Source organism: Benincasa hispida, chromosome 12 (genome assembly GCF_027475165.1).
Source record: "Benincasa hispida cultivar pf3 chromosome 12, pf3_genome.v1.1, whole genome shotgun sequence".
In the NCBI taxonomy this organism is placed as follows: domain Eukaryota; kingdom Viridiplantae; phylum Streptophyta; class Magnoliopsida; order Cucurbitales; family Cucurbitaceae; genus Benincasa; species Benincasa hispida.
The window spans coordinates 594,559-655,506 of record NC_143489.1 but is presented as its reverse complement, the minus strand read 5'-3'; the positions used below and the strand labels follow the sequence as shown (position 1 = coordinate 655,506).

Below are 60,948 nucleotides of genomic sequence, written 5' to 3'. Positions count from 1 at the left end.
TCTTAATTATTTTTTTTTTAATTTGTCCCTAAAATCTACAATCAAAGGGAAGCAAAATTCAATATTTTCAAGATAATTAGTTCGAATATCTAATAATTAAATTCAATTTAACCAATAAAAGTTTTTCAATTATTTCAATTTAATCTCAATTTTCTAAAGGAAAGGAAAATTTAAACTAAAAAATTTTAGATAATTAATTTAAATTTTCCTGAAATTCGGATGTTACACCCACCATGATTTGAATTTGGCATTGGTTTTTTTTTCCTCCTATTATAATTTGGACTTATTTTCTAAAAGGTGTAATATGGACTTAATAGTTTTGTTTGTTTATTTATTGATTTAGAGCTCAACAACAAGGGGGAGATATAAGTTAAAATTAATTTAAGTAATTAATTTACCCTTGTCAACTTAAATGATACGTAAATTAGTTACTTAATTTTTTTTTTAGATCAGTATCAACAGACATTTATGTAAATTAAATAATTTATAAAAATTACTTAAATTAATAAATTAAGATCTTTTTCACTTTCTAAATGATCATGTTATTGATTTAGTAACTAATTGATAAGTTACTTTAAATCTTATGGCTATTCCAAGATATTGAAGATATCCGTTAAATCCAAATATCGCTGTCGAACCATCTAATTTACGAATATTATGTATTGACATATATTTTAATCATTGGAGTGGACTAACAATGATAATGACTAAGATAGTACAACATTTTATGTCAGCCGTACAATTTTGAAATGCATGGAAAATTGAAAGATTTTAGATATTTGATCTTTTTTTAGTAACAAAGAAATTTGAAAAGAAAAATACATGAGTGTATCTCAAACTACACTCAATATCATCTAAGTACACAAGCAATGACAAAATATATATATATATATATATTAATTTTCTTTTTCTATTAAAGGGAATGCATAGAGATGGGTTTAGCTTAAACATTGCTCTAATCCCTATATTTTTTCAATCACACAATTCCTCTAAACCATCAAATATTATTATCTCCCCATTTGAGTTGATCTTCTTGATTTTCTAGTTCCTTATTTACTTTTTCCCTTGTTATCAGTATTATGACAACGAGACTACTTTACTTTGGTTTCACCCAAAGCCGACATATCGATGAAAATAATTGTCCTCACTTATATTTCGTGGATCTCCTCCTTTCTTAACCAACGTGGACTTTATTTTCACTCCTCAGTCCTCACCATCAACATATTAGTGGCATACTATGTTTTATCCTGGTAGATAAGTTGGTTCTCTCAAAACACATCATCTTAGTCATCCAAATGTTAAAGAAAACGTGCACATTACACACAGGTTATAATATGAAAATCTTAATAGTAGGAGAAGATTGATTTATAACTTGATTCAAATTCACATATGAATGAGGAGTAAATTATTTAAGCTTTTAAGGAATTTGATATCATCAACTTTTGGGTGAAGTCCCACAGTTTCTTTGCCAATTCACTATCATGGGCTTGTGAGCTTGCTTTGGCTATGTTACTGTCAGCAAAATAATGGCCACTAATCCCTTTGATTTGTGGATGCAATGCAACATAACATGTCGTTGCTGCTCCCTGAAAACAGGACGATAATCACAACTGCTTCTTCACAATAAAATGTACCGATCGAGTTTTCTACTCTTTAAATTTGAATGATAGAATATCCATTACTTTCTAATTGTCTAATTGGAAAGTTCAAATGGATAACATGACTATTTTCATACCAAATGAAGGTGCAACAAGTAGGGAGGATATCAAAAAAGTTTAAAAAAAAATGAATTTGATAATATATCGGTTCAAATTCTATTTTGGTTACTAAACTCCCAAAAATCCTAGTCTTGTTCCTGAATTTTTCATTAAAAAACTATTTTTAATTTTTTAATAAACTATTTAACGAAAAAAGTTAACACAAACATCTTTTTTTTCCATTTATTTATTAATGAAGATGCTTATAAATAGATAACTAATTTAAGTTATAGGTGAAAGGTAAGTTAAGTATTGGGTTTAACTTAAATTTTATGTCAAGTAATTATAAAAAGTTAAGGTTAAACTATCACTTTAGCCTATATACTTCAAGACTTGTTCCATTTTTTATTCTAGTCCATGTACTTTTAAAGTCCAAATTTAGTCCTTATATCATCCATACCGTTTTTATGATCAAATTTTGCAAAAACAATTTGATCTTTATAAATTTTGAAAACATATTAACATTGTGTTTTTCCTTGAATGAGAATTATTATTATTATTATATAAAATTAATTTAAGACAATTTTGAGGTTTGTTAAAAGTACAGGAACTAGATTTACTAAAATTAATTATAAAGACTGAAATATTTTTTATGCACTGTTTAACCAAAATAAACACAGCCTTCAAAAGTGAAGAAACTAAGACGAAATAGTTACAAAAAATTGTAGAATAGAAAGAGATTGAAATCACCAAAACGAATATGGTTTAGTTAGTGATAGTTGACAAGTACATTTTTAAGGTGGGTGACTCAAATCTCCATATTCTATTTCTTATTGAAAGAAAAAAAATGAAACCTAATATAACTACTTAAAAACTTATTAGAAAGGAGGTTAATTTTATAAACCCAAAAATCTTTGCAAAAATAACAAAACCACTGACGGAAACTTAAATTTTGGAATCAAGTTGATTAACATGCAGAAGGAAGAAAGAACAATCAAAAAGGGAAAGGCCTATAAATTTGTGTATATGGCTTCTCTGAACTAGACATTACCTGTTGTACATTCTTCATCACATGTTTACCCAGTACGCCAAGAAAACCTGCACGAAATTCAGAACAAAAACAAAAGAAAGGTATTGTTATTAAGACATGTAATGAAGCGCAACACAACGCTGAAACAGTCGGCAAAAAAGGTAATACTGCAACAAACCACATTGAGAAACAGGCAAAAAGACCTTGGAGATGTGAAAATCATGTTATTAGCACCGATGAGCACATTATTGAAATGCATTAAGACAAGAAAAACAAGCTGAAATGCAGAGCTTTATGAAAACCAGTAGATGACGATACTAAAAAGGGTAAGATAGAAGATTGAATACGGTTAATGAGGCTGTGATAACGAAATAGGTTTGTTGGAATGGCTCCAGGATGTAGTGAATTTGCAGTTATCTTCACCCCTTCTTCCTGTTTTAAAAGGTAAATGATTGCTTAGTAATAGTGTCTGTTTACCCTCTGGAGACAAAAGAAGCAAAAAAATGGTAGAAACAACACCAACGTCTGGTGTCAATGAAAAGTGTTAAACTACTCAATATAAAACCTTAACAATGCTCAACACTTCCATTATCTGTAGACTTGAAATTAAAACAAACCCAACAAGTGGATTATCAATAATAATTCAAGGGCAACAATGTGCAACGAGAATTTCAACCTAAGACATCCAGATCTAATATTATGTTAAACTACTGCTCAACCCAAAATTTTAAACGTTTTGCTACATTCTTTTTCTAGCCGGAAACAAATAATGAAATCTCTAAATGATAATAATGCAATGTTACATTCCAATTGCACCATTTTTTGGTGCCTAAATTTATATAAATCATAATTAAAGAGAGAATTCAACCAACATGTCACGAACCTTCAGCTGTCTTGCAAGTTCGGAAGCATGCAAAATATTAGCAAGCTTTGATTGACCATATGCAGAAAGGCCATTATACCTGTATAGAATGAATCAGTAGAGAATATATGGTTCAAATTCGTTATGGTATTCACCACAATCATAGCATAGCAATGATATTATGCAGGAATTTAATTTTAAATTTCTTCAGTTTGAGGTTGTAAGCCAAGAAATAACAAGGAAATAATCTTCATATTTAATGTTGCGGGCGTCCCTCTGACTCCTCACAAACCTCTAATGAGAACAGATATGTTCTGAAGGACCCGTGCATTAGCTTATGTTGGGAATAAGAATTATATCAATGGGTGATAGAAAGAAGACCTTGATTGATCATTGATTTTTTCAAATTGGATGCCTTCACGATACGAAAATTGGTGCCGTCGTGACGAGACATTGACAATCCTTCCTTCTTTGTCACTTTCTTTTGCTGTCTTTTTCAATGTCTCTAACAATAGATTTGTCAAAAGAAAATGTCCTGCAGAGAGAACTATCAAGTATCAGAGCACCATAGGACAAGAATGACTAGACAGACGATTTCCTATCATACACTACAAAAGAGAGCAACAATCAGTCCTTCTCTATTGATGATGTACTTGCCCACATGGTTTGTTGCAAACTGCAATTCTATCTTGTCCTTCGAGAGCAAGAAGGGGGAAGCCATGACTCCTGCATTATTACTGAAGGAAGAAAAGATAACTACTAAATAGTGTAAGTGTTCCATTTTCTCCTCTTTTTGCTAATAGCTTATACATATGTGCACATATAGCACTTAGGACAACTTGAATTAGAGACCACAGATACAGAAATGGTGGGTTCTTGGTTACTTCTTGAATAGTGAGGCAATCTATACAATGGAGTTCCCTCTTTCATTTTATCAATGTTAGGTCGTACTCATACAAACTATCCTAGCTTATTGTATCTTTTGTTCCATTGCTTCTAGAACAATCACAAACACCTTTTTGGATTATGGATATACTAGAAATGAGAAAATTAGAGATGCCGTCTACATCATGTGTAATATTTGGAAAATAAAGAGATTTCTTGCATCACTAATATTATTAATGTAGTTTCATAGTGTCGTTTAATCTGAGTGCTACATGAAGACCATTAGCTAGATGAAGGAATGAGAAGATCCATATATTCAGATCGCAGATGTAACACATAAAGTCATACAGTTTGCCAACTTACACGAGAATGCTCAGTGGAAGACCTGAGGACTTGAAATTTGATGCAAAATTCTGAACAGATGCCATTGAACTCAGATCCAACTCCATGGTATCAACTTTGGCAGATGGGTTTTCCTTGACAATGGCTTCTTGGACCTCCCTACCAGTTGCTAGATTCCTAACCGCCATTACTACATGTACTCCACGCAACGCAAGAACACGAGCAGTTTCAGTGCCAATGCCACTTGATGCACCTGTGTTAATGCAAAAGACATTATCAAGAGAAAATTCAAGCTCCTTAAAAGGTGAAACTTAATTTTCATCAAACACGAAAGGCAACTCCAAAAGAGGAAATTAATCAAAACCCTCAGCATTATGCTCATTGTCTACCCATTAATTTACTTCTTGATGATGAGTGTGTAATTTGGCCAATCAACAAAGCAAAACATTGTACAATACGAGCATGTTTTTCTTTTTTCAATCAATTATACATTCAAACAGAGTCAGCCATTGAAAGCAACGAAACCCATTAACCCGTAAACAAGCTCTAAGCTAAACGATGGCCTTAATATCTGAAAGCTGCAGGAAAAATCATCAGAGGAAGACAAAATAGAGGGCAACAGCCATGTATTATCTCCATATTTCTTATTAAGCAACTGGAATAAGTAAAGAAACAAAATTCCCAAGGAATGGGCGATTTGTTCACTCAATTCGACAATAGAGAAATAAAGCACTGATTAAACCGAATCCATGTTAATGTGGAGATTGGAAAAAGACCTGTAACAATGGCTGTTAGACCCGTCCCATCGATTCCTTCTGTAACTTCTTCAGCTGTGGAAGAAGCTGAGAACCCAGATGGTCCTTTCTTGCTAAGAAACCACATTCCTCTCTCTCTCCGTATCCAAATCAAAGTGCCATGATCTTATTAGTAGATATATATTAGGGACTAAAATGTGTGTATTAAACTTTAATAATGAGAAGAGTAATTCATGTAACTCCATTAATAACATAACTTTTATTATATTTGTCAGTCGAGCATAACTCAATTAACATATGAACTAATACATAATTTGTGGTTCAAAATCCTCTATCCCAATTATTCTAAAAAATATATTTTTTTTCTATATATTAGAGAGCCAAGCCATAAATAATGTGTCAAAATTCAAGTAATTCTTTTACGGGACTTTGAAGAATCTAGTACATACTTGAATTTGATTGGTAAAATGAGGACAAATTAATTTTAGTTTAGCATCTTTTTTTGCTTGAATGTGTCACATTGTGAGTAACGTATCAAAATTTTAATGACGGGACTCAAATTCTCAAATTGGATACTTTGATATAATATTAGGTCAACTACAAGTTGCCTGCAAAAGATCTAAGTTTTATTTTAAACTTTCAAAATTATTTTTAATAGTCCTGAATTTTTTTTAAGAAATCAATAAATCCCGAAAATCTAAATTTTAAATCTTTATGTACAATAAATTTGTCATATAGAGTGAAGAAAAAGACGCATGAAAAAAAACTTTAAGAGTAATTCTCGACTAGCTACAATTTTATAAGCTACAATCAATAATATGTCAAAACTCTCTTACCCAAGTATAATAACCAATTCAATGTCTCAAACGGCCTCTTAATTTCTATGTCTATTTATAAAAACTTGTGAATTAAAACTTCCACATGCCACGGAATAAAACCTCAAGTAATCAACTCAGGATACACGACCAAGGAAATTCCAACCTTAACAAATACACTCACTTTTAAGAATGTTTTAATAAAGCCTGAACTTTCAGTTTTGCAATCAATAAGTGTTTTAATTTTAAAACGATATAGGATAATCAAACACTACAAAAGAAACTCGTATTCCTAATTAGCAAAATACTTTCAAGAACACAAGAAAAAGCTTTATAGCAACTTCATGCAATACATGAATACATATACAAACACCAATCTGGAAATTGGAAATAACTTGAATTAACAGCTTAAGTTCTGAGGATAGTAGCTCTAAATCCCCTTTCCTTATTTGTAATGCGGTACTCTAAAGACACAAACAATACAACTTTACACAACCTAACTAGATAGAAATACCACAGCACTAATTTACGGAGAAAAGCAGAAAAAAAAAAAGTCAGCCAAAATGAGCCTCAACAATAATAGGCATATACAAATCTCCATGATAAATTAGAATAGGGAATTGGATTATTTTAGTAGATTAGTGGTAAAATCCCAAAGTTTCTTAGCCAAGTCAACATCCTGGCCATGTTGGCTTGCCTTGTGTAGGTTACTATTCAGAAAATATTCACCACTCACTCCCTTTACTTGTGGATGCAATGCCACATAGCAGGTCGTTGCTGCACCCTGCAAATTCAGACTTGTTGAATAGACAAGAAACCCCAAAACGTATCACTTCAATATTGATAAAGCTATGCCAGATAATATCGTCGTGGTTAAATTTTCATTTAATAACAATTTTGCTTTTAGTTTCCATCTAGTCAGGAGTGGGTTGAATGTAATATTGAATATAAGTACATTCGGTCTAAAGTCCTCATTAATGATGATGACATCTCAGTTTTTGTAAACCTCTGTAAAGTAGACGCGACGGAATGAAGCTCACCTGTTGAACGTTTTTAAACATGAGTTTGCCAACAGTGTTTACTATACCTGCAAGAAAAACAAGACGCTGTTCGATTAGAAGCTATTTCCTGACGTAGAAGATAATTATTATACAAGAACAAAGATGTTGGATTAGTAAAATTCTAGGAAGATCATTTCAAGAGTGATATCTACACCAATTCTCAGGCTTAGTCGGAGAATCGGCTGCCAAACTGATTCAACTACTGCATTTGAAAGTCATGTAGAAAGAAATTGTCAAACAAAATCCACGAAAAAGATGGTAAAAAGAAGCAAGAAAATCACAAGAACGCAACAAAAGAATCCATATGAGTTAGAAAAAAACTGAAAAGTTCAGCAGATTTTCATCTATAAAGTAGTAAGAACATCAGCTTCCATCAATCCAATTAAGACCGATAATGATTCTGTCTTTTATTTCTGGTTTTGAAATATTTTACTTGCTTTTTTCCCAATTTCTTTACTATGATATTAAAAAAAAAAAATTAAAAACAACCGTACATTTGATAACAATTTGGTTTTCAGTTTTTAAAAATTAAGCTTAAAAACACTACTATCACCAATTGATTTTTTTCCTTCGTTATCTACTTTTAGAAATAGTTTCAAAATTCAAGCCAAATTTTGAAAACTATGTATATATTCAATTTGGCTACGAACTCTAATATTTTCTTAGAAAAGATGAAAATTGTGGTAAAGAAATGGTGAGAAACAAATATGATTTTTAAAAACCAAATAGTTATCCAACAAAACTATATTTTTTAGTTTCCAAAACCTAACTTGAATTTTGTAGACAATTTTCAAGATTTTCAAGATGTGGATAACAAAACAACGAAACATCATATGGTTAATTTCTAAAAACAAAAATCCAAATTCAAATTGTTATCAAACGAAACCTAAGGCATTACCATTGCCATAATTCAAGTGGCGGAAAAGATTTGTGGCGATTATCCCTGGGTGGAGTGAGTTTGCAGTTATGTTTAAACCTTCTTCCTGTACAAGAAGAAACCATCAATTTTAAATGGTTTGCCACAACCATCCTTTGTAAACAAAAGGAGAAAAATGAATGAAATTTTAAATCGGGAAAAAAATGAACATCTCTATCACACACGCTAGTAAGTACTGGTCCAATTTCATCAGATGTCCTCAAAGCTCGAAGGGACGGCAAGAAGTAATGATAGAATTGACTGAGTTTTGGACAGTGAAGAAAAATTTTAAATTCGGAAGGTACTGATTGAACTCAAATTTATCATCTTGTGTCATTCAAGATTTGTTGTTTCTTGTCTCTCATTTTGGTTTGTTTATTTTCATCAACTAGAGAAGTACTCGTACCTTGAAACGTCTTGTAAGTTCATTGGCATGCAGAACATTAGATAACTTCGACTGGCCATAAGCCTGCATTTTATTATACCTACAATGATAGAATTTGAACAACCGTCAACTTTAACATGAACAAATATAAACATGGGTGCATAAAAACAGTTAAGGGACAAACTAAAGGGGAACACTGTCCTTGTAAGCTCAATGGTCAATTGCTTGGACAATTTATCAGGTAATAGAATATTATTAATTTATCTATATTTTTGTCATTTTCATGTACTTTGCCGAGTAAGAAAAACTGAGTGATATTTATCAAATTACAACTAAATACAAAAGCTTAGAGCTTAAATTGATAGCTAAACATTTGATCTTTTATCAAAATTCTTAATAGACTCTATGTAGGTTTAAATATTAATTTATTAACAAAACCCAACAGATGAAATATTAGTTAAAGGGATAGGGAAGTCCAGACGTCCTCCACTAATACTATGCTAACCTATTAGCTACTACTCAATCTTTAAGCATTGTATATATATATATATACATATCATTCTCAACAATATTTATAGAGGGTAGATTGAATGTGTCAAAATGAGTATAAAGTAACAAACAATGCTTAATACCGAGCAAACAGAAAGAGGGCAGCAATAACCACACTTGTAAGTTTCTAGTCTTCAGGCACGACAATGCAAGGAGTTGAAAGTCAGCTTCCTTTAGGTTAGGAGGTAAACAAAGCACCACCAAGCACTTAGTTCCCAATTCTCAAACAATGCTTCCCAAACCACAAAAGCCATTCCATTATTATTTCTGTATGCTTAAAAAGTTTACCTTGATTCATCGTTAATTCCATCAAATCGGATGCCTTCAGGATATGTGTAACGATGAGCTTCTGAGGAGACATTTACAATTCTTCCTTCTTTCTTACTTTCAGCAGCAGTTTTCTTCATATTTTCCAAAAGTAGATTTGTCAAAAGGAAATGGCCTGCATGGACTCAAAGTATCAAATCAGATCAGAATTAATGATCGGCTGAAACAAAATAAGTTAGGTTCCATATAGTTAGAGTACACCAAGGAACTATCCATCAATTCTATTTTCAGAAAAAAAAAAATGATTTTGTTTGAATGGGGACCTAAGTTGTCATGAACATGAGAGATAAATACGGAGGAAGACAGTAACGAGTCACATTTTACATGAAAACTCACAAAAGAAGAGCTATGGGCAGAGAAGAAGAAACAAATCCACTATAATGAAAGTTGGTATAAAAGTCTCTCCGGGTGGCTGTTAATATGTCAATGCAATAAACAGAAGTGCCTAAAGCAAAGCAAGGCCTACTGCCTAATCTCCCCATGGCCACAACCTCAATTTCTCAGCCTCATGCCAGCTCATAACAAGTTCAGCTCGCCCATATTTAACAGAAGTGAAATCATGTATCATCATGTTGCAAGTAGTTTGTTTTCCATATCCATAAACGAAACTCTTGATGTGTCAATGGTTTCAAGTGTATCCTATACATCTTCTTGCAAGTTCACATAGATAACAATTTTTCGTAATGCAAGAAATGATCTATCATATCATATAAACATACCTACGTGGTTTGTCGCAAACTGCAGCTCTATGTTATCTTTTGAAAGTCCGAAAGGGGTAGCCATTATTCCTGCATTGTTACTTCCACCAAAGAAAGAAAAGAGATGAAAAAAAAAACAATAACTTGTACTACATCTTCAATTAGATAGCTACATATCATGGCAAGTAAATCCACTACTAGCAGGAGAGATAAATAAGTGAATCAATACATATACAAACTAGCGAACATGTTACTGTAATGCTTGTCAATTCTTACATGAGGATGTTCAGTGGAAACCCGGACGACTGGTAATCTGAGGCAAATTTTCTTACAGACGCCGTGGAGCTAAGATCCAACTCCATGGCATCAATTTTTGCAGAGGGGTTCTCCTTGACAATGGTTTCTGTGACATTTCTACCAGCTTCTAAATTCCTAACGCCCATAATGACATGGACTCCACGTAGTGCAAGAACACGTGCTGTTTCAGAGCCAATACCGTTCGATGCTCCTGTAACATCAGCAAGAGTAAAAGGCTAGTAAGTGCAACTAGAAAAGTTTGGTTCCAAAGCAAAAAAAGAATAAAATTCAGGAAACTCCAGCAATGTGGTTTCAGCATTAATCTTGTGCTTAGTAATGAAGACGAAGCTAAGAGATGCTTAATTAAATGGTAAAACTAATCACCAATCATGCTTAGATAAGTCTTCAACCTTTCATTTGCAAACAACTATGCTCACAAGTCATACCACTTAACAACCTTTCAGTTGGAATTTCTTTCCTCAGCCTCTTTCTTACACCGATAGAAATCTGAAGACAAAAGCCATACCGATATTTTCTTTTGTTAAAGCATATTCTTTAAGTCTCCTTAGTTTATCTATCATAATGTTTTGTCTTCAGATTTTTATTTGATTTAGTTTCGTTTTAAAAGGTGTAGTGACTGCCTTTACTATTAAAATTCTCGTCCAGAAACTTAGAGTAAAACAAGCAGAACTACTACCGTCCAAACTCAAAATTCAAACGCGTTCAAAATAAATTATTATAAAAATATATAAAAGTACCAAAACGTTGCTAAGAGGGGAAGCAATTGGAGTAAAAATAAAGGCTAGATTACAAACATAGCTCTCAACTTTGTCCTTTACTTAACAAATACCTCTATTATTTCCTAAGTTGCAATATTATTCTTTAACAATTCATAAAAATTTCAAAACTATCCTCAAGAAATCCATTTTGACTTAGAACAGCGTGGCTGTGGCGGTGATCTAAAACGAAAAGTGAGACTTAAACACTGTCGCACCATTTCAAGGACATCACAGACACATCTGTTCAATTTCCACCAAAAATTCTAATGTTCAAATTCAAATTCAGAGGAACAATAAGATCCCATCTCTCAGTAACAGCGAGTCGAATCACACATCAGATTTTGTCCTAGAAACACTCGAAGAAGAATAATATCTTATGTTACAAGCAGCGAAAGCGCAAACCCCGCAAGTTTTGACACAAAAACATGAGCACAAATTTTTTAAACAAGAATTCCAGACACTCGAATGCATAATTGAAAGATGTACACGAGTAAAGGAAAATTAGGATGAGACCCAGTTCAAAATCCAGATAAAAACACAAAAATGAGAGTGCTTTAAGTAAATTATGACCTGTAACAATGGCGGTAAGACCAGTGCCATCGATTCCGTCTGTAACTTCCTCAGCAGTGGAAGAAGACGAAAACCCAGAGGGTCCTTTTCTTCTAAAAAACCACATTGCTTCGATTACAGAGAGATGAAATTTCAAGACGCAATCGGGAGTTATCCGAATCTGCAAATCCGCCTGAAACTTTAAGCTTCTAATGACCAACCACCGGCGGGCAAATCATTGCGTTGATAAGAACCATGCATTCTGCCACCTCTTACCACACTCGACACCTGTGCCCAAATTCACGTTGAATTGTAACGAACTAGCAAGAAATATCAATTTGAGGCTCCTTTAACAAGCAATAATTTCCCAATTTAACGTTAGAATTACCAACAAAAACACCATTATTATGGAAATTAAAGAAACCAATACTTGACTAGTTTCATTTACGTGTGAGGGTTTTAAGTTTTTCTTTTTTTTAAATTATAAAAACTACCATAACAATTACAATTATACCCTTAAACTTTTAATTTTGAAAATTGATCCTTTAAACTTATATATGTATTAAAAGTAGACACTCACGATTTAAACCCTGTTGACATTTTTCTATACTTGAATATAGGTTTAAATTCTATTTTGGTACTTCTACTTTTGGCTTTTGTTTATTTTTGTCTCTGTACTTTTAAAATATTTATTCTGGTTTCTATACTTTCAACTTTGGTTCATTTTGATTCTTAAACTTTCAAAATATTCATTTTCATCCTTGAACTTTCGGGAAGTGACTATTTTAACTTCTTAAAAATGAAGTAAAAATGAAAATGATGAGACCAAAATGATCTGTCTAAGGACGAAAAATAAATACTTTAAAAGTACTGAGACTAAAATAAACCAAAAATAAAAATATAAGGATCAAAATGAATATTTTAAAAATATAGAGATCAAACTGTAATAATATTTAAAATTTTAAAAATGTTTTCAATAATTTTATTATTTAAAATAACTACTCATCTCAATCTTAAATGTCAATTTTAAATAGCCTCTTTTGAAAGTAAATAGATACGTTTAATCTATGACTAAAAGATTCAAAGCATATAATTGTAAGAATTCAAACCAATCATAAAAACATTCAAATAATCTCTCCGTAATTAGGCTTGACATGTCGGTATCTTGATCCGACGCGGGAGCCTTGAGAATTATTTATTTTAATGAGGGTATCACGTCTTATTTTAATTTTTCTCACATTATTTTGTAAATTTTTCTTCTTTGATGTAAACCTTAACACAATTTACTCTTCGCTTGTTGGCCCTTAAATCTTAAATCAATTATTTTTAATTCATTCATTCATTTATTAATATTTGAATGATAATAAACTTGAATCGATTTAATAACAATTTGAATATTTTGAAGTATCTATTGCATAAAACTTGAAATAATTAATACAACACATTTCGAAACATTTAAATCAGAACTCAAACTAATAAGATGTAGTCGAAGCATGCTTAATGAATAAGATATAACTGAAACATACTCAACAAATAAGATATAGCCAAAACATGTCTAACGAAGAAATATCCAAGATGATGAAGCCAAATCATCAAAATGGACCCAATTAAAATGTGATATATGGAGGAATGGAGGAGTGACACATGGTTGGTTTTTTACTCTCGTTAAATTTTAAAAGAAAATGATCTTTTAAAAATATTATTATATTATATTATGTTTGTAAAATAGATAGTTGAGTTTAAAAAGTAAAATAATGATAATAATAAATTCAACCCATGCTTTAGTTTCTATTGGTTATATTATTTCTTTTAAAAAATTATTATTTGTTTTTTATTATTTTTAAATCTCCACCATTTAATTTTATTTTACCAACATCCATCGACTCAAATTAATTTTGGTATTCACTCATTTTCCTCTTCTTTTAAACTTTTCATCTTCTCCACATTTCATCAACAATTTCACATTTTTACAATTCTCCAATTTGCTAAAAGTCACCGTTATTATTCCCTTCAAGCTCTCAAATTTTTCTCATCATTTTATTATCGAGAGAAATATATTGTATTATGATAATTGATTTGTTGTGAGCTCAAAATTTGTAAGTTCACTATTTTAGATAGTTTGTCAGGTGTGTTTTTGAGATTTTTCAAACTTTTGTAAAAGTTGCCCTTGATCTTGGAAAAAAATGACATTATAGCAGTTTGCTAAGCCGCAAGAAGAGTACAGTTTGAGTGGCATATCCAAGAAGAGCTTGAGAAGTGGAAGTAAGTCGGATGTAAGCTGGGTTATGTCGAACCATTATAAAATAACGTGTCAATTGCTCTTTCCCTCACCTAATTTATTTTTTAAATTAATTTTTGTTATTACGTTTTATTGCATTAAATTAATTGTAATTTTTTGTTTAAATTAATTGCTCATATTGATTTGTTTTAATCGGTAATTATTAAATTTTCATATCATTTACACCAATCTTGTTATTATAATTAAACGAGGTTTTTAAAAGTGTGAGTTTTTTAATTTATTGATTATTTTGGGTCGAATTCATTTACATAAAATCCTTTTTTGAATTACTTATTACTAATAAATGTATAAATTTATTTAATTGGAGCCACATTAAGAAAATGTTTTCATTAGTTTAAATAAACATTATTCACCCCTCTAGAGTTATTGTCACACTCCCTCCCAAACTTACCTTTCGTCCAGAAGGAGATATGAGGACGGCAGATACCACCCTTTTGTGATACCTATTACCAACTTCGATCTTTTTTGCTTACTAACTTTTAGACCAAGTAAATACAACAACAGTTCTTTAGCTTAACTTATTTTATTACAAACCAGTATAATGTTTATACAACTTCATATCTAACTTAGAAACCTTAACTCTTAAGCTATAAAATTCAAAAAGACAAACTCGAGTCTGGAAGAGTAGTTGTAACGTGGCAGACCTTGACCGTCAAATGGCACCCTAGAACTCACCTCTTTCGTTACCTGGGAGTGAAAACAAAACATTTGGAAAGCATGATCTGGGAAGCCCAGTGATTGGTATCTTTTATATGAACATATATTTTGGTTTCAAAAATCTTTTTTAAAAACAGTTAGATGGAAATCAAACTAGAATATCGAAATACTAAATAAAAATGTCAATACACGAGCATCAACTGATAAAACATATCAAGTAATGAGATGGCATGATCACAAAGAAGTTCATAACTAAATCGAGAGAAAACTAGTTCCCAATATCCAAATCAAACCAAAGTTAGATTATGAAGAAATAATACTAGTATCCAATACAACCTATCTAATGTGCACATGTCGACAATATCCCATTAGACGTGTTGAGACACACTAACATTTTTTAGGGTACAATTCCAATTTTCCATGGTTGAAATTTCATTCCCTCAACCACATTTCAAAACACGACTTTCCAATCAAATCCAAATAGCAAAACCAATATAAAACATGCTTTCAAGCAAATCATAGATTAAAACAGTTCTCCAAGTAAATCAACAGAAAACCAGTGATTTCCAATTATATTCCAAGAAATCGCATTCTAAGATCATGCCAGCTTTCCAAACCATACATATATATATATATTGAAGAGATGGTAACCCTAAGGCACAGCGGAAGCTAAAACGTATTTAAAATTGATATTTAAAACACAACAATTTTGTATTAGAATAAAATAGAAAAATAGATTAAGCATGCAATTCAAAAACATAATTAAACCTTACCTTACAAACCTTTTGACAGTAGAATTTCTCTATTGGGATTTGGGATTGGGCACCACCACTTGGAGTCCTCCCTATTCTTGGTAAGGAAATTGAGGAGGTGAGAATTGTGGGATTTTTTTTTTTATTGTAATTAGGAAAAAGAGGGAAGACAAAAAATGTATAAAAATTTTATTATCCATCAATTGATCTTCTCTGCCTTGTTTTTCTTTTGTTTTTGATACGATTTCTCACGTCTCTAGTAACTCCCCTACATAGGAAATTACATTTTATTTAATTAATTAAATAAATAAAACAATAACCATTTAAATCATATTTAAATGGTTCCATCTTACATAACTTATAGTTTTAATGTGCATCTAATGTGCATTAATTTTAACCTGTAGTTTTGATTTAATCAATTTAATTAAATTCAAAATTAAATTAAATTAAATAATTAGTTAATTCTTCAATTAAATATCACATATTTAATTTAAATTTCTCATTTGAATTATATTTAAATATATTTCTCGCATTTAACATATAGTTTTAATATGCATCCAATGCACGTTATTTTTAACCTATAGTTTTCAATTTGAATATTATTCATATTAAATTAATATTTGAACTCCTTTCAAATATTTCGTTCTCTCATTTATTAATTTTGAATCATATCTAAAATTAACAATAAAGTCTAAAATTAAAATTTACATTAAAATGTATCAACATACATTAAAAAATTCCCAATTCTGAATTTAAATATTTCAAATTCATTTAATGGCAAATTACCTCAATACCCTTTACAAGCTAGAAAAGGGGAGCTAGGACCTACATATCAAAAGCTCCAACGATGTGAGATTAATTAACTAAACTCATTAACCAAATTAATCAATATTCGTTAACTGTGGGTACACTCCACTAAAGACCCACAAGTGCACTATTCTTACTACGTATATGTTTCTGTGTCCATGGATACTGACTAATAACAGCAAGTTAGTCCTTCACGAGTGTTCGTAACACCAGCTGGATCAAATTACCGTTTTACCCCTAGATTACTTCTACATCCTTAAATACCCGTGCTCTTCTAATGAATAACCTGTTTATAGCCAACCATTAAACAAAAACCCCTCTTGGGCTAGTGAGAAGGTAGGACCATTTGTTCAAGTCCCGGAGACACCACTTAAGGAAACACTCATCTACTTACCTTGATGTTGAGATGGAGTGAAATCCATCTTGTATGATCATGTTCTCAACTATCCACTCGATCTTATCCTCAAAATGGAGACATATTGAGTCGACTGGCCACTCTCACCCATACAAATCAAAAGACAATCCCTCGTGAATAGGAGTTCATAATATACTTAGGAGTAAGATTAAGTTGCCTAGGTCATCCTATTGAAATAGAAATCTAAGTAGTCAACGAAGTTACATCTAGTAGTTACTATTTCATAGTCCGATCTTGTGCAAACTCATTATCCAGGATACCCCCACTCGCGTCTCTCCTACATGAATGCATTGGATCACTGCGTTTGTATCAAATACAAAGTGGATCTATCCATATTGTTACCAGGATAAGGTACCCAACTTTACCCCTATACTATAGACCCTTTAGGTTGTATCTTGAACATTGGTCCCTATATATCTCTACGTACAGTTCAAGACTCATAAGACAACCTAGAATGTTAGTTTATTGGATTTTAGGATAAATAAGACAAAATTAAATAAAATATCAATAACACTTATTGAGAAAAACATTAATAACTATTTATTAATGACGGTCATTTAATTACATTTACTATCTACGAGTTTTAGGGCATAAAACCCAACATATATAATACTATATATGTATATGGATTCAATCAAAAGCATCTAAAAATAAACCATTCATAGTTCGCTAGTAGGAATTTCCCTATTTTCTAAGCTTTTTGGTTTTCTGGTTCCTTCTTGGTTCCCAAGCTAGTATTAGTTCAAAAATAACTTAGAATCTCATGTTTAGGACTAGAATAACATTAAAATACCTTATTGGCCACAAACTTAATTTATCAACTCCAATAGACGTGAAATTAGGCCTTAGAACAACCTAGGACATCAGTGGTTGCAAGGTAGCCTTCCTCAATACCAATTGGATGCATGGTTGCCTTCCTCAGGTCAGTTGGACGCATAGTCTACCCTGTTGGATGCATGAGCTGCCTTCTCAGCACTTCTTAGTCTCAGTTGGACGCATAGGCCTTCTCTTCAACGCATGGATAGTGAGTTTAGGTGCATGACACCCACACAATACCCTAAGTTCCCTCTGAACTATCTCTTAAGTCTTGTTTAAGGGAACTTCAAGTTGTGTCATGAAAAGAGGCTCTCCCTCAAGGTATTTATAGGAAAATTTCAGTCATTCTTGTCATCCTCTTAACTTCTCTCCACATGATACCTCCTACTTGCATTCAAAGCTTGCTTGTCACTACCATGCAATGGCAACACATGGTCCCTTGCCATCATCTACTTGCATGCAAACTTAGGTGTCTTTACCATACAGTGTCCAATGCATGACTCCCCATTGAGGTGTCATCCCAATACTTTGCATGCTCCATATTGCACCTTGTGTATCCAATTCCAACTTTGACACTCAGTCAAATTCATGTTATGCTGCCACTTAACTTCCTAAGTTGTCCATCTCGGAATTGGTCACCTTCTCCTTTGAAATTTGATCCAACTAGTGCATGCATAACTTAATTCCTCTCCCATCATGCGTCCAATTGTGCCCTTTCCTCAAGGCATACGTCTAACTACTCCATCTTCCAGTCTATATGCTTCTAACATGCCATTACTAGGGTGTGTATTCAACGAGCCATCCAACACTTAGTCAAATTCTCACCCCGAACACACCATGTGTCCAAGTCAACCCTAATCGTCTAGGTTGTTTCAAGCATGCATACAAGGTTCCCTTTTTGCCCTAGCATACGCTCAACATAGTGCTTTTAGGGTTCTATTCAACTATGCTATAAGTTGAACTTCTTGTTTCAATCACTTAGTAAAAAATTAATACTTCTTGCTATGCCATGCGTTCACTTTTCCTCTCCAACTTTTACACGCCTAGTTTCACCATTTAGAGGTTCTCATAAGTCTACCAACTCCTTCCGAAGCATAGTTTGAACACTTAGTCACATTTCCACTTCTTCAATGGCTATGCTTTCAACCCTCACTTCCAATTCTTAACCAAATCTTTAACTTCCAAGGCTCCAACACATGGTTCATCTTTTCCCTAAATGTTTAAGCATATTCATCCCTTCTAAATGTTCAACTATGTTTCCAACCTTTCCTTCCAATACTTAGCTAAATTTTGCTTTTTTTAGGCCAACTTATGCCCTTAAGCTTTTATAGGCTCAAAGTATAGTTTGAACACTTATCCAAAATTCTGACTTCAACCTATTATGCTTCTTGAATCCCAATCTTTTTCTCCCAATACTTTATCAAACTTTTCTTCTCCTCTTTTAGTCCAATGCATACTTCACTTCTAAGTTTAACCACATGCTCCCAACACTTAGAAGTTTTTCTAAGTACTACTGTTTCCTTCAAAGTGTAGTTAGGACACAACCAAATTTTTACTCTCCAAATTTTCATTATGCATTCCAACTAAGTATTCTTAACTCCAATGATTATTTAGTGATCTTTGAACCTAAGTGGAGGGAAAAGAAATCGAAGGCTTATAGTTATCATATCGATCATAGATATACTTCCTATTTTTAAATGTTCCTGTAAATAGCACAATACAAAGATATTGTAATTTTTGTATAGCTTTGACATTGACACAAGTATTATTGAAATAAGCATTGTTTCCAATATATGTACATAAGGTAGCTATGACTTTTTTAGGGAACAATATTTTTTTGGTCACAAGGTTTTGGCTCTAGTTTTCATTTGGTCCATAAGTTTTAAAATGTTACACTTTAATCTTTAAGTTTTGAATTTTGTTTCAATTTAGTCCATAAGTTTCAAAATATCACAATTTTACCCTTAAGATTTGAGTTTTGTTTTAATTTGATCATTGGGTTTCAAGATTTTACATTTAACCTCAATTTTCAATTAAATATTCATTTTCGATCATTGACATCAATTTCTATTAATTGATTAAAAATGAAGTGAAAATTTAAATTTAATTTTAAAAGTAATAAAAGTAGTGAAACTTAATTAATTATAATTCTTTTAACAATTTTTAACTTATTAATATAAATTAACTCGAAAGACAGAAAATGAGTATTTAGTGAACTCAAGAATAAAAGTATAAGTCTTAAAACTTAGGAATCAAATTGAAGTAAAACTCAAATGTAAATCTTGAAATTAAAGACCAAATTGAAGTAAAACTCAAATGTCAAGGATAAAGTTGTAGCATTTTGAAATGCATTGACTAAACTGAAATTAAACTGAAAATTTAAGGACTAAATGTGTGATATTTTAAAACTTAAAGACTAAAGAGAAACCGGATCCAAAACTTAGGAACCAAAAAAGTATTTTCCTACTTTTTTTATAATTTAATATCTATTTTGAAGGTAGTTCATGAATTTTCTTTAGTCATTGGTTCTAATTATCAGTATATTTGTGTTTTAACATTTCCAAACTAAATCTCAAGAGCATTTAACTTAGCTTTAATTCTCACCTATAGTCTATTTGTGTGTTTAACCATGTCTACACTAATAAAAATAATAAGAATAACATTCAATCATGACATCATTTATATATTTCTTTGCAATTTTAGACTCTGTTACAAGTCTTATATAATATTGAACAACTATATATTGTCTCCCAATTTTATAGGGTTTAGAATTAAAAAAGATTTGTTCTTTTCAAATATAAGAAAATGAGTCAGCTTATTTATAGATATAGTAAAATATTATTGTCTATCATTGATAAAGACACTTATAGATATATATTAGTGATAGATGTGTATAATAATATAAGGGTCTATCATTGTATGAACAATGACATTTTATTACATTTGAAAATAATTATTTGAAAATAATTTTCCTATTATTTTGATTTGAAATTCATTTCTATTTTAGGAGGCAATTTATTAATTACGAATGAGGGTAATTTAATTTATTATTCTTGTTAGTAGTACTTGGTGCACTCATCTATGCATTCTTAACTATCATAAAAGGAAAAATACTAAAAAAAAATCTCTCTCTCTCTTTTTTTTCCCAAAAAAGATAAATTTACCACTGGCAACGTGTGATTGCACACCTGCGTGAGTTGCACAATGTTGAATGCAGCTTGGGATGTACCCATATATATATATATATTTCATAAATTATGTTTAAAATTAGTATCAACCATATTCTTAAAAAGAAACAATTATGGGTAAATTACAAAAATAATTCTTAAAGTATGGTGGTAGTTACAATTATACTCACAAATTTTTAATGGTAAAAATTGAACTCTCAGGCTTATACAAATGTTAAAATTGAACTATTAAACTTATATAATTATAGACACAATAATAATTGTATAAATTTGATTATTTAATTTTATCATTTGTGGGTCCAATTTTTATAATTATGATAAATAGAAGGGTTCAATTTTAATACTTAGATAAATTTGAGAGTTAAATTTTTACGACTAAAACTTTCAGGATTTAATTGCAATGATGGCCGCACTTCAGGATAATTTTGCAATTTTGAGTAATTAAATATGAGAATTTATCGAGTTGTCCGCCAAAGTTAAGCGTCATATTTTCCAGTGTGGGAAGGCCCACGCAAAAACCCAACCCAGCCCATAAGATTCCGGCGAAGTCAAGTCTGATGGGACTGCTTCATCTTCCACCCGAAACCCTAACTACCGTCACGTGCGGCGGCCAGCTTCGTTGATAGAGGTCACGTGACGAACACGAACCGCACACAAATTGTTAAGTTTAAGCGTAAGAGGGAAAAAAAAAATAAAATTAATAATTAAAAAAAATCTGAAGTGCAGAATATCAACAGAGGCTTGTCTGAAACCCTAGCTCCACTCCCTCATTCTTCCTCCAATCTTTCCTTTGCTGTGCAACATTTTCATTTTCAAGGTACTAATTTCTGTTTTCCGCCATACTGTGTTCCATTTCCCTAGGTTTCCAGTTCTATCTTGTATTACCGTATTTTAATTGGTCTTTTTAGCTCCTATTGGTTGGGATTCTGATTCATTTTATTAACGTCAAGAGGGGGTTTTTGAACATGAGCTTGGTTTTTAGGTACGAATTACTTTTGGTAGTTTTTTTGTTCCCTAGGAAATGGAGTCCGTTATTTTTTAATTTGTCGTGATAGGATATGATTTGTGTTTCTAATTAATTAGATTTGTTTGTTTTTATGAAAAGAAAAAGGAGAGAAGAGGAAATGGGTGTTGAATTTTCGCTTTTGGGTGGTTTCGGTTTGTTCTTTTGTTGGCATGTAGCTGCAGTAGGCACATTTTACCGTTTTTTCTTAATTGGAATCTGGGCAATGGAAAATTTGCGATATGAAATATGACGCAATATTGAGAATTTCTGGAAGGTCTCCCTGTGTCGTGGCTGATGTGTGGTCAGAAAGGGAATTTCACTAGCTACTACTATTGAACTTGATTCAAATATCTATGCAGGGTGCTCTTCTTATAAGCCAGTGCACGAAAAAATTTAAATTTGAACAGTCTTTTGTTCTCTGGCTTTGACACTTGATTTTGAGAGTGAAGTTTTGTTAGTTCTTCTGAGATTAGCCTCTCGTGACTAGGATTTTAGATTTTGGATGAATCATTAGATTTAATTATAGAATAAGGCAATTAATAGGGTTAAAGTTGAAGGATGTGGTTGAGCTTGCATTTGTAGTTGACTGTTGACCTAGTGATCGAGTGTTTCTTGGAAGGTCTATCCTCTAATTTAAACTGAGTGAAATTATTATATCTTTTATCCCAAAGAAATATTATATATATATAGATATAGATATTTTAAACAACTGCCTTCATTGAGGAAGCATGAAAGAATATAAGGGCATACCAAAACCTAGCTCATAGAACCCTCGCTAAAGAAAGAGGTTTCAATCAAGTAAAATGTTACCTAGAGAATAATTATAAAAACTCTTCAAAACCGAAGTCCAAAAAGAAACATGAAACCTCACCAAGGACTGAACGTCACTAGGGTCCCTCTCCATACCTCTAAACATTATGTTGTTCCTCTCCCTCCAAAGGGCCCACCATAAAACACACACCTCCACAAAACACAAGACACGACTTTCTCTTTGAAAGGCGGGTGGGGAGAAACTCCCTGATTGTTTCGTCGCTCTAATATCCCTTCTCCACGGAGCTATCACAAAATTATAAATAATTGTTTTAGCGTACCTTCTCATGGAGTAGAAATTTTGGCCATGTATATCGAATCCATACTCAGTGAGTTGTGATATTATCTGAAGGAGAATTTTCAATATTTTGCCATCACCAAATTGGATTATTCTCCGAGTCAAAACAACCAATCTATTTCTGTGTGTTCTCTACAAGCGCACGTCCATCTTTAATAGTTTTAATTGAGCAACTGCCAGCAGGCGGCACCCCTTCTCTGCACTAAAGACTTTCAGGTCCAACTCATTTTCAGTTACAGTTTTGTGGGCGAGGTGAAGGTAAGGGTTAGTATCAAGGTGGTGGCTACTTTTTAGTGCCTTTGAGTATTGCAGGATTTTTGAAGGAAAGATGGGGGATATTGTATTTTTCTTCAATTGTAGATGGAAAATTTTTCATTTTTGGCACTTCGATTGGTTTTCGGAAGTGACAAATTTGTTATCATTCTTTCCTACTCTCTTGAATATAGGTGATCATTTCTTATTTTAAATAAACAATAGTGAGTGGAAGGACAGAGAGTTGACAGAGTGCTTTAAAGTGGGATTTAGAGAATGGCTGGTGGCTAGCACAAATTAGCTTTACAGTTATGATTTACAGCTGAATTAACTGTTAGAAGGTTCATTTTCCCACTGTACCACTGGTCAGGTTTCCATGTTCAGCAGGAAAGAATTGATTGAACCGGTGTGTATTTTATTCATCTAAGACATGGTGCTCTGTTATTATAAACAATAATTTTTTTTGTTGATCTACATCGATTTCTTGCTTATGTGTAAGGTATGCCATGTTTTTTTTATTTTGCATGTTACAAGTACATATCTAGTATGTCATGTGAGTGGGGGATGTATAGTTTGTGCATCTTTTCAATAATGGTTCCTTTTATTTCTTTTGATCTCAGGTTTTTGGCTATTTTCCTTGATTGTGAGTCCCTTCTGTGTAGTGCAGCTAACTCTCTAAACTTCTATCATTTATAAGAGACATGTTTGTATGGGTTCTCCTTTTTATCCACTTTGGCAGTATTGATAAAGAGTCACAAATCTCAACAAAGTTAGGACCTTGAAGAAGTAGAATATTTATTTCTATATGACTCCCTGATACCTGCGAGGAGGTTCAAAGTGCTTATGCTATTATTCCTGAAAGAGAGTGATAATTACTGAGGTGACCTTCCTTCTCTGTGTGGCAGCCGCAAAGTGCTACATCAGATGTCTGAAAGTGCTATGGCGGTAGTCAAACCTGAGGTATACTGCTTTATGAATGGCTTAAATACTATTTAATCCTTACTTTTAGCTTTGATTCATTTTTGTCTATGCACTTTCAAAGGGTCTATTTTGGTTCTTGAACTTTTAAAAATTACCAATTTGGTCACTTCATTTTCATTTTTGTCTCATTTCTTCAATCGAAATTTTAACATGACTCTTCATTCCCTAAATATCTTAAAATCTAGCCTTAAATTTGTATTAAAGGGTTTCTATTGTCTATAAAATTTTACAAACAGGGATCAAGATGATCACTTCTTAAAAGTACAAGGACCAAAATAGACATTTTTGAAAGTATAAGACCAAAATGAGCAAAAGTTGAAAGTACAAGAACTAAACAAACCAAAATGAAAGTACATGGACCAAAGTAGTATTTAAACCTTTATGAATTTACACCGAGTCCAAGAAACTGTCTTGGCTTAAGACCAAGACACAAAATTTCCATGGAGTTTTTTTTTTTTTTTTTTTTTTTTTTTTTTTTTTTTTTTTTTTTTTTTTTTTTTTAAACTGACCCCCCCTCCTTATTTGCATGATATATTTAATGCATTTAAAAGGTCTTCTTATGATTTTTGGTGATTAGTATACAGTAGACGATAGTTTAAGAAAAAATCAATACTTATGGAAGTTGCTGCATCAACCACTTCATTATGTGTTGCTTATATTCTCTCATGGACTGTTGAATTTTTTCCAGATGAAGTCTTACATTTGGCTTCAAACTGCTGACGGCTCAATACAACAAGTTGAAGAAGAGGTTGCTACGTTTTGCCCTATGATTTGTCGGGAAATACTACAAACAGGGATGGGGTCCTCCAAAAATTATGCAATATCTCTCCCACAGCGAGTGAATCCTGCTATATTAGGTTTAATTCTTGACTATTGCAGGTTTCATCAAGTACCAGGTCGTTCCAACAAGGTCAGTATATCTCTGAACCTGTTCTGACCTTTAACCACTATCATCCGTTATGGACCTGTGGAGATTGAATGGATGATGTTACTTAGGGACACCTCAGTAGTCATTTTACAAATGAACATGGGTTATTCTTTGCCATAGGAGCGTAAAACATTTGATGAGAAATTCATTCGCATGGATACAAAAAAGCTATGTGAGTTGACGTCTGCTGCTGACAGCCTCCAATTGAAACCTTTGGTTGATTTAACTAGTCGAGCACTTGCGCGAATTATTGAAGGAAAGACTCCAGAGGAGATCAGGGAGACATTTCATCTACCTGATGATCTCACCGAGGTGTGCCCTACACACACGCGCGTGCACACCCAGACACCAACGCACACACCCACATATTCAATTTAAGTGTCTCACTCAGATTTAATTCTACAGGAGGAAAAGCTGGAGCCCTTACGAAACATAACAGATGATCCACGTATTCGGCTCTTAAATAGATTATATGCACGGAAGAGAAAAGAATTAAGAGAAAGAGAGAAATTGAAGGTGCGTTATCTTTCTTTAATGGGAAACAATGCTGATATTACATATGTTACAGTAGTTTTTTCTTTTCTAAAAAAGAAGAAACAAAATACAGGAGAAAAAGGATTATGTATTTTCTAATGAAGAAAAAGAAAATTACAAGATCAAAAGAGCCAATAATTATCCCAAAATCTGTACTTTTTGCTATTTTGTTAATATCCTTGTTTTTTGCACTTTCTAAGGCTCTGAGTAGTGTACTTAAATCTGACCTTGGGTTGTGTTATTCAATTTTAATCCCTCATTAGTAATTTACCATGTTGTTTTTACTACTTTCAGAACGTTGAGATCGAGGAGCGGGTAGATGATAGATCAGTCGATGATCTTTTGTCTTTTATAAATGGAGGAGATGGAGGTACTTGAGAATTGTTCGCTTCTTCTTGCTCTTTCCATCTCATTTCATCGTCTTTATTTTTAACTGGGCTGTCTTCTTGTTTTCATGCTATAAATTTCATATTGCACCTTGAATTTTACTGCCCTTGTCAAGTGTGGTTTTGCAATGTTTAAGATTTTGCAATAATTTTGCTGTAAACAAGTTGCTACTGATCCTTACTCTTTTGAAATTTTCAGTGTTAAATGTCTCTTATTTATTCTTTGTAATTCAACAACTACTATTCCACATGCAGATTCGAAGGCAGTTAAAACAAATAAAAACAAAAAGAAAAATCGAAGGAGAAAAGATCAACAGAAGGATTCTTCTTCAAGTAACGAAAATGGGAACCATGATAAAATAGGGGTTTGCATCTATGCATGGTTTTTTGTTTTTGGCTTGTCTAAATATCTTTCTTTTTTCTAATAAAAACTTCCCTTTCCCCATCAGAAGTAGCTCTGATTATTGAATTCTGCTATCTTACATTGTTTAGGAATTGGATGCTCTTCCTTCTTGTTGCCAGAATAACGAGTTTAACAAGATTTTGGGGGCATCTCCAAGTAGAACTGTGAAATCACAGGATTCGGCAGCTGCCATGTATGCATCGAAGATCGAGTTTGATGATGCTGATATTTATGATGATCTAGATCCTGCAATGAAAGAGGAACTTGACAGGTTAGATATGCCAAATTAGTGTTGTACTGAACCTTCCCACCCCCAAAATACTTCATTCAGCAGTCGGCCAAGTGTTGAGTGCCAGTTGACAACATGGACCCTTTTCCTCTTGTTTAAGTGCTTGCTTCTTCTGCATGCTCATATGCCATAAGGTTATAGATGATATTTGATTTTTATTTCTGACTTCTGAAATTCCAGTTTTCCTCTCTTACTCTTAATTAATGAGTGAAATTACAAAAAGACATTGGGTGGTTTTTATTTATTTACTATTATTATTTTTATTTGGTTGTAGGGGGCGGGGGACAATGTACTGGGCAAGGGTGCCAGTTGAGTTTAAAACTTCAACTCCCTTACCTGGAACCTTATACTTAGTAGGCTTTTCGACTGGGTAGGATTCATATATTCTTTATAGGAAGCTCAAAAAGTTCGATTTCCTTTCTGGCAAGTGCGCTACCCTATAGCCCTTCGTGAAGAGAGAAGAATCCTTGATTTAGATGCTTATTATCTGATTTGAGAAGAGGTTTAATTGTCTAAAGAAGACAAAATTGTTTTGATGGTTAGTGCCCTTTGCAGCACTAACACTTCTGATAAGGTTGAAAAAGAGGAACCCTAATCTGCAGCTCTTCCTTAATCGGTGGTGTAATGGAAATGAGAATCTCTCGGAGTGTATCTTTGCCCCTAAGGTCTGGAGTTTTTTTTTTTTATAATAAATTTGGTTTAGTGTGGTATTTGAATTTTGAACAAGCTTTTTTTTTTTGTGGGGGGGGGGGGGGGGGGGGGGGTGGTGTGGGGGGTGTTGGCTTGTGGAGATTCTTTCAAGCTAGTGGTTCGAGGGGCACAAGGCTAGAATTTGTGGTTAGATGCTTCTAAATCTTGTTTTTAGTTTATATGGAAAAAAATGCAATAACTTTCATTGACAAGTCGAATTCTTTTGAATCTATGTGATTATTACTGTTCATGGGCTCTAATTCCCATTACAACCTTTTATTTATTTGTTATTGTTATTTTTGCTACTCTTCTTTCACTTTGAAATTAGATTGGAGGGCTTTTATTTGATCCTTAGCTGGGTTAAGTGTTTGCTGCCTTCTTTCTTCAATGAGACATCTTGACCTGTTTCTAACAATGTTTTACGAAAATTACAAAAAGCTATTAGAAACCATAGACCATCTAAATTTCATGGGGAGGGGAAACGATATCTTAGAAGTTACGTGATTAGTCTTTGAAGCCAAATAGCCTGAATAATAGTGGAACTACCTCAATCCAGGATTTCATATTCTCTTTTATCACGAGACAACTGTCATGAATATTTATGATCACAAAAATCTTTCATCAATGCTACACACTACTTCAGGTTACTGTTTAGTGTGTACGTGGTAAGCAGTCCCTTGCATTAACCATATATACTCGAATGGATGTCTTTGTTTTTATGGAAAAAAAAAATGTTAATCTTGTACTCGTATTCTGCCATATTGAAGCAATCATATTTTCCAGTAATGTGTAGTAGGTGACAACAGTCATCATCCTCAAAATGCACTTCTTTTTGTCACCATTTAAGTTGGTCAATCTCTTGGATGCAGGGAAGTAGAAGACTTTGCTAGAAGATTGAATTCAGATTGGCCGGAACGAGTGCAAGAAATTTTATCGCTAGGCCAAGAAAGAAACCTTGTGACAGTATTAACTGGCAATGGTTCATCACCCAGATTCACAAGTAAGTTTGCGTTAATTGTTTCATAGTCATATCCTTAGAAGAGTTTGTCTTGAACTGTCGTACTATCATATTTCAAAGGCTGGGTGCTGGTTGATTCAACTCGGTGATTATTAGTTGAGAATTAAATATGTGACATTTTTCGTCTACCAGATATTGTATTAAGTACAGGATGGTACTATCGAAATGGGTCGCCACAAACATTTGAGGGGTGGAGCATTTCAGTTTTAGATAATTGCTAAACTAAACCGTGCTATTGAGAATTAGATAAACATGAAGTTCCAAGTTTTTGAACTAGAGCTATTGGAGTGATTGGTGCATTTATTTGATATGTCTAGAACAGGTGCTGATAGGAGGTAGTAGTCTTCCTGTCAGAGTTCGGAGGTAGTGCCAGTTAGAAACGACCTCTGCTTTCCGGTACATGAATACGGTAGCTCAGTCGATTTGAATAAGCCAGATTGTGGGAGAAGCTACCGTTGGAAACTTGGAAGGAAGCAAGAGTTTGCAAGGATTTCAGTGTAAATTGTGAATGGGAAGATTTAGAAGCACTATTTCATGAGGAAGATGCAAATTTTTGTTTTGTGGGATTATGTATGGCAGAGAAGTGAAAGAGAGTCATAAAAGGAATGGGAGCGAGGAGAGGAAAAACTGGCGCTATATCGCTGAGAGCATAATTGGCTCATCCCTTTTTCTTGAGCCTTTTTTTCCCTTCTTCTTTTGGGTTTCCATTTTGTTTGTTTGTAACTTGAGCCAGCATTATTTTGGCTAAATGTATTGTTGTTGAAATTAATGTCCGTTGCATAAAAATGGTAATCTTAATTCTTTCCATTTGTTTGTAACCCCAATTTTGTTATTCAATAGTGAAGCAGTTTTGGTGATAATGCAAAGGAAGATGGTCATTTGATTCTTTATTCTCTTAGTAATCGTCACTTGTGTTTGTATATATTGACTTAGAGATGAACACTTCTCACTCTCTTAACGAGGCGTTTAGATTGAGGGAAATGAGATGGGAATAAGAGTGGGAATGGATAAGGAATACCCAACCCCTCATTTGATACAAGTTTTGAAACTTTAAGCATTGGAATAAACTATTTTCATGCATCCTTTATACTCATGAATCATGCATATTCAAAAGTGTGGGTTTTCTTGATTTCCACTCTCTTCTTTTAATACATGAATTTATTCTTTTATTTTATATATTATTAACATCAATTAATTTAATCTTCTTTAAAAAAAAAGTAATTAATTTAAATTAGAAAATTATATTAAAATTTAAATTATAATATTTGAATTTAATTACTCTAGTTCATAAACTAATTACTTATCTTTTGAAATATAAGTTAAAATTATATATATATATATATATATATATATAATCTAGTTTAATAAATGAGGGTTTTATATATAAAAAAGTGGGTCAAAGTATTTATAATTTATAGCAAAAAAGATTAAGAAACAGTTACAACTTAACCAAACTCTAACAATGATGTAAAGTACCGAAAAAGCCTAGTCGTAATCTTCTGTAGATATAATCATGATTAGTAAGTTAATAATGGTTTGGTCTAGGGGTGGTCATTCAAACCGCAAAAATTGAACCGTTTCTAAAAACCGAACCGAAACGAAAACTCAAGGAAATCAAAAAATTCGGTTCGGTTCGGTTTCACTTTCGAAAACCGAATTTAAAACCGAATCGAACCGTTTTTAACTAATATATATATATATATATATATATATATTATTTATATATTTTAAAAAAAGAGTAAAACCGAATTTAAAACCGAACCACTTTAATAACAAAACCGAACCGAACCGAACCGCTTTTAATTAAAAAAAGAATATAACATGGATTTTTTAAAAATGCCAAAATCGAATTTGAAACCTAACCGAACCGTATATATGCGGTTCGGTTCGGTTCAGTTTGAACCAATAAATCGGTTCGGTTCGGTTTGACCATTGAACCGAACCGAACCGTTTCCACCCCTAGTTTGGTCAAATGGCTGTGCCTAGCCTAAACACAAAAAAAAAAAAAAAATGGCGACCTTTTTCTGGAACCTGACTCAACTACGATTAATTGATGCGATTTTCTCAGAGGATTTTTCCCTCCAACGAAAGACACTTCATCTTCTCCAATCCTCTCCATTTCATCGTTCTCTCAAAATCAATTTCTTCTTCTTCCATCGACGCTATTTCACCTTCTTTTTTTCTATTTATGTCCTTTTCCGTCTGTTGCTTCATTTCCATCCTCGTCCGTTGCCTTCTTCTGCTGCTGCTTCTTGCCCGCATCTTTCTTCTACCACTACGTCAATAATTACTCAACTTCAAAAGGTAGAACTCTTTTCTTTTCTTATCACTTTATGAGTGATTATAGTTATTAAGCTTAATTCTTGTTTCTTGTTTAGTGGTAATATTTATTAACCTTAAATTTTGTATACAAATGGTAAGCAACATCAAAAGGAAGATAATTAAAGGAGAATCATAAGAAAAAGAAAAAAAACAAAAGAAGATAAGAACTCAAAAGGGAGAACAAAGGAAATTAAAACTGAAGGTATAAACAAACATATGTTAAACATTGATAGTGGTGTATCGTTGTCTATAGTGATATAAAGTGATGGAACATTTTCTCATATATGTTTGGCCTGATTGTATATGTTTTGATATTTGATTGTTTGGCTAGAGGCTACTTATTGGATTATATATGTTTTGTTTTTAGTTTATTTTGATTATAGAATCCATTTCGTGGTTTAGTCATGTTGTGATATAAAGAAAAGCAGTCCATAAAAAGTGATAGAAGTCTATCAATGTCTACTACAAATAGATACTAATAGACTACTATCAGTGTCTCTATGTGACATTAAGTGTTCTATGTTGTCTATCATTCATACCATTACCAATGTATATATATGTTTTCTTAGATATGTTTAGTTGGGGGCTACTTACAGTTGGTGTTTTGATATTTCTTTCGCTTGTAGGATTGATGTCATGCTTTAGTATATAAAGAAGTACTTGATACATAGTGATAGGTTTGCAATAGACAGTGATAGAAGTCTACCAATATTCATTGAATGATAGTCGTTGTTAGAATATAGACATATATCACTTGCTTATTGCTGATAGTTGTATGTTTAAATAGGTGGAACAGAAACATGAACGTCAAACAATAATGCAAGACCAGAACAAGCATTTGAGGATAACAATATGTATCTCATTAGATGTAATACAAACTATAAAAAAACAATTAGATTATAGGAATTTAAATAATTTTAGAAATGGTCCTTTCGACTACTTTCTAAATCTAAAAATTGAGAAAATGCCCACAAAATTCATAAACTACCTTCTAAGAAAATAATGCATCACAAAGAAGCCAAATGTCTTAGCTTTTAACTTTAATGGGCATATAGCAGAGTTTGAATTGAAAGAATTTTGGTTAATCACAGGTTTAAATGGTACACAACTACCACCAATAGATTTAGAAGAAAAAGATCAAATTTCTAAACTTAAAGAAAGAGTCTTTAAGAATGATGATTCAATTGATAGAAAAGGCATCGAGAGAAGCTTTAAGTTATTACATGATTCTGAAACTGATAATGTCAAGGTTAAGTCGGCAAACCTCCTCTTCTTGGAGTCTTTTTTTATCCCCAGGCAAGGATACAATGTTGTTAATTGAAAATATGTCGACATACTAGACAATGAACAACATTTAACACCTATCTTTGAGGACAATTGTCATATAATTTGACATATCAATTTTTCAAAAAAGCCTTCTTCTACTGAAAATGATTCTTTATGCCTTCAAGGTTTCTTTTTGACACTAGTTTATTGGGCATTTGAAATAATACCAAAACTTTTAGCAATAGATCTTGGATTTGGAAGAAGAATTTGCAATTAAAGTCCAAGAATAATATCATGGGAGTGTTTGGAACCTGATTATTGGAGAAATCTTGAAGAGAATATCTTTCAAGGAAATTATGTAAGTATTTCCTACAATTTATTGGCTTCATTTTTATTACTTGCAATGGTTTCAAACAAAAAATAGACAGTGGTCTATCGCCGATAGACAACAATAGACTTCTATCACAGTTTATCAACAATAGTCAGTGATAGAAGTCTATCACTATCTATCAGCAATAGATAGAGATAGTCTTTTAATCAGCCATAAAAGTTTATGTAAACAGAATATGAGTTAATAATAATAATAATAATAATAATAACAACAACAACAACAATAACAATAATAATAAGTAATTATTATTATATAAATATAATTATATGATATATTCATCGGGGGGGAAGGGGAACCAAGGCAGGGACGGGGAATATAATCCTTGTTCCCGTCCCCGTTTAGCCAACTGGGAAAAGATCATCCCCACTCCCTCCCCCATTCCCTGTCTAATGGGGGATTCTCCGCGGGGTAAATAGACATCCCTAGCCACCATGCCTTGCATTATCCCTTACCAACTCCCATCCTTATCTTGCCGCATGCCTACTAACCTTGCATGTCTTTGGCTGCCACCCACCTTGTCAACGCATAGCTCACATGCGTTCAGGCCGACTACCATAGTGAGCAAATTTCCATCGCCTCGTGCAGCCGCTCATACCTTCAACGCCTAGTCTTCAATGCGCGACCATACTTAAGGTCATCGCCAAATATCCCTACTCAACGCATAGCACAAAGCCAACACCCATTCTAATACTTAGCTAAAATTTTTTCTTGCTAGGCTAACTCACCTGAGAACCAAGTCTCCAATACTTAAACATTTTTCTTCTTCATTTCCTTATTCTTTACCCATTTCCTTACAATTCCACATTAACTCAAATATTAATCCTCTCATTTTTACTAATCTCAACAATAAACATATTTAAATAGGGAAAGTAAGGTTCGAGGTTTACAGGTAACTGCTGCAGTCACATTCCCTTTCAGGTTAAGAGGGTAATCTGGGAGGGGGTGTGACAACTATACTACTGACGATGAACTATGTTATTTTGTGAATGATATTTTATGAATGTTATCATACAAGTGACAATGCACATTGATGTTAGAGCTACATCTATAAGAATTCTAGTTTATACTAATGATGTTATCTGTTGTGATTTTATCAATTTTATAAGCTTTTGTATATATGTTGGATAAAATTCTATTAGGTACATGATGAATAAACCACTATCAAATATTTGTTGAATTTAATTCTAATAGGTACATCATGAATTTTATCATTGATAGACAATGATAGAAGTCTATCAATGTTCATTAGTGATAGTTATTATTGATAATGCTTCTAGTTCTAGTGTCTGGTGCCAAAACTGAATCAACCATGCATAATCCTAATATTGAAACAACTTTTACATAAAAAATAAAATCCATATATAAATTTTAATAACCAAAACTGACATACTGCATTATATGGTAAAGAAGAAACATTGGCTTTCAAATTGACCATTAGACAAGTTCAATATTCATATGTTGATCATTAGTTCATCAAGTATCTTCATTTTCAGAATAGCCAAAAGGAAGAAAAAAAAATTATTTTGTACCAACGATATACACTGATTGAAAGATATTAGTGTATATCAATACAATGGTATATTAGTGTGTATATCAACACAATGGTATATTGTGACCTTTACAATGACAACGACTACATCTTAATGAACTACTTTTAGTTTCACCTACAGATGGGATCCTTTGTTTTTTAGGTCTTCCCACTGATCGTTTAAAAATAGAAGGTAATGCTATAATGCCATCATCTAAAACCCTCCAATTTAAATGGACTCCAACAGGTCGAACACAACTCATATATGTTGATGACAACACGCTTGAGTAATAATAAAATAAATAAGAATAAGTATCCAAAGAACAACAAGCGTATGAGAGCATGGAGTTCATCAAAATCCCATACTCGACAGTTGCAAGATCCCAAATTAAACTCTATTAGGAATTGTTTATCACCATCCATTACTGAGTATTCAACGTTGTTAATAGGATGAACCTAATAAATAAAAATGGAAAAAGAAATCAGCACATTATAAACATACCAAATATAAAAAGTGATAGAAAGCTATCACTGTCTATCAACAATAGACAGTGACATAAATCTATCATTGTCTATCAGTGATAGATAATGATAGATAGTGATAGAAATCTATAACTGACTATCATTCTCTTAACAATTTTATATATCTAAAAACAAACAAAAATGAAAAAGAATAAAGGACCCGAATTGACTTGAGAAAAAAGTGTTCTTGAAAAAACTCATTTTTATTTAAACACTTTTGACAAAAAAATGTTGAAAATACATTTCAAAAACTATTTTGAGTAGTTGTCAAACACTCCAATTTTTTTCCAAAATGATTTATTTTTTAAATTATACACTTGAAAATGCATTCCATATACACACAAAGAACTCTTACCATGAAATTACTTGATTTTTCATATTGGTTGCGTAATATATTCTCAACCTAAGGAGTCAAAATTGTTTTCATTGACAAACTGGCTTTCCTTCGATCATGAACCATTTTTGCAATAAATCTCTAATTGTATCGAGTAGACTTGCAACCGGTAAGTTTCTATTCTCTTTCAAAACAAAATTTACACACTCCAAAGGATTTGTTGTCATCATTTCATACCTTATTCTTCGAGAATATGCACGAGACCACTACTCAAATCTTATATTAATAAGGCAACTTGAAATATTTGAAGAAATTAACTCCATAAATCTCATATTAAACTCGAAGTCATCAATAGTGTAAGATTTAGCACAACTAAAGTAAAATTGGTCAATTAAAGGATCCTTGAACAACTTTTTCAAATTTCGCAGAACATGCTGAATGCACACACAGTACTCAACATTGCTAAACACACTTAAGACACCTTTTGGAATGCTCAAATGCCGATCATAGATAATGACTAAATGTTCTCTATCCCCTAAACTAGTTTGTATATTTTCGAAAAACCATTTCCATGATGCATCATTTTCAGAATGTACGTTAGCGAATGCAAGTGGAAAGATATGGCAGGTCTATAGTACCTCCACCCCTTAATAGATGTAGCAATAGCCATGAAATAGAATTTACAATGTTCATTTTCATCAATTTTTAAAGCAGTGTACGTTCTTTAAAAAAATACATGAAAATAATTATATTAGTGACAATGGTAACAAATATATCATTGTTAGTCATTGGTAGATAGACAGTGATAGATGTCTATCATAGTCTATCTACAATGGACAATGATATAAATTTTATAAGAAGAATACTTCATTTGTAATAATACCTGGATTTATTTCTTTCAACCTTTCAAAAAACTGTGAAATCAAATTATATGATTCAACTGCATCACCATTTAATGATTTTAATATATGTTATTTTGCCATCCAAGGTTTTTGATAACTAATATTAACACCAAGCTTAGTATGAGTCTTATGAACAATATCTCTAGGAAGAGAGTGATCAATAGAGATAAACCTAAAATTCTCTTTCAAGTAATCCCCGAATGTAGATGAAGAAGCTTGCCTATGACAACTTTAAGTTGTATTCATTGAACAATTATGGTAAAAAATCTACTTTCTAAGCATCCACAATTCACTCTTCTTGTACCGAGATGCCCGAACATACCATTGACAACCTTCTTGCAAACATTTCAACTCAAGGGACTTTGAATTTGATCGTGTAGTCCTAAATTGAAAATTCTCATGCACTGATATTACATAAAAACACTTGGAGAATATTTCTTTACTTCCAAATACATAATTTTCCTTCAAATCACCATTAAAACCAACATCTGATATAACTTGATCATTTGAACAATCACCACCTCTATCACTAATACCATTACAAGATCCTTCTACAGAATGATGACTACCATGAGCAACTAAAGGATGCCTAGTCCTTGAATCTTTAGCCAAAGGCAGATACCAACAAATATCTTTATCTTGTTTTATTTGGAATACAGACTGGATAATAGTTTGACCAAGATCTAATAATATTGATAAATCTAGAGAAACATCCAACTAAGTTTCACTCAATATCAAACTAACTAAACCATTGAAGTCTATCATATCATCAACAAAAACTCTAGCAACATTGTAATTCTTATAAGAATTGTAATGAGTCTACTGTCCACCATAAAAAACGACTATAGGAACATTAACTATAATATCAATTTATTGCAAAAAAAGGAAAATAAGATTGTATAAGAAAATACTAATATGTATATATCTTTATAACTTTATATCAATAATAGACAGTGATAACATTCTATCACTGACTATCAGTGATAGACAATGTTTATATCCGTACATATTCACATAAAAAACTATCTGTCTGCACAACAACAAATCAAAAACAAAGAATAATAAAAAAAGAACACAAATACAACAACAAAATTAATAGAATTCTAAGATTCAACTACAGGAACATTAACCATGGTATCAAGTTACTATAAAAAAAGAAACGAGAAAAGAAAAGAAAAGAAGATTGTATAAGAAAATATTAAAATATATATAGCTCTATAACTTTATATAAGTGATAGATAGTGATTGAGCCCAATCATAGTTTATTACTGGTGATAGAGCTGTATCACTATGTATCACTGATAGACAGTGATAGATATCTATCATTGTCTATCCATGGTAGAAAAATGTTCACGCCCATACATATTCACACAAAAAACTATCTATCTGCACAATAAAAAATAAAAAACAAAGAATAATAAAAATTAAGAAAAGGTTGAAAAGAACACAAATATAACAACCAAATTGATAGAATTCTAAGATCCTGAAAACCTAGAAAAGAAGAAGAAGAAAAAAAATGCCTACATAATATCGATGATCTAAAAACCTAGAAGAGAAGGAGAAGAGATGAAGAAGAAGTAGAAGAAAAGGAGGAGACGAAGAGAAGAGAAGAGAAGAATAAGAAGGACAATGTAATGAAGTCGCCGACGGAAGAAAAGAAATCGGGGGTGAGCGAAGAATCCCTTATCAGCGATGGACAGAGGATAGCATGGTCGAGGAACCACGACATTGTGGACGAGGAAGAAGCCATAGACAGATGCGTGCAAAAAATCATAGAAGAAAATCAAGGAAGAACAGTAGCCTACACACAGAAAATTAAAGAAAGAAATCGAGGAAGAAGTCATACTGTGGTCAAGGAAGAACGTCTTTGATGAAGAAGAACGTCGAGGAAGAAGAGGTCGTCGATGAGGAAGAACGGCGAGGAAAAAGTCGTCGATGAGGAAGAACGCTGAGGAATAAGATGAAGAACGATGAGGAAGAAGACATAGGTGAGGACGCCTAGATTTCAAATCGCATGAATATTTTAGGAAATTTGAAAAAAAAAATGAAAACTTAATTTCCTTTGACAATTTTTTTTGCTATTATCGTAAATACTTTGTTTTTTTTTTCTATTTATAAGAACTACTCTTTAATAAATTAGTTTTGATATATATATATATATGTATATATACTTATCTTTTTAATAAACCATAAAGAATCGATGCTTTAAAACTATTAATTCATTAATAAATTATATATATAGCTAATTAATTATTACGGTCAATATTTTATGAGATTATTCTTTTAATAATTAATTAGATTATCATTAATTAATTATAATAATTAATTTTTAATCACAAAAAATGTTATATTTATTTTCTCAAACTAATTTTGATTGTTTTATTAATTAATAAATTATGATTATACAAATTCATCAAACTATTTTATCAAATTATGTAATCATGTAACTTTAATTATAAACTATTCATTTTATAAAATACTTGTAAGTTATAATTTAATTAATATTATTATTTGATTATTAAATAATTAATTTTTCTCAAAATTTTGAATTGAATTTATTGTTTATAAATTAATCTATTAAAATTTTATAAAGGTGTCATGATTAATTTTATAAATTATATAAAAAATAATTTATTTCCATACAAATTCGGATAATATTCTCATGTACAACCAAACAAAGTCTTCTTGATTCCCAACAATCTTATTCTCAGGCATTTTTAATTCCTAAACATCTATAAAATCTTAAACCAAATGGCCCCTACAACACTAAACCTATATTTTTTTTTTAAAACAAAAATCATATTTGGTAATTTATTTTTAGTTTTAAGGAATTCTTAGATTAGGAACCAAACAATGTTGAATAGTTGTTTTTTTGTTCTGTTTTTTATTATAAAAAATAGAATTAAAAATTATTTGGTGGATTGATACTTGGCAGTAGTTTTATATATATATTTTTTATGACAATACTATCAAACTCTTAACCATCATAGGTTGACTAAGTGATCAAGAATCACGGATTTGAAAAGGGATTTAAAGAGAATGAGTTCAATTCATGGTAACCGTCGCCTATATAAGATTTAACATCTTTTGAGTTTTTTTGACATCCAAATGTCATAGGACAAGACAAGTTATGTCATGAGATTAGTCAAAGGTGTGCGTAAGAAGGCTCGAAAACTCACAGATGTCAAAAAAGTTATTTGCTTAGTGTAATTATGAGAAAATATACCTTTAGATAAATACTGGCTTAGTGCTCAACACAGTTTCATAATGTCACATTTTTACTGTTAATTTTGAGTTAGTTTTTATTTGGGATCTAAGTTTCGAATTTGTTATATTTCTACCCTTGAGTATTGAATTTAATGGTTATTTTGTTTTAAATTTTTATCCTTTTAACTTTGTGTTTCCCGTCATGCTTACTCTTAGTCCTTGTCGTTAACTTTTAGCTATTTTTTAAGAACTAATGCAAATTTGGGAGTAGTTATCATAAATCATTTTTGTCATTTTTAAAATCATTCTGAAACATGCTTTTAATCATTCAAAATTAATTTTTATGTAATAGAAATTGTATTCAAAAGTATAGAATTAAACAATAAATTGATTTTTCATAATTAAAAATTTAAAAGTGAGTTTCGAAGTGATTTTAACCATTTCAAGATCACTTCCAAACTTGCACATATGATGTAAAATTTTTAACTCTACAAGGAAGTAAGGGATGGGAAGAGGCACCAACAGATGACTAACAACGAAATTTAAAAGGTTATTTTCAAATATAGTAAAATGAACCAAAATATTTACAAATATAACAAATTTTCATTGTTTATCATAGACCACAATATACTACTTTCTGTGTCTATCTGACATATATAGTCTACCATGGTCTATAAAAAATAGATGTGATATTTTGTTATTATTTGTAAAGATTTTCAACAGTTTTGTCATTTAAAATAATTTTCAATTTAGAATTAGGCTCACTTGATATATTTAGATAAATTAAGTTTCAATATTTTAAAAAAAATAGATTAAAATATCATTTTAGATTTGTACTTTCAAAAGTTTCAAAATTAATCCACGTAATTCGAATAAATCTTAAATTAATTTGTTATTAACTTTTAACGTTAACAGCAGATTAACATAGCAAACTAACATAAACCGAATGGCAATTGCCGTATTTAAGATTTATTCAAAAGTATATTTCGTAAAATAAAAATTTGAAAAAACTGATGTGTGGTGTGAGAATGTAAATACGAAAACCAAAATTTTTATTTTCCAAATTTCTTAATAGATTAAAAAATGTTTTTAGAATTTCAAAAGCCAAGAGCAGACCTTTTATGAGTGTGTCTATATTAGATTAAAATTTGTAAGTTGTCAACTTGCAATTACATTGGTATGATATGGCAACTAGACATCTTTAGCTAGATTGATTTTAGGTGAATGGCCAGTGAAACTAGAATTCAATTAACACATTTTAGGTGAGTGTTATAATTCTTTTATGTTCATTCATCTTTATCCTTATCAATGAATTGAAGAGGAAAAAAACAGAGGTCATTTCTTAATTTCGTCAGTTATCCACTATAATACATGGACATGATCTCCCAACTATGCAAAAGGCAGAAAGTTAAAAGTTCCAAACTATTCAAACATATTGCTAACTCAAAAGAAAAACGAAAAACGAAAAAAGAAAAAAGAAAAAAGAAAAAAGAAAAAAGAAAAAAGAAAAAGAAAAGGGAAAAAAGAACAGATTAATTGTCCTTCCACAACAATTATTTTGAAGAACAAAGTTGGGAGTTGGCAATATGAACCAAACATACCCAAAAAAAGGCAAAGATTTGTCAATCTTTGGATTTGTAGAGAGAATAATATCTCTTGAAAGCTCTTGGCAAGTACACAGGCAATAAGAACCCAAACAGATTGAAGCTCCAAAGCGCCATGTTGGCTACAGCAAGGGCTCTTCCGACCAACAGCCGCCGCACCGAGCCGCTGTACTCCTTATCTTCCTTTGTGAACTCGTCCCGCAGCCACTCCGCGAGGGTGAAGATCCTTCTCGAGTTGTAGAAAACGGGCACAAACACACGGATTGGCGTCGAGAATCTGTCTTTCCCCGCCACGCCTTCCATGAAAACCTATCAATAACATTTATACAAAGAGTCAACATAGCATGGCATAATCTTATTTCTTTCCGAATTTATATTGATTGATTTGTTATAAAAACGTCAAATACGTTTGAACGATTTTTCATACACTTTATTAAAACAAATTCATTATATACATAGAGGAAAAGAATTGAGGCAATTATATATGTATGTATATACAAGAATTACATATATTATAAATATTTACTATGAAACCTAAGCTTAAACTAAATTAAACAAATGAAGGGGGAAATAGGAATTTAATGTATAAAATAATCATTATTATTGAAAGAAACTAAGTAATAGTAATCTATCAACGTTATAATTTTTGTACAAAGAAATTGTAACGTTAATTACCATGACCTATTAGCCAGTTTAATAATAAATTCCATACTAAATATAAGGAGTGAAACAATGCATCTCTACATCCACAAAAGAGAGAGAAGAAACTGCAAATAGATTATAATAATGTTTAAAAGTTAATTATAATAATACAAATACTTGATTAACTTTTTTTAAAAAATAGACCATTCTTTTTTTGGAATTTGAACCTCAACTTTGTAAAAAAGAGTAGATGCTAATTGCTACGCCATACTTTGTTTTTATTTGTTTTGGTATGAGTTCATGGACAATGATTAGATGTAATCCATTCATACAACTTTTTCTTTTTTAAATAGTAGAAAAAAAGTAATTCTTTTAAAGCGATATATCATTATTGAGTGCAATTTTAGATTAATGTAATCTAATATCTAAGTTGAGGTTGGACCCAAGTTTTTTCTTTTAAATTATTAAAAAATATCAATTAATACCATAAACTTTGGGAATTGTATTAATTAAAATCATAAACTAACAATTATATCCATCTAAACCACTTGAACTTTGAGATTTGTGTTAATTTAAACCCCAAATTTTATGCTTATATCCATTTAAATATTGAATTTTCATAAATGTATTAATTTAAACCCTAAACTTTCATAAATATATCAATTTAAACCCTGAATTCATAAATGTATCCAAATAAAACACAAGCGAAGGTTAAGTTAATATAATTATGAAAGTTCAGGGTTTAAATTGATACACATATAAAAATTCGATATTTAAATTGATAAGATTATTAATTTTGGATTTAAATTGATACAATAACCAAAGTTACCATCTAGATAATTAGTTTAACCAATCAGATTTCTATGGCATGTTCGAGACATAATGGTTTCTATCATATTCTTAATCACTTGTCACTTTTAATCATACATTTCATTCTTCAAAATTAATCTTTTAAATACAATTTGCATATCATCTAAAATTAATTTCGAATTTCGAATGATTTAAACACATGTCTTATACAAAAGTGATTTTTAATATCATCCAAACATGTCTTTCATTTTATTGAAAAAATAACTAAATCATTTAAGAGAACATGGCTAGCACTAATCCATACTCTATTTTTTAACACTCAAAGGAAAAAAAAAAACCATTTTTCTAAAAAAAACAAAATCTTTCATAGCAGTTTTTTACTTGATAGCCATAGTCTACCGAAAAATCGATCATTCGATCCTTCTGCATCCTATCAAATTGTTCGATTATGAATAAAATTTATTCTTTTTTTTCTTCTTTTAAAATATTTTAATAATTTGTTATGTGAGTAGCGGGAAGGGATGCACAAACATCTGCACCAAATATTTTTCAAAAACATAACCAGACTAAAAACACACCATCTTTATACTTATTAATACCAAAATTCATCCCCAAATCTTCCTGATCAAAACCATGCCTAACCTAAAATCCATAATCATGTCACCCATACCTTTCCTAAAATTAATGAAAAAAAGAATCCCCACCCATCTCTTGGAAAATTATTATTAATTCTAGCTTCAAAAATCTGCAATCCCCTCATAGTTAATATAAATTGAAAAAAATATACAAAATCGTTTTTTTATAAAGGAAAATATAATTTAAAGCAGTTGAAGGGTAAAAAAGGAACCTGGCTAGCGAGAAGAAAAACGTGTGGAGAAGCGGCTTTAATGCCTTCTTTATCTTCTTCAAAAAACCCTTCAAGAATATAAGCTATAGGTAGAAACAGCCCCACCACGGCGGCGAAGAACACATAAAGGCGGAGCATTTTATTCTCCGGGCTAAACACCGTCGGCTCTCCGGCGTCGCCCAGCGTCGGAAACGCCACTCTAGAAATGAAATACATATACATCATTGAAAACACCACAAACGCCAAATCTTCAGCGCAAACCATCCCACTGGCCGAAAATATAATCACCACCGCCAGCGCATTCAGTTGCCGGAAACTCAAAAACGCCGCCGCCTTCCTCCGCCCAACGCCGCCGCTGGGTAATTTGATTCCTTGCTGTTGAGTCTTTGAGTCCCATGCTTCTTTGTGGAGGCTTTCTTGTTCCTTTGGGAGGCTTATGTCACTGCATGTAGGGCCCACCCCACCGGACATTTTTCTTTTCTTTTTTTTTTTTTTTCAGAGAAGAGAACTGAGGAAGTGAGGAAGGGAAATGGAGATGGGAGTTTAAGGAGTGGTGGGAAAAGTGGGCACGTGGCAGACTGTGAGGGATCGATGGATGACAGTATGTACGTGGCGGATTCTGGTTGGTTATAGGGAACACGTGTGGAACTTTGCGTCTTTTGTAACGTGAAAATTGGATCTTAGCCATACGAAACTAAGGTGGGGCCGGATTATTTGGGCCTCACCTTCAATTTTAATTCTATTCCTATCCTACTATTAATTAAAAATTAAGCTGGCTAGATTAAATAGAAGATTTCAACGTTTCATTTGGAAAAATAAAATTGTGAAAATAAGAAAATGAAATTAAACAATAAAAATAATAATGAAAAATTATCAAAACTGTTCTCAATTTAAATTAAATACATAATGTTGAGAATTTGAAGATGAAGGGTACGTTTGAGACGCAGAGTAGATTATATAGTATGTGGGTTATAATAAACTGTCCATTTTTATAGTTTGTGTTTAGGGTGCAGACTATTATACTCTGTTTATAATAGTCTGTGTTTGGGGTGCATAGTATTTTAGTCTGTCTTATAATAGTCTGTGTTTGGAGTGTAGGTTATTATAATTTGAATTATAACTGTCTGTAATTTGAATGTAGATTATGTTAGACCATGTATAACTTTTTCTACTAGCATATTTTATAATACTAATAATTATGCATATGAAATAATATATTTTGAAAATATAATTAAGACTATATGTTCCACAAATTTATTACAAGACTAATTTGATTGTAATTTATACTAAAAGCTAACAACCATTTTTTTTTTGTCATTTCGGGAGATACCTTGGTTAACGTGGCCAAAAAAGAAAAAGTACATTACTTTCATATGTAATTCATGTGTTTCATATATAAAGCTCTCTTTTTTTTAGGTACAAAAAAATGTAAGATAAAATAACTAACTCATGATTGCATGATTAAAATATGACATTTTTTTGAGGTACCAAATGTACTACAAACTTAAATGCATAATTGAAAAAACTAATCATTGTTCATTATTGAAAAGCAGTCCAAAACATGGGTTGATTAAACACTCTCTTCAAGGACGAGAACTTCAGGGTTGTGGAAACGGATAAGAAGCTCTCCGTATCTTGCACACTGCGAAATATGATTTGCATAAGTTTCACCCTCTGTTAGTTATGCAATTTAGAAATATCTTGGAGCTGGTTTACGATCTCTGCACGTAGTTCAACTTCAGTTGCACGCTTCTTTTTCGACCATTCTGCAATCAATTGGTCATTTGCGAACTCCATCACATTCCTAACAATCTCTACCGTTTCATATTGATTTCCACTTTACTTCCTCTTACTTCCTCTTACTTCCTCTTACTTCCTCTCGAAGCATTTCCTCCTTCAATGCATCGACCAGTACGTGTTCCATGCATGTCATCCTGTGACATGTCCATTCCCTGACTAGACATCGTGGGGATGTTTGGATCTTGTGATTCATGAATAGGAACACCATCATTCATATGATTTTGCACGTTAGACCCGACGTCCGCAAAGGTCTCTAACTGTCCTCCCGTAGCCCGATCCTTACCAAAGACGTAGGCCAGATCATCGTAGTATGGGAACGACTTGGGTAGAAGCCCCTTTGTTGGAGAATGAATCTGCATGAAGGGTGAAGTGAATGTTATGATTTTATTGCCAATATTCGTAAATCAATTTAGATAAAATTGTACCTTTACCCATCCATCAAATAACTCTCACTCTGTAGTGATGCATTGGAATTCCTCATTCCAGTCGAATCCACTATAAACTGATCCTTTCATTTCTGCGATCGCTTGATAACACTATAACTAAACAATTTCCCCACTAAAGAATGCAATTTGACAAACATCAAATCTAAACCTATAAAGGAATGATTACCACACTAAATAAAACATGCATACAAAATAAGAAATAGTGGGCAAACTACTTTTTTAGTCATCGAGCTTTGAAGAATATGTGCATTTAATCCCTAAGTTTTGAAAATATACATTTTTGTCCTTGACTTTTTAGAATAGGTTCATTTAGTCCCCGAGTTTTCAAAATATATATTTTTAGTCCCCAAGTTTTTAAGAAAACGTTTAAAAAGTCCCTGAACTATTTTTTTTCACTTTAGATAATTATATGAAATTTTGAATTACAAAAATATGTTCAAAAAATAATTTTAGAGAGAATGAGTAATCTTTAAAAAAATTAATTAAAAATAACAATAAAAATTAATGCAGGGGCTTTTTAAACCTATTTCAAAGGGACTAGAAATGTATATTTTGAAAACTTAGGGGCCAAATGGATCTATTAAAAAAACCTGATGACTAAAAAAGTATAGAGTTGGAAACGAGGCCGAGCCGGGGTGGGGAGCGGTTCTCCGTCCCCATCCTCGATGGGGGAATTTACCCCATCCCCACCATTTAAAGATGGGGATAGGGTCGGGGATTCCCCGTCGGGGAAACGGGTCCCCACGGGGACCCATTCCTGTTTTCCCTCTTGTCTCTCCATGAGGACCTTTTAAAAAAAAAAACCCTAAAATTCTCTTTAGTTTAGGCTTGGACACTTTAGTTGGGCTTAAATTAGGCTAAATGAAAAACTAGGCTAAATGTAAAAAGTTAAAATATGTATGTATGAGTGACAAGTCCCTGTGTTCGACCTTGGATTACCCGAGAAACTTGCGTTTGTGTTATATTTGGCGCAAGCGTAAGAAAACTTGTGATAGGAATGCCTGGTCATTGCATATTAAGATTAACACATCTTCACTTCGACGCATAATCTCAGACGCATGGGTGCCAACGCATCAACCATGTCTAACGCATGATTTCATGTTCAACCCCGTCCATCCTTAATTATAAATAAAATAAATAAATAAAACAGAACCCGTTCCTAAAGTATAAATAAAATAAATCTCCGAATTATTTGAATTTCTGCTCATCGGCTTCTATTTATAGAGTTTGGATCGCCGACAGCATTAATTGGACTGCTCTGAGTCTGACGTTCGGTGTGTCAGTCCTTTCTGAACCTCTACCACCAACGGTGCGGTAGGTGAAATGTCAGCATCAGCTTTGAATTTTCTCGAGGTAGATGTGTTGATGCGTTCATTCTACCAACCTTGCGTTGATCCCATTAGAATGCGTTGTCGCGTAGCCGCAATCATTCAATGGCCGCATTCGGTTAACACCGAAACTCTACATGATGACCGCAATCGCTTAACGAGCGCAACTCCCATGCGATGGACGCATACGGCTTATTACCGCAACATCCATGCGTTGATCGATGCATTTGCCTTGTGATGGAGTGTTTCTTCGTATGCGGTCGTCTATGCGATGGTCCGATTTTCACGTTTGCGTTCATTTCCTGCATTGGCTACAAAAATAGAACATTGAACGCATAATTAACGCAAAGTAATGGGTTAGCTAAGATTCGCCATGTTGATCGACACAAACTCCTTTTCTCATGAATTCTTATCATGATCGACGCAATATCTGTCTTACAACCTTCATAATTCTAAGTAAAAGGACTAAGATGGCATGCATTTCTACATGTCATCACACCCGTAAACTTAAAATCATGCTTGTCCTCAAGCATGCGTTATACTCAAGAAATTCTAACTCACCTTCATGCTTTCCTTTGCGATGACCAGCTTCTCAGAATATAATTCACACACACCTTTGACCATCACCGCAATGCTCTCTTCCACTTTGGTTGCTTCTTCAAAAAGATCTTTTCTAAGTTAAATCCGATAAGCCTTTGCTCAAAAACTTTTATTCATTCACCGTAATTTTTTGTTTAGCTTTTGAGATTGCGTTCATTCAAAATACTTCAAAAATTTGCGATGGCTTATTCGAATGCGGCGTTGAACCTGGTTATGCCCTTCATTTTGGCTTACCTCCACGTGTGTCATACGGTCCAACTTCGGTTGCGTTTCATGTTCAACTTAACTCTTGTCTCGTTTGTTTTGGCTTGCGTTGGACAGAGGAGTTGTGCTTATGTGCTGATCCTAGCGACTTGCCTTCGTTTTGGCTTGCCCCCACGTGTGTCATGTGGACATCCAACTTCGAGCAAGTGCCTTTCACAGCTTAACTCTTATCAACATGGGTTTCCCCATTGCATTGACTGTGAAGTTATTATTCTCAAAAGCTCACTTTTTAACTTTTTTTTTCAAATGATCGCAATGTAATGAACGCAATTTTCCAAGACCGCTGCCACCCTCAAACTTAGTGGTTGGCAGCGTTCTCACTGTAAAGCTAAAAAAAAAATTACAAGAATGCGATAATAAATGTTTGAACAAAGGTTTGCACAAAGTAAAACTTAAAACTTTCAAAATTTGAAGAAGCTAATAAAAGTAAAGAATGCATTGCGTTGATTAGTTAGAAAATGTGGTGAACTATATGTACCATCATAGAAACATCGCAAAACAACGCAATCGGGAAAAAGAGAATTTCAAAAGGATAAGACATACAAGATAACAAGAAAAGACCTTAGGCGGAACAATGCATGCGCTCATGCATTGGAATCCACGTGATTGAAGCCATGCATTGAAGGGTGAAAGGAATTCTTTCGTTGAACTACGAACCGACTTATTGTTGCACCTACAAGAAAAAATGTACCACAACCAAGGAAGCAACCATATATCCAAAATAACAATGAAAATAAATAAATAACCTATAGTACAAAAGCAAAGTAAAGATAGAGCAGAAAACGTCCCTGGAAAAATAGGAGTGTTGTCACTGCAAGGAGTCTTCCATGTAGGAGATGGCTCTCAACTGCTCGGGTCAAGTTGCCATGACCATTGGAACTTCTGGCAATTGTTGGGCACATGCGGCCGTCATGTGCTTAGAATCACCTTAAGCTCTTTTGCGACTGATTGCCCTTCTACCTTGGGATCAATACTGACTTTCAGTGCATCGCTTACACTTCAATATTGTTTGCAACCTAGTCGCACAAGCTGCAATACTCCCAAGATAAAAAGTTCGCTCCATTTAGTTGCCAAGTCCTCGGCAACGACGCCAAAAACTTGATGGAGGGAAATTGGAAGTCAATTTTACTTGACAACTAACTTCCCTTGGACGCGGTATGCGATGCATGCTCTTAAGATATGTGTTGATAGTCATGCGTTGGAATGAAAAATACATTAATCGAATGTATGCGATGACCATGCTTCCTGTCATAAGTTTTCTTGCGTTCACGCCAAGTATAACATGAACGCAAGTTTCTCAGGTAATCCGAGGTCGAACACAAGGATTTATACTATATGTTTGCGGTGATTGTGCATGCGGCGGTTGAATAAAAGAATGGTGGGGATGTTGTTCAGTTAATCCTACTCCTACTTCTATCTATTAGGCAACGCAATGAGAATATGCATGAAAGGTAGAGATGCGACAAACCTTAACATGAAATAACTGTGTGGGAAAATAGATAAAATGTGGAGATGTTTTCATTGCAAAACTTAAGAGTGATCGCAAGGGTAACCTTAGTCAATGCAATCCATGCAATCATGTTACAACCATGTTGGATTTTATGTCCTAAAACTCGTAGTTTGTAAATTAATAAACATATTCTATTTTGTTTTTCGATAAAGTTGTTATTGAAATTGTAATCTTGAATCCAATAAACTAAGGTCTTGATGCTATTTAATGTAGTTTGAGCTTTATGTAGTAACATAAATGTGGATCAAGTTTAAATATATAGCCAAAATGGTCTATAGTATATGAATAAGATTGGGCGCCTTATTCTAGGGACACTATGGATGCGACCCACTTTGTAGTTAGTACAAATGATGTGATCCTGAATCGTTCATATAGAGATATGTGAGTGGGGGCATCCTATGCAATGAGTTTGCATAAGACTGAACCATGAAATAGTCACTTTTTACGTTCTAAATGCCGTTTTATGTATAAAACTGACTATTTCGTTAATTGATGACCTAGTTAACTTAATCTTAATCCTGAGATAACTATGAACTCCTGTTCACTCGGAATTATCCTTAGATCTGTATAGGTGAGAGCAGCTCATCATCGCTGACCCAATAAGCCTCCCATTTCAGGGGTAAGATCGGGTGGATAGCTGGGAACATAGGGTACAAGACGAAATTCAGTCCTACCTGTTATAGAGATAGTAGATAGGTTGTTCCCTTTATTATTGAATCTAGGTCTTGAACAAGGGGCCCCACCCTCTCCTTGGTCCGAGAGGGATTCAGTTTATAGGTTGGACCTTAAACCAATTGTTCATTAGAGAATCAGTGGAACTTAAGGAATAAGATGTAGTCTCGGAGGTAAAACGGTTTTTATGACCCAACCGAGATTACGAACAACTTGTGAAGGATTAACTTACTAATCATGGTTATACCAAATGAACATAAATATATCTATAGTGAGGGGAGTGCAACTACGGGACTCTCGTGGAATGACCCGTTAGTTAACGAATGTTGATTAGCTTCGTCTAAAGAGTTTAGCCAGGTAATTTCGGATCGTTGGAGCCCATGATCTATAGGTCCATTAGGTTCCCTTACTAGCTCATATGGAATAAACTTAGAACAGTATGATAAAATAATTCGAATTGTTCGAATTAGGTGAAGAGAGAGAAACCGACAAGTATATGTGATATAGTGGTCGGGTTTTTCAGTTTAGAGATACATCTTTAATATTTATATGTGATTTAAATATCAAGAATATGAATACGTTCATATTTGGAAGCTCGAAAATAATGGAAATGGTCAAAGATGTAAAAAGTCAAAGAGTTGACTTTTGACTTTGAAAAGTCAAACTTTGACCGATCTTATATTCAAATGTGATTTGAATTTCGAGAAAATGAATGCGAATTCATGCTTGGGAGGTCAAAATTAGTCAACACAGAAAAATCATAAAAAGTCAAAATGTTGACTTTTTGGTCAAAGTTTGACTTTGACCAAACGACTATTTTGCCCTTTGACTAAAGTTAGTGGGAAAATCCAAACTTTTGTTGGATAATTTCACTAACAAAATAGTGGGCTGGGTGTTGGCTTATAGTGGAGACATTAAGCCCACTAAGGTAGTGGTTTATAGGTGTTGGGTTTTTATGGATTTAGTTCATGCAATTGTTGCATGGTTTTTTTTCTATAAAATGAGCTTTTGAATTTGGATAAAAGAGTTTTGCCAATTTTGCAAAATAGTTTTTCAAAATTGTGCTAAAAAAAAGGGAAAACCCAAAACCAAAATTTCATCTTATTTTTTCCATCTCTTTCTCTCTCGATTTTCTTCATCCACCGAGTCCCACAACCTGGTTCTGAGTCCAGAGGCTAGTAGGTCAACTCTAGTGGTGGTCTGTTCGTGTTTGGGTCGAGATTCAGCGAGGAAGAGCAGTTTTCGAGAGCTACAATGGTCCTATTAATTTACTATTTTTTCTTCAAATTGCATGCTATTTTCCTTTAATTTAAAAGCAATTAGAGTGTAATTAGGTCCTTATTCCGCTGCGTATGTCTCGAGTTCCATCAAACCATACACAGTAAGTCAATTTCCAATGAAAATGTGGTGCTTCTAATTCTAGGATTTATATGTTGAATGCAAAAGTGTCCATAGAGTTTATTCCTAAGTCTCTACTCTTGTCCTATGCGATGATGCAAAATGCATGAAAGCAAGGTGACCGCATTCAATCGTATCCTATCTCTAGGATGCATGCGATGCATTAATAACAAATAGTGCTCATTTCTAAACGTTTATCTCTTGTATTATGTGATCTAATCTAGCTCTCCCAAGCCTAGAATCTGACCTGACCTTCCCAAGCCTAGATCCTATCCTTAGACTACCCTCCCAAGTATCCCTAATGGATGAATGAAGCATACATAATGCAAGACAACCGCATAAACTTCGCTAACCTACGGTTGTTACTATCCCTAGTGAACAACGCATACCTTGCTTAATGCGTCCAACCACTTACCCTCTCGGGTAGTTGATTGTTGCTGACTTTACTCATAGACAAGCAACGTGTTAGCCCATAGACAGGCGTTGCAGCAGCTTCACACTAAGCAAATAAGATTACTCACATACTCGCACAACGCACACCTCTCGGTGGGTTGCTACATGCTTCATATCCCTAATCCACACGACTAAGTATGCAATACCCAAGCAATCTCACTAAGTGTTGCAATGAAGTAAAGATGCTAAGAAAGAAGATGGAGATGAAGTCGAAGGAATAGGGAAATGCATTGAAAAACACATTGTATTAATTTCTTAATTCAAAATGTCATACAATACAATATAGGAAAAGAAAGGAAAAAGGAATGGCCGGCTGGAAGCAAAGATTTGCTCCCAGCGGATGTGCATCAAGGCTGCCGATGGTGCCATGGATGGATGGAGGAGCTGACTCTCTCGAGATCTAACTCCGATCGAAGGCTCTAGTTGTCACTCGGAATGGATGAATGAGGTGCGGGGAAAATCCCCAGTTGAGGGATAATCTCTGGATTATTTGAATTTCTGCTCATCGGCTTCTATTTATAGAGTTTGGATCGCTGACAACATTAATTGGACTGCTCTGAGTCTGACGTTCGGCGCGTCAGTCCTTTCTGAACCTCTGCCACCAGTGACGTGGTAGGTGAAATGTCAGCATCAGCTTTGGATTTTCTCGAGGTAGATGTGTATCAGCGTTCATTCTACCAATCTTGCGTTGATCCCATTAGAATGCGTTGTCGCGTAGCCGCAATCATTCAATGGCCGCATTTTCTTAACACCGAAACTCTACATGATGACCGCAATCACTTAACGAGCGCAACTCCCATGCGATGGACGCATACGGCTTATTACCGCAACATCCATGTGTTGATCGATGCGTTTGCCTTGAGATGGAGTGTTTCTCCACATCCGGTCGTCTATGCGATGGTCCGGTTTTCGCATTTGCGTTCATTTCCTGTATTGGCTACAAAAATAGAACATTGAACGCATAATTAATGCAAAGTAATGGGTTAGTGAGATTCACCATGCTGATCGACGCAAACTCCTTTTCTCATGAATTCCTTCATGATCGACGCATGTTCTGCCTAACAACCTTCATAATTCTAAGTAAAAGAACTAAGATGGCATGCATTTTTGCATGTCATCACTAGCCAAAATGTGAAGTCGAGCCAACGAGTTAGCCGTCATCCACACCTCATATGTATTACGAACATTTTGCAGTGCATCAAGGGTTGGGACTTAAGGACATTCCTCAACCATGACAAACTCGAGGTCGTTTACCACGAAATATGTTTTAACGGACTCTTTCCACTGTATGTTATCAGTCAAACTAAAAGTGGAAACTAATGGAAAATCATTCATGTTGCTGAAAAAGAAACACATTGATCTACATTAGATTTTAGCAAATACTCTTTCAAAAAAAAATATCCAATACGGTTTAGCAAAACTGAAACGAACCCCGTGTGACATCTAGTTTAGCAATGACACTTCAAAGCTTTAGGACAAAAGCCACTGAAGGGTAGTCAATTTTTCCTCCTCTGAATTGAGACAATCTCAACCAGACATTAATACCAGAACAACTTTTCTTCCTATAACTATTAGCTATCATTGATATGGTCAAGAAATCATTAGCTTGCTTAACAATTTTCCATAAGTGTGCCCCTTCATTTTAGGCCCTAGAGTTCCGCCCCAAGCAGCCAATCCGAAGGGAAAAAATCTTATTGGGGCAAAAACTAAAGTGACCCTATCCATTTTTAGAGTTCAACTTGATATTGACCAACTGCATAAAACCCATCTGAAGGAGGACGCTCCCAGGGCGCCACGAGGGAGTGCAAGAAGATCTCATGGTGCGAACCAATGAAAGAGACTGTAGGACATGTTGACACACATTCTTCACCCACTTACTATAAATACTCTTTCTATCAACCTTGATATTGACTCATGCAAACACCATCCGAAGGGGGATGCTCCTAGGGCACCACGAGGCCAAGCATGAATCTCATGGCATGAACATTTAGGGAGAAACGTGAGTGGAATCATTAACATATCATATATATCTCTTTCTCCCACTGAGTGTTTTATAACCTAGGTTTTAGTTTACTTAGAAAAAACACGACTAAGAATTTTAACTAAGTGACTTTTTAGGTTTTCCCAAAAGTAACTCTTACTTGGGAAAGTTAAAAAACTTTTGATCATCATTCATTAAACTCTTTAACGAAGTCTTTGATTAACTGTCGCATGCTTGTAGCAAATCTTTCTAATTTACCTTTTCAGATAGGTTCCCAGGTAGGGGTGTTCCGTTTTCGTCAGCTTAAGTACCCTAGCCTAGACAGAACCCGCCTTAGACAAAAGGTCCCTTATAAATAGATCTAATACAAATTAAATCTTTTATGGAAATCAATTTAATCCTATTAAATCGATTCAAAAGATTAAACTTAGGTATCTATCTCATTAGAATCTTGAACTTAGTTCTATCTCAATCCAATCTTAAAGCCCTTTTAAAACACGAGTTCGCCTAAGTTCACATACAATTCTTTGTTATCGATCTTAATTCTAATTTCCATTATAACGCTTATAACAGGAAACAACTAAAACTAACACAATGCGAAGCTACACATACAAGGCATTCATAACATTTATAAACAAGTCTAAGTGTCATGCTCCATGCATTGTCCATTCATTGCTACTTTTATATAACACTTATATAACAAAGCAACAAACCAAGATGCTTCTATACACCTTTATACTATAACTCTTATAATATAAAGATGATGCATGAATATGCTTAATGCATGCATAAATATAACTCTTATATTTCATGTGCATGTGCATGCTTTCTTGTAATTTCATCATGCCAATAACTATATTATAACACTTATAATATATGATGCATGAATAATTGCATAACCTAAGGTGGGTTTAAAATCTATATGTCATACACTATGGCATATAAACCAACATACATGTCATGTATATTAAATAAAATTTGATGGACGGGGATAATTAACCTCAAATCCTCAAAAAACAAAGCTAACTATTACAAAGCACAACGAGTCTCCGATTCAAATAGGCAAATCGGGTCCAGAACCGCCCGGATGAAGAAATGCATCTCCTTGATCGTGTACCAAAACCTTGTGATCACCTATTAATGAGTTATTTTATGAGGTGGAATTATGGATGAAATGCGATGATGAAAATGCGTTGAGCACTCAAGTTTTCTCAGTGGAATCCAAGTGTAACCCCACTGAGTTTCCTGGTAAGTCCAGGGTCGAACTCAAGGACTTGGGAAAACAATATGCGGTGGTACTTTCTTAGAATATTTTGCGGTAACCAAATAAATCAAGTAGTTATTGGGAATGTTGTTTGCGGTAATAAAAATAAACAAATGCGGTGGAGTTTCTAAAAGAGTTGATAAAACAGAAGATGCAATAAGTATGCAGTGAACGGGTTGAGAAGGGTTTCGGCTAACACTTCCTAGGATGCGTTCATGCTATGCGATCATGCAAACCACATACAATAGTAAATCATCTCTTGATGCGAATGCTATGGCTTCTAATGCTAGAACGCATGCGATATATGCGATAAGTCTATAGGACCTATACATAAGCCTTTATCTCTAGGATGCATGCGATGCAGGTTGGCAAACAGAGCTTATCTCTAAATCCCTATCTCTTGTTTATGCAGTTCTAATCTTGCTCTCTCGAGTCTAGATTCTAACCTAGCTCTCTCAAGTCTTAGGTTCTTTCTTTAGACTCTCTCTCGAGTAGCTCTAAAGGGATGTTGGGCACAACATAAAACAAGATAATCGCAAGCAATGAAAATCCTAGGTCATGTTAGCTTAGTTCTTCTCAACCCATTCGATAAGTTTAGCTACTCATGCGTGCTAAGAGAGTGAACAGATGTAGAATGAGAACTTCCATTGTATAAATATAAAGTTGAAATACAAAATCACAATGTAAGAAGAGAATAAAGATCCTGGTAGCAATCTCTTGCTTCCCAGGCTTTTACACTGTCTTTTCTACTCGTGTTCAAAAGATAATCTCGCTCTCACGAGAGTCGGCCCACTCTCTGCTTTCTATGCCTTCGGGTTCTCTCTCAAGTTGCCCTGAGCGATCTTCCAGCGTCTTGGCTATTCTCTTGCTCCGCCTTAAAATAAAAAGGAAAACTATGGACAAGGATAAACTATTGGGAAATTTATCTAAGTATCCGAACTCGTTTTCTGAAGAATGCCCTCAGTATTTATAGAGCTTCGGGGTGAAAGGCAACTTCTCTTTTATGATTGCACAGATGAGATGGTTTTAATTCTCTGACTGATGTGTTGAATATTTGTCACTAAAAAGCTGAGTGTACTTGTTATCGTTAGCGGCTTGTCAACTTAATTTGGATTCGACCGTCGTTAGCTTTCTGTCCCATCACGATTAATTATGCCTTTCACCCAAATGCGCCGGCTCTATGCGGCAATCCTTCTTGAGCAGATGCTTGCGAGCACAAATCACCGCAAAGCCTTGCGATAATGTTGTGCTCGACCGATGATTTCTTGTGATCGCACTTTTCGCCTTGCGTCAACACATATTCTGCATAAAAATACAAAAATTAACAATTTCTATGCGATGAACGCATGCGACCGCATTGTTATAAACTTAATACTTTTTGGACACAATTTAACATATTTTATCAACGAAAACCTTCATTGTTTAATAACTTAGCAGTGTAATAACGTGCATTTTTGCCCGTTATCACATCCCCAAATTTAAACAATGCTTGTCTTTAAGCATAAGCTAAAGATTTCCTTTAGCAAGTCGACCGCAAATCTCTGTTCCTAGATTTCTCAAGGATACTTCATTCAATCCTATACACCAAAATTTCCTCAATTCTTATTCAAGTCTCCTCTTAAAATATTTTTAAGACCCAGGGACCGCAAGTTTAACCTTCAAAAGGACTTTACTAAATTCCGGGACATCGCATGATTTATTTCAAAAAAAACTATTTCCACTGGGGTGTTGACTAATTTTTTTCATCCTTGCACATTTTTGACATTATTAATAAATTTTTTTATGACCTTGCGCTGATCCAAGTGCCTTGCCTTCGTTTTGGCTTGCCCCCACGTGTGTCATGCGGACATCCAACTACGAGCAATGCACTTTTTCTCAGACTAAACTCATACCTACTTGGCAGCAGAGTTGCGACATTTATTTATGTGTTGATCCTAGCGACTTACTTTCGTTTTTGCTTGCCCCCACGTGTGTTATGCGGACATCCAACTACGGGTAAATGCCCTTCACAACTTAACTCTTATCAATCATGAGTTTCCCCATTGCGTTGACAATGGAGTTGTTATTCTCAAATAAAGAATTTTTTTTCTTTTCATAAAGCTAAAAATAGCAAGGTCGAAAAATAAATACCTCACCCCCAAATTTAAAATGCGGCAATGTCCCCATTGCCAAAAGATTGAAAGAAGTCATGCAATGTTCTTAGGAAGTTTGGTAAAGGGTCAGTTTGAAAGAAGGCTAATAGACCTCTAACTTCTAGAAATATTTCATGAAGTGACTTTTCTAAGATTAAGTAGACTCTAGCATATACGAAAAAATAAAAGCATGTGTTTCATCATTGAAATCATAATTGGCAAAGAGACAGCATGCGGTGACTCACTAAATTTATCAATGTTAAATGATTGCGGTAATCAAAGAGCATGCGGTGATAAAATTTCGAAATTAAAATGCGATGCGATAGTGCAGAATTTGAAATAAAGTCAAGGAAGAATACAACCCCCAAATTTTCGCTATCGTCCGCATTGTTTGTTGACGCATCCTACTTTGCGGCAATCTATCTTCTTTAGATTGCGGTGACGGAATAAGATAAGTTGCTTCTTCGTGTAACGCCTCTGCAATTGTTCACCTCGATCGTTGCAAGAAAAATAGTGAGAGGGTCAAATAATATTAAACAAAACAAACTTTTTTTTTTATTTAGAATAAGAACTGAAAATATAGTGATATGAAAATACTGAGTAGAGAAAAGCTGAAGATTTCATGATTCCAAAACTTGCGTCCCTGATGAATTTCGATCGTCTGATAGCATAGGGACCACCTACTTCTTTCTTATTCAGAGTCTCTTAGTTCCATGGATTCGACTTGGCGATGCCAACCTTCTCCGTGATATGATTTTACTCGCTGCCCATTAACTTTGAATATGTTGGTTCCGTCATCATTAGATAATTCGACCACGCCATGCGGAAATACCTTTCTAATTATGAATGGTCCGGACCAACGTGACTTTAATTTCCCAGGGAAGAGCCGTAATCGTGAGTTGAATAGTAAGACCATCTACCCGACTTGGAGGTTCTTGCTACATATATGTTTGTCGTGCCAGCGCTTTGCGCGCTCTTTGTAAATCTTTGCATTCTCATATGCATTAATCCTCCATTCCTCCAGCTCGACTAGTTGAAATTCTCGCTTCTCCTGCTTTCCTCAAGTCAAAGTTCAGCTTCATCACCACCCATAATGCCTTGTATTCCAGCTCCAGAGGCAAATGACACACATTACCAAATACCAACACATACGAGGACATACCTATGGGTGTTTTAAATGCAGTTGGGTATGCCCACCATGCATCGTCGAGCTTTGTTGCCCAATCTTTTCGCGAAGGCCTTACCACCTTCTCAAGTATAAGCTTGATCTCCTGATTGGACACCTCGGCCTGACCATTCGTCTGCGGATGGTATGCAGTGGCTACTTGATAACTTGTAGAAATACAAGTTATTGTGGCTCTTAAGTTGGAACAATTAAGGTTTTTAATGATAAATTCTCCTCATTTTTAGAAGAAACATATGGAATTACTCAAACATTAGCAAACTCATGCAAAAGAATGTTTATTACTAAAATACTGTGGCACTAATGCATTATATTGCAGGATTTCAACAAGAGGCAAGGCCATGCGTCGGAGGGATTCAAGGCAAGTTCTAACACATGGGCCATGCGTCGGAGGGATTCAACGCAAGGAAGATTCATTGATTCAGGCTGTTTGTGTCAAATCACCACTTGCAAGCATGGGCACCTGCAGCAGGCGGCGTCTGAAAAGCTTCTGAGTGTCAGGCGGCTGACCAGGGCATGGACTTTATTACTGCCCATCACCAAGCTGGGGATGACCAACACCTATAAATAGATGAAATCCCTCCAGAGTTTGAAGTTATGAAAATTTCAAGTTCTCACTCTCAATATTAGCTTAGTCGTAGTTTTAGATATTTAGAGCTGTGCTGTGGTGCCAAGAAGAGCAGAAGGAAAGAGAACCACCATCATCGCCGATCAAGGAGCGGAGGAAGTTGAGCTTGAGAGATACACTTCGTCCAATTCTTATACAAGTGATTGTACACAACTAGAATTGAGCCAAAGAGATACAAGAGATTGTACTCTGCGGCTTGACTCAGTTCTTTTCATCTCATTTATCGCTTTCATTCTTTCATCCGATTAAGTATTGCTTTTGTAAAGACAATCTGCTTCTTTATAAATTCATGTATTTAATCTATCAAACTTTGCCATTGTTTATTTCTTGTTTATTTTAGATGCATCTATACTTCATGCAAAATTCCATCTCAAATGCTTAAGCCAACTTGATCAACTGGTAAAAGCATTTGTAGCTTAGACTATTCGAGAGAATAAATAAGCCAGCATCAAGTTAGAACGCATAATACATCTAGAGATAGACTTACAAGTGTTTTACTGCATCCTGTGTTTGACGCATGCATCCTAGAGATAGGTTTTGTATATTATTCGCATTGAGAAGTGTTGAATAAGAGTCTAATGCATAAACAAAGATAAGCAAGCCATTTCATTCACATCACATTCTAGTTCGTGTACATTCATCTTAGATCGACGCATGCCACTTGCATTAAAATCCATTTCCACACGACCCATCATTCTCTGCTCAACCCTTTTGTATCTTCTTGCACACACACAGAGCACCTTAGTGTAAATAACACATTTCTTCATACATTTAAGAAACCCCTACAACAGCTACAACGCAAGGTCTGCGTTAGCTTAATCTGAATTCCTGAGTTCGACCCTAGACTTACCAGGAACCTAAATTGGATTTATACTTGGGTATGATTTAGGAAAACTTGAACGTCAATAGAGGAGTGTCGTGCATTCTGTTGTACATCTCTAACGCATCAACACGTTACGAATACATAAACACATCAAAGCATCAACGCATCATTCATACTTGGAACTTATTTTTCCACATTATTTTATACAATACACTCCTAGCTCGAATCACGATAGCAACAAACAAGTTTTTGGCGCCGTTGCCGGGGATTCAGTATCAAAACTAACTAGAAATTTTGCTCGTATCTTTTGTAGAAACACTTCAGCGAAGGAGTATTACGAGCTAAGATGAAGCTTGTAAACGTTTATGAGCAGGGAGAGCATTCTTGAACTTGTATACGACCCTGAGATTGAAAGGACCTTCCGACGTAGAAATCGATCTAATCGTCGTCGTAGGTTGAGGCAACAACTTCTCAGACAATAAAATAGGCAACAAGAAATGGTGGACAACCATGCAAATCAGAACTTAGCTCAACAACTAACTCACACTGTGCAAAATCCGATCCTAATGGTGAACAGTAATACGTATCCCATGAGGGAGTATGTGTCTCCTATATTGTATGATTTCTCACCAGGAATCATATACCCTACGCCAGATGGGACAAGATTCGAAATGAAATCTATGATGCTTTAAATGCTACAAACTGCTGGACAATTTGGGGATGGTCGTGAAGAAGATCCTCACGCCCACATGAAACGTTTCCTGGAAACGTGTAACTCCTTTGCGATTCTTGGAATCACCCCAGAAGCAATCAGGCTATCTCTGTTCCTTATTCTTTGCGTGACGACGCAAAGCAATGGGTAAGCTCACTGGAGCCTGGTGAGATCACAACCTGGGAGAAGTTGGTGGAGAAATTCATGCAAAAATACTTCCCACCTACCACCAACGCAAGGAGGCGTCGAGAGATCATGAACTTTGAGCAAGAAGAACCTGAAACCTTAAGTGCCGCATGGGAGTGTTTTAAGGGGTTGGACTAAAATTGCCCGAACCATGGATTACCACTAACCATCCAGATAGAGACTTTTTATGGTAGATTGAACAGAGCATCACAGATGGCAGCCGACGCAGCTGCAGCTGGTGGAATTATGGATAAATCTTACACTGAAGCTAAGAAGATATTAGACTGCATTGCTAAGCACAACATGGAATGGGTGGACGATACGTATGAAGCAAGAACTGACAGGAAGAGGAGATCTCAGAATGTTAATTCTATCGATTCCAACGCAATAGCCACACTTTTTGCATAAGTGGCTACTATGACCAACCTTTTGCAGAACATGTCAGTAGGGAATGCATCAACTTAGCGAAAGGTAAATCAGGTAGACACATTCGTGCAGCCCATGGTTAGCTGTGTGGGCTGTGGAGATCCCCATTTCTACGCTGATTGCCCACAAAATCCTCAATTAGTATGCTTCATTAAAAACAACCTAATTTCAAATACATATAATCCCGGATGGAGGAACCATCCAAATTTTTCTTGGACAGGAAATCAACAAGAGCAACACCCAGGGGCGAACCAGCAACAAAGACAAGAACCGCCGCCTGCATTCCAACCA

The 60,948-nt window shown here is 33.8% G+C and overlaps 4 protein-coding genes and 1 non-coding gene across 10 annotated transcripts; 1 reads left to right on the top strand and 4 right to left on the bottom strand.

The window, feature by feature from the left end:
- Positions 1-1,330: 1,330 nt before the first annotated feature.
- On the bottom strand, positions 1,331-5,782 carry LOC120067706 (short-chain dehydrogenase TIC 32, chloroplastic-like). Its single transcript, XM_039019249.2, has 8 exons — positions 5,593-5,782; positions 4,838-5,069; positions 4,247-4,326; positions 3,971-4,124; positions 3,611-3,689; positions 3,075-3,159; positions 2,749-2,795; positions 1,331-1,586 (listed from the first exon to the last, which is right to left on the bottom strand). Exons 1-8 carry the CDS (start codon positions 5,696-5,698, stop codon positions 1,410-1,412), a joined length of 960 nt encoding a protein of 319 aa, XP_038875177.1. The 5' UTR covers positions 5,699-5,782; the 3' UTR covers positions 1,331-1,409.
- A 912-nt stretch (positions 5,783-6,694) lies between these two features.
- Positions 6,695-12,379, bottom strand: LOC120068431 (short-chain dehydrogenase TIC 32, chloroplastic-like). The gene is made up of 8 exons (XM_039020197.2): positions 11,969-12,379; positions 10,599-10,830; positions 10,344-10,423; positions 9,586-9,739; positions 8,770-8,848; positions 8,346-8,430; positions 7,427-7,473; positions 6,695-7,170 (listed from the first exon to the last, which is right to left on the bottom strand). Exons 1-8 carry the CDS (start codon positions 12,072-12,074, stop codon positions 7,012-7,014), a joined length of 942 nt encoding a protein of 313 aa, XP_038876125.1. The 5' UTR covers positions 12,075-12,379; the 3' UTR covers positions 6,695-7,011.
- An 8,923-nt stretch (positions 12,380-21,302) lies between these two features.
- LOC120067349 (SKP1-like protein 21) lies at positions 21,303-29,342 on the top strand. Of its 6 annotated transcripts, none has more exons than XM_039018918.2 (10): positions 21,303-21,698; positions 23,987-24,207; positions 24,917-25,138; positions 25,277-25,468; positions 25,562-25,672; positions 25,985-26,060; positions 26,332-26,441; positions 26,569-26,750; positions 28,328-28,458; positions 28,609-28,840. In XM_039018918.2, the coding sequence occupies exons 2-10, from the start codon at positions 24,172-24,174 to the stop codon at positions 28,695-28,697; spliced, it is 1,149 nt and encodes a 382-aa protein (XP_038874846.1). In that variant the 5' UTR covers positions 21,303-21,698; positions 23,987-24,171; the 3' UTR covers positions 28,698-28,840. The 6 variants fall into 6 exon arrangements, with proteins under 6 accessions (XP_038874846.1, XP_038874849.1, XP_038874848.1 ...); XM_039018921.2 differs by having other exon boundaries at positions 21,508-21,698; positions 23,868-24,207; positions 28,799-29,342; XM_039018920.2 differs by having other exon boundaries at positions 21,508-21,698; positions 23,868-24,207; positions 28,794-29,342.
- A 10,919-nt stretch (positions 29,343-40,261) lies between these two features.
- Positions 40,262-43,374, bottom strand: LOC120092829 (uncharacterized). Its single transcript, XM_039051053.2, has 2 exons — positions 42,852-43,374; positions 40,262-40,861 (listed from the first exon to the last, which is right to left on the bottom strand). Exons 1-2 carry the CDS (start codon positions 43,320-43,322, stop codon positions 40,571-40,573), a joined length of 762 nt encoding a protein of 253 aa, XP_038906981.1. The 5' UTR covers positions 43,323-43,374; the 3' UTR covers positions 40,262-40,570.
- A 16,911-nt stretch (positions 43,375-60,285) lies between these two features.
- Positions 60,286-60,389, bottom strand: LOC120068634 (small nucleolar RNA R71). Its single transcript, XR_005479271.1, has one exon. It is a non-coding gene; the product is annotated as a small nucleolar RNA R71 (small nucleolar RNA).
- Between the last annotated feature and the right edge of the window lie 559 nt (positions 60,390-60,948).

Excerpts from the sequence above, each read along its gene's own strand:
- LOC120092829 (XM_039051053.2), bottom strand. The coding sequence starts at position 43,322 with ATGTCCGGTGGGGTGGGCCCTACATGCAGTGACATAAGCCTCCCAAAG. Across the intron at positions 40,862-42,851 it reads TTTTTCTTCTCGCTAGCCAG|GTTTTCATGGAAGGCGTGGC; the intron begins GTTCCTTTTTTA and ends TGTTATTGATAG.
- LOC120067706 (XM_039019249.2), bottom strand. The coding sequence starts at position 5,698 with ATGTGGTTTCTTAGCAAGAAAGGACCATCTGGGTTCTCAGCTTCTTCC. Across the intron at positions 4,327-4,837 it reads CTTCCACTGAGCATTCTCGT|TAATAATGCAGGAGTCATGG; the intron begins GTAAGTTGGCAA and ends TTCTTCCTTCAG. Across the intron at positions 2,796-3,074 it reads TTATCACAGCCTCATTAACC|GTTTTCTTGGCGTACTGGGT; the intron begins GTATTCAATCTT and ends AATTTCGTGCAG.
- LOC120067349 (XM_039018918.2), top strand. The coding sequence starts at position 24,172 with ATGTCTGAAAGTGCTATGGCGGTAGTCAAACCTGAG. Across the intron at positions 24,208-24,916 it reads TGGCGGTAGTCAAACCTGAG|ATGAAGTCTTACATTTGGCT; the intron begins GTATACTGCTTT and ends AATTTTTTCCAG. Across the intron at positions 26,751-28,327 it reads ATGAAAGAGGAACTTGACAG|GGAAGTAGAAGACTTTGCTA; the intron begins GTTAGATATGCC and ends TCTTGGATGCAG.
- LOC120068431 (XM_039020197.2), bottom strand. The coding sequence starts at position 12,074 with ATGTGGTTTTTTAGAAGAAAAGGACCCTCTGGGTTTTCGTCTTCTTCC. Across the intron at positions 7,474-8,345 it reads CCACTTGAATTATGGCAATG|GTATAGTAAACACTGTTGGC; the intron begins GTAATGCCTTAG and ends TTTTTCTTGCAG. Across the intron at positions 7,171-7,426 it reads TGTTTAAAAACGTTCAACAG|GGTGCAGCAACGACCTGCTA; the intron begins GTGAGCTTCATT and ends CTGAATTTGCAG.